Here is a 62,944-nt window from a genome sequence, read left to right on the forward strand (position 1 = left end):
CTCTAAAATGAAGCAAAGAAGCTTAGGCCTGGGAGGCAGGAGCATGACAGAGGGTCCTGATGAAATCGGCCCATCGGCTATTAACAATGGTCACATCTGTTTTTAGGAGGGGTTTGGGCACTGCCCAACTCAGCACCATCTGCTGATGCCACCTCATCTTCTGCATTCAGGCCTCAAGGGAAACACTTCCCAACTCAGTCCTGACAAGTCAAGGTCTCAGGCTGAGAGACACCTAGGCTCCAAAGTGGGAGTGGGGCCTGCAGGCAGGAGATGATTTGAAGTGAGATTAGAGAGGAAGGCAGCACCTAACCTAACCCAGATAGAGAAAAGGGGGAAGGGGAGAGGGGACAGCTCCAGAACTGGCTGGGGGAGTATATGGACAGTCAAGGGCTCTGGCTCCTCCACTCACTAGCTGTGGCATCATAGCAGTGTAGCATGCTGGATCGAACGTTGAACTTGGAGTCAGGAAAACTTGGGTTTGAATTTCACCTTGGGTATTTACCAGCCGTGTGACCCTGAGCAACCTCTCTGGACCCCAGTTATTTCATCTGCAAAAAGGGAGTTGTCCCGCTCTAAATCTATGATCCTCAGTTGCTTAGTCGCTGAGCATCAATTTACCCTTCTGCCAAAGGAGGAAAATGCCTTCCTGTGGGATATTGTGAGGAAAGAGGTTTCGCAAACCTTAAATGGATGTGGAAATGGGAGCTCTTCCAGGGCCCTCTCTCTCCTCCTCCTCCTCTTCTCTTTTTGGTCCTTGACCACACTCCCTTCTTCAACTTTGACTAAACCAGCTTACTCTTATCTCCCTACATTCCTTCAGTGTTAATGGACTCTGTTGGCCCTGAATTTGTGTTGGTTGATATTTGGCTTTTAGGAGAGTTTCTTGGGTCTGACTCCTTTGTCTTGCCTGTGTGTCCCTTATCCCCCAGTAATACCTTGGGCTCCCTGAGGACAGGAACCGTGTCCAGTATCAGAGATTCTTAACTGGGGCTTTGTGAAGTTGTTGAGTCTTTTAAAAAAATTGTTAACTGAATTTCCATATAACTAATTTCATTTGTAATCCTATGTGTTTGATTTTATGAATTTAAAAATGTGATTCTGAAGAGTCTATAGGCTTCAATAGACTACCAAAGGCCCATAACACACACACACACACACACACACACACACACACACACACACACACACAAAGGCTAAGAATTTCTGGACTTGGGTCCTCGAGAGCAAGGGCTCTGTTTCCCTCGCCAAATCCAGGGGTTGCCTGAGGTTTCAGAAAAGAGACACAGAGGAGACACACAACATGTCGACAGTACACTAAGCAAAGACTAGAAACAAGGTTTCATAACTCCCAGATCAGGGTTCTCACAACCATGCCATGCTGCTTTCCTGTTTCCCAGCAAGTTGAATGATAAGGATACATTTTATTAGGAGATCAGCTCAATCAATCAACCTGTATTTATTAAGCACATTGAAGGCGATGGGTTTACAAAGACAAAAATGAAAAAATCCCTGCTCTGGAGGACAAAAAGAGATAAAATAAACATATCAATCAACAAACATTTATTAAGTTCCAACTATGTGCCAGGCATTGTGTTAAGTCCTGGGGATTCAAAATGGGGCAAAAGACAATCTCTATCCTCAAGGAGCTGATAGTCTAATGAGAGAGATAACATGCAAATATGTACAAAGTAGTTATATACAGGAAAACAGGAAATAATTAATTAACAGAGGGAAGGCACTAGAATTAAGCAGGGTTAGGGAAAGCTTCCTATGGAAGGTAGGAGTTTAGTTGGGACTTGAAGGAACCCAGGGATGTCAGTGGTCCTAGCGGAAGAAGGATAGTGTTCCAGGCGTGGGGAACAACAGGCAGAGAAAATGCTCCGAGCTGAGCTATGTGGAGTGTCTCGTTCTTGAAACGGCCAGGAAGCAAAAGCCACTGGAATGAAGACTACAAGGTGGGGAGTAAGGTGTAAGAAGACTGGAAAAGTAGGAGGTGACTAGGTTATGAAGGGCTTTGAATGCCAAATAGAGCGTTTCGGTTAGGGAGCTACTGGAGTTTACTGAGTGTGTATATGTGTATGGGGCGGGGGTGCGTTCGGGGTGGGGGGGAGTGTGATGAGGTGACAGGATCGAACCTGGGCTTTAAGAAAATCACTTCAGTACCTGAGTGGAGAGTGGATTGGAGTGGAGGGAACTTCGAGGCAGGCCAGCCTTTCAGCAGTTTATTTAAATAGTCCTGAGCAGATGAGGGCCTCCGCTCAGAGCGGCGGTAGTGTCGAAGGAGAGCAGGGGAAGGACTGGAGTTGCAAAGATGAAATCGACAGGCCAAGGCAAACGCCTGGATATGGGGGTGGAGGTAGGGAAGAGGGAGCGAGGAATCCCGGGTGACACCTAGGTTTTGAGCCTGAGGGACTTAGGAGGATGGCATTGCTCTCTGTTGTAATAGGGAAGGTGGGTGGGAGGAGGGTTTAGGGGAAAGGTAATGTTTTAGACAAATGTGTCTGTCCATAGAAAAGAATAGATACACGGTGATTCAGAGAAGGGCACTAGCAGCTGGGGGGAGCAGGAAAGGAGCCGTATTGGCTCTGCGCCAGAGCTCGGTATTAGGCACCGGGGATCCGAAAGGGCAGAGGTGATTGTGCGCATTACAATCATCGAAGTCCTGAGGAAGACGAGTTTTGTGGCCTTGGCCAAGCATGTTAAACTCGTGGAGCCTCAGTTTCTTCTTTCGCAAAATGAATATCTTATGTCATTCTAATGTCCCTTCCAACTCTAGGCTCTTTGATCCAACGTGTAAAGAGGCAGGGATTGGGATGATGCGGGACGAGTCCAAACGCTAGCTCAAGCTGTCTGAGGACTGCCGGGTGTGGACAGCGCTCTCCCTGGGGGGGTCAGAGGGCTGGTTGGGAAGGGGTTACTGGAAGGCTCCGCCTCTCTGGATGCAGAGCCAATCAGGGCAGCACAGGAGGAGCTGGGTGGGCGCTCAGAGAGGGGGTGCGTTTTAGACGGAAGCACAGCTGCTCGGCGGTCGGAGGGGCTAGGAGCCAGGGGAGTCTACCGGGGGACATCGGAGCAGCCGCCGGAGCCCGGACTTGGCTGGCGGGCTGGACGCGGGCAGGCGGCGGCAGCGACTCCAGTGGGGTTCTAGAGCGAGCGTTTGGGGACGCGGAGCCAGAGACTCCGGCAGCCTGCGGAGGGGCAGCGGAGGTGGCGACCGAACCTGCCGGGAGAGAACCGAGGCGGCGGAGGCGAACTCAGGCGGCGGCAGGCAGCAAGCCCGCGAGAGAGGGGAGTTCCCTGAAGACAGGGAGGAAAAGAGGGTCCTGGTCCGGGGTTGGAGAGCAGGGGTGCGGGCACTAGGGCGGAGGGGGTCACTGACACCCCCCTCCCCGGGAGCGGTCCTAATATTTCTACGTGGTTGGGCGGTTGCCCGGAGATCCATCCCTAAGGTGGGCATTCCTAGAGTCATAGGGAAGTGTGAGCATCGTTCCTGCTGGGGTAGGACCCCGTGGACCCAGTGGTCAACAGAGGTTATAGGGGCTGCCTGGACTGGAAGAAGAAAATCTGGTACTACCCCCATGGGACTCCCTCTGCTCTTCACCTCACTAAGAGCCTTGGATCTGAGAGTCCTGGGTAGAGCCTGCCCTGGCAGGGGGTTCTGTACCCTGTCCTAGAGACTCCTGGTTCCCCACGGCCCGGAAGGAAACCTACTCCCTGAGTGAAAGAAAGCTAAGGGGAAATCAACTCATCCAGTAACTTACTGCTTGACCTTGGGCAAGTCACTGAATTTTTCTAAGCCCTTTTTTCTACTCTTCACAATAAGGGGATGGATTAGATCACAGAGGTCCCTCAATTATTTGGAATCTTTCAGAGCGGAGTGCTGTGTCCATTGCCCCCGGTTTCCTCATGGGCATGACCTGTAGACTTAACTTATGGCCTTGCTCTCTGCCCCTCGTGGTCTCCACCAACTGACCTGGTTCCTGCTAAAAGTTGAGTTGTATCAGATTGGGCAGGTGCCCTGGGACATAGGAGGTAGATGAGACAAAAGGCATTTGGCTCAGTCCTGGAGACCAAGGCAGCAGAGTTCCGTGCCATAGGGAGTAGGGAGATAAGGATGGAGGACTGGATTGGAGCAGGCCCCTTTAGGTAGAGAAGGGGAGCTGAATGGACCTTGTTCTTACCTTTCCACCTCTGTGAAGCCCTGTTACTGTACAGTATCCCTCCCTCTTGTATACCTTCCCATCTGATCCCAGGTAACCTAATGGACATATGCAGTCCAGGAGAAGGAAATATCTTTGGCTGATACTTTCAGCCTCCTGGCTCCTCCTTGTCCTCTTAGGGGCTCCCCGGCTCCGACAGCTTGCCATCCCCCCTGGCCTGAGACCCAGGACGCTGACCCGCTGGCCCCAATGGCTGGATCAGGAGCTTCTACTGAGTTTCGTGGGGCCTGAGGAGCTGACCAAAGACCCCTGCCCACCCTCCTGTAACACCCACCAGTGGCAGAGCCAGAGGCTTGGCTGCCTTATGGAGACATGCTTTGACACCTCCAGATGCCAGAGCCAAGGCTTCAAGGTGTTTGTGTACCCTGTTGGGCTGACCCAACCCATCTCTGAAGTTCACCATAAAGTCCTGGCTTCCATTGAGGGCTCCCGATACCACACGGCCAACCCTGAGGAAGCTTGCCTCTTTGTCCTCCCAGGGGATGCCTTGGACCCCCAGCTGCTCCCACTATGGAATGGAGGGCAAAATCATCTCATTTTCCATCTCCACCCAGGCTCATGGCCTGATCTGGGATTTGATCCTGGGCAAGCCATGGTGGCTAGAGCCAGCCCCACACCAGAGACCTTCAGGATTGGCTTTGATGTCTCCCTCCCCCTCTTCCCCCAGAGCTACCCACAGAGGGGTGGAAGTCGAAGCCAACTGGCCCATCTTATTCCTCCTCCTGGAGAAGACTTGTTGACCTTTGAGGGTCAGCTAGACATGTGGATCACTGGTTCTTCCAACCAACGGGACCAGAATTCTATCTTGATCCCCAGTGATCGCCACAGTGAAACCGTCAAAGGACACAGGGACAGGCCATGTAAGCAGGACCACACCACTGAGCAGTAAGTCCTGCCTCCCCTTTCCCCTCCCACATACTTCTGGAATACCCTGAGGGGCCACAGAGGGAAAGGGAAATTGGAGGGAGGCAAGAAAATGGTACCAGGAGAACAGGATGTAAGGAGAGAAGCTAATGGGAAGAGTGCTGAAGGATACTGGGGAGTAATGAAAACAAACCTGGACTTGCTGGAACCCCAAACTGGTAACATTCTAACTGTGGGACTTTGGGCAAATCACTTTCCCTTTCTGGATTTCACTTTCCCCAGCTGTAAAGTAATTGAATTGGGGATCTCCAAAGTCTTTTCCCCATCCTCAGTTCTATGATCCTATGATTTGTAGAGTTTAGGGAAAATTTCAATTCAGGCAGTGAGGCCTCAAAAGGTGTGGCCAGGAGGATAGATTGTAGACTCTCTGTCAATTCAATTCATCAAATATTTAGTAAGCCACTACTGTTTACAGACTGCTGGACTAAGAACTAGGGGAAATACAAAGATGAATAGTTCTCTCATAGAGAACTTATAAAGCTTACAGTTTTTCCCCCTGGACAAAACAAGAGAAATGATTACTTTATTCCAGCCTTAGACTACTACCCTCCCTTCCCTGTCCCCAATACCTCCATTCCCCATGATTCACATAGAGAAAGAGGCAAGGGAATGTGTAGGATGGCATCTAAAAATCAGGTTAAAATGTTTGGAGTCTCGAGCTCTTCTGGGCATCAAAGGCCATGATATTCTGATCCTGCCCTCACTCCCCACCCCCACTAAGGAATGAGGGACTCTGAGCAGACCACCTCCTCAACCAAGGGGTATAATAATGACCACAAGGATCATCTTCCCTTCCTTCACCAGAAAAAACTGAGGTGTGAAAACAGAAAGTAACATGCTTGGGAATGAAGGCACCCCCAAGCATGTTAAGGAAGGAAGGATGCTTCCTTCCAACTGGAAAGAATCTTAATCTAGTTAAGCTCCTCTCCCATTTTACATAAGAGGATACAGAGGCCCAGATAGTAAATGGCAGAGTGAGAACTTGAACCCAGGCCTCTGGAATTTTTTCATCCCAAGTCTAGTGTTCTTTCCACTGTAACAAACCCCCCCTAGAACTGATCCTTAGTCCAACCTGAACCCTTGGGGTAGATAAGAATTAGGGGAGGGAAGAGTCTTCCCAGTCCAGCCCATTTCTGTCCCAGCTGTCAGAGAAGGACCTGAACAGCTTTCCAGAAGGGATTCTTCCGTTTCATCGGTGTCCATATGCCAACTGGAAGATACCCTCTGCTTGAAGGAATGAGTTACCTTGGAAATTAGAAAGTGACCTTTCCCATTGGAGGTCTGCAGGCAGTGACTGGATGATCACCTGTTATAGACAGTTTTCTGGTATAGCTTGGACTAGCTGACCACTCCCAACTCCTAAAGTTCTTAGATTCTGTGAGCCTCAGAACCACTTGGCAACCAGCCAGAAACAACAACTGGTCAACAAGCGTTGACTAGTACCATGGGAAGAGCAAAGGATTTAGAATCAGGAGATCTGGGCTTGAATCCTTGCTCTGATGCTTCTTAGCTGTGTGACCCTGGACAAGTCACTCTACCTCAATTGCCTCATCTGTAAAGTGGGGATGACAATAATACTTGCATTACCCTACAGAATTGTAAGAAAAATGTTTCGTAAACTGCAGATGGCTATAAAAATGTGAGCTGTTGGTGTGACCAAGTATTTGTTACGTGCCGGGCTCTCTGCCAGCCTCTGGGGGATGCAGAAAAGTGTAAAACATGAAAAATAAATGAAAAATGAAACAGATCTGGGGGCTTTAGTGGAGTACAAGTTCTAGACTCATCAGAAGTGGGATCTTGGACTTTGTAGGGAGAGGCACGGCTTCCAGGAATTGGAAGGCCATGGTGAGTCCCTCTTTCCTCTGTGTTCATCAGAAAACATCTGGAGTGCTGCGTTCAGTTCTTGGGACAGTTTAAGAAGGACATTGATAATCTAGAGCTCGTCCAAAGGAGGTCAAATGTGATGGTGAAAGGTCATGAGTCCAGGTCATTTGAGGATCAATTTAAGGAATTGGGAATGTTTAGTTTGGAGAAGAGAGGACTTAGGGGACATTATGAAGAGGAAGGAGAAGCAGTTAAAGATGACAGGATTGGAGCCTGGAAAAGTGGTGGGGCCATTAAACAGAGTAGTGAAGCTAGGAGGAGGAAGTTATTTTGGGGGAGGAAAGATAATTTAGTCCAGTTTAGGACATATTGAATTTAACATGCTCAAGGAACATGCAGGAGGAGCTGTTCAGTCGGTAGTTGAACATATGGGTCGGGAGTAATAGTAATGGTAATAACCTGTGTTTTTATAGCTTAGTGAGAGAGGTAAGGGCTGGAAGTCAGCTTTAATTGAGGTGGAGCTCAATAAAAATAAAAACAAAAGCTCTGTGTTGGAAAAAGTATAGAGTGAGTAGGGCCATCAATTGTTAAATGAGGGACTGGATTTGTTCTGGGGCAGAAGTAGGAGCAGTGGATGGAAATTACAGAAAGGCAGACTTTATCTTCATGTGTAGAAGAAAACCAACAGAACTATCCCAGAATGGCATGAGTGGTCTCCAGAAGGCAATGAGACTCCCTATCACTGGAGGGCTTCAAGGAGAGGCTGACTGAGCATTTTGTTGGTTGTGCTGTAAACTGGAACTCCTGCTGGGGTGTAGGTTGGCTAGCTAACTTCTGGGGTGCCCTCCATCTCTGAGGCTGTATGAGATTAAAAGCTGGAGAGCCCAAGGACAAATCCCTAGGAAGTGCCCACATTTATGATGTTCCTATGGGAAGAGATGGAAGATCAGTGAAGGAGGCCAGGAAGGGATAGTCAGAGAAGTAGGAGAAAATGAAATGGTTTGGAATTAGAGAAGCCAAGAAAGGAGCAAAATTAGACCTCAAGTAGTAGATAAAATGCTCTATTAAAGTTAGGAAGACCTGGGTTCAGATTCTGTTTCTGATACTAGCTTTGCAACCATGTGCAAATCACTTAGCTTCCCTGGAGCTCTTTCCTCCTGTAAAATGGAAACATTGGATTAGAATCCAGGGGTTCTTAATTTGGGATGTGTGAACTTAAAAAATGTTTTGGATAACTATTTCAAAATAATTGACTTGCTTTGTAATCCTATGCACTTTATTTATTTATTGGAGGCAATAGGGGTTAAGTGACTTGCCCAGGGTCACACAGCTAGTAAGCGTCTGAGGTCAGATTTGAACTCTTGTCCTCCTGACTCTAGGGCTGGTTGTTCTATTCACTGCACCACCTAGCTGCCCCTTGTGTTTTATTTTGAACATTAAAAGCAGCATTCTGAAAAGGGGTCCATAAGTTTCACCAGACTGCTAAATTAGGGGTCTATGAAACACAAAAATAGTTAAGACCCCCAGGTTAGACTTGAAAGAACTCCTTCTTTGGTAGGCATTGTAGTAGGAACCTGAGGGAGGCCACAGAAGACTGAGCATTTTTGCAGAAAAGAGAGGCCTCTGCTGTACTTGGGAGAGCAGAAACAATCACCCATCCCTGGCAGGGGGGTGGCTGAACAGTCTGTTTTTGGAGCCTCCTAAAGGCTGACTTGTAAGGAAAGGGTTAAATTCATGCCTTGCTGGGGTCACTCAAGGACTCTGGGGATGGTGGCTTTCCTCTAGGACCAGGCCAAACTTGAACCTGGCAAACCTTAAGTACCTCCCTCCTCCCTCCCTCCCCTGTCCTCCCTACCCCTCCCTCTGTTAAAGTAATGGAGCCTAGCTATTCTGGGCTCCCCATCTCTCTCCCAGGAATTCGTCCTGGGGCCAAGTACCCACAGGACTCTGTGGCTATTTAGGATCAGGTTCTGTTAAAGGGCCCTGATACCCTATGGATGGAGAAGATGGGAGTTCGTGGTTCTTGAAATTCCACCTCCTCCAGGAAGTCTGCCCAACACATTCAAAAACAGTCAGGATTACTGTCCCAAGCATGTACCTACCCAGTTCAAGAATCTGTCTCTGATGGGGTTACAGGGGAGGGTCCTGGTACAGAAAGTGGTTGCCATACTTAGTGGTTAGGACACCCCCAAACAGCTTCAGCTATATTTACTAGCCTGTTATAGTTCTGTCCACAAATACAGCTTAGTGGGAAAGAAATTAGATCAGTTTGTGCCCTTCTGTGTAAAGTCATAGGCATAGAGCTTAGGACACAGAATGTCAGAGCTGGGAAGGGGGAAAAGAAACAAGCATTTATTAGATGCCTACTGTGTGCCAAGCACTGCGCCAAGTGCTTTACAAATTCTATTTCATTTGATCCTCACCACAACCTTGGGTCGTAGGGGCTGTTACCCCCATTTTACATTGATACTGAGGCTGACGGTGGTTAGGTGACTTGCCCAGAGTCACACAACTCATGAATTCCTGAGGCTGGATTTAAACTCAGGTTTTCCTGACTCCAGGCCTAGCTCTATATTCACTATACCCCTGGAGGGTCCCAAGGGTGAACAATGTCAGAGTTGGACGGGATCTTAGAACACAGCATGGCAGAGCTGAGAGGTCCCTAGAACAGGGAATGTCAGAGCTGGGAGGGCCCTTAGGACACAGAATGTCAGAGCTGGGAGGGGCCTTAGAACACAAGCAGGCAGAGCTTTGAAGGCCCTTAGAACACAGGATGGCAGAGCTGGGAGGGGCCTTAGAACACAGAATGTCAGAGCTGAGAGGGCCCATAGAACACAGGATGTCAGAGCTGGGAGGGCCCTTAGAACACAGGATGTCAGAGCTGGGAAGGGCCCTTAGAACACAGGATGTCAGAGCTGGGGGGTGGTTCTTAGGACACAGGATGTCAGAGCTTCGAAGGCCCTTAGAACACAGGATGTCAGAGCTTTTAAGGCCCTTAGAACACAGGATGGCAGAGCTTTGAAGGCCCTTAGAACACAGGATGGCAGAGCTGGGAGGGGCCTTAGAACACAGAATGTCAGAGCTGGGAGGGCCCTTAGAACACAGGATGTCAGAGCTGGGAAGGGCCCTTAGAATACAGGATGTTAGAGCTGGGGGGGGGGTCCTTAGAACACAGGATGTCAGAGCTTTGAAGGCCCTTAGAACACAGGATGTCAGAGCTTTGAAGGCCCTTAGAACACAGCATGGCAGAGCTGGGAGGGTTATAGATTTATCTCTTGAGTGACAGTGTAGTAAAGTAGATAGAATGCCAGTCTTGGAATCAGAAAGGCCCATCCCTGACATACCAGCTGTGTGACCCTGGACAAGTCCCCCTTCAGTGCCCTAGGCAAACTCTTATATTCTAAGTGACAGAGGAGTTGCTCTCCACTAAGAATTCCCTACAGTGATGAAGCCCTAGGTCAAGATCCTTTTATTTCCTCCATGTTTCAAGAGGCGTGCCCTAATTTAGTTTTGCTCTGGACTGGCCTTGCTGTGAGACTGGGCCTGTGATAGCATGGATGGTCTGTGCCTCAGTTTTCCTCAAGCCAGAGGCAGCAGGTCAGAGACCGACAGGCAGCCCAGGAAGGCCATATAATCTGAACCAGACTCTTCTGGGCTCCAGGAACTGCCTGGGTAAATAAGCTTAGGCAGAGAAAGATCCCATTCCCAGCCCCGCCCGCCTTTCTCTTCCCTACCTCCCTGCCCAGCCTCACTTTCCACTCAGCACTAGGCTTTCGGGTCAGAGAGCTCTTGGGAGGAGCTGGGAGCAAGCCCCCGGACCTGTTTCCCAGCCTCCAAAGGGACTGCCAAAACAGGTTTTTCTCAAGAGGGTGGGGCTGGCAGGCCAGACTCTTTCCCTGAGGGCCCCCCCTACCCCATCTGTGCTCACTAGTGGTTGGGCTGGAACTGTTGGTAGCCATGGGACCAGAGGCTTGGTGACCCACTTTTTATGCCTCTCACATACCCTGTTCTCTTTGATGTGGGGGTTCTGGACCTTTTCTTTCTCTTCGTGCTATAGGGTAAGAACACTGGCTTTAGAGTCAGAGGATCCGAGTTCGAATTCTGACTTGGCTATTTGCTAGCTAAGTAACCTTGAGCAAGTTGACCTCTGGGCCTGAGTTTCCTCTATAAAATGAAAAAATTAGGATAAGATGACCTCTAAAGGTCCCTTCCAACTCCAAATTCTACGATCTGACATTTCCCATGTCTTCCTGATTCCAAGGCTGGCATTCTATGTGTAACTTTGGAATAGTTGCTACTTCTCTCTGAGCCTCATTTTCCTCATTTGCGAAATGGGGATAATGGTCCTGGAAATACATACTTTACAATGTATTGAGAAAATATGACTCTCCAAGCCTTAAAGCACTGTAGAAATGGTCACTTTCTATAGTTATTGGAAAAGTGGGGGAACTGTGCGTGGTGAGGGTAGAAGCCTGGAGCTTATGGTTGATTTCCAGATTCAGCTGTGTATAGGGTGAGATGGGAGAGAGCTTGTCCCTAGGACTCACTCAAATGAATCTAGTGGACAAAGCCCAGTCCAGGGAGCCTCTGGCCTTGGGGACAGCTGAACCCAAGGCAGCCTGGCTGACTCCATCAGTCCCCCATGGCCGAAGGGGTCTGGAGTTTCTGGGACTTCCCTGGATTCCTATATAACTCCCAAGTGCCCATCTCAGACCTCATAGGTCTCAGGGGAGGGCAGGCGCTGGGTGGGGTTGCCTGTCCCCTCAGCAGACATACACACACACACACACACACACACACACACACACCCTTGAGGCGTGTGTAGCCCAGGGAACAGAGTGGGCCTGTGTAGGCAACACAGGCTTCCTGTGTGGTTGCTGAGCCAGGGGGGTTGGGGGGAGTTAGGGATAGGCGAGGGTTGGGAGGTGGGAGTAGGAGTGTAACCTCAGCTTCCATACAGAAAGGCCTTTCATAGGTTTGGGCCATTGAGGAGTGGGAGGGACATAGGCTGGACTTGGGGGTTAGGACTGATTACTCAGGTGAAGGGGCTGTGTGTATATATACACATATATAGTTTTGTGTGTGTGCGTGTATGGGAAACATGGTTGTGTGTAAGTCAGTATGTGGTTGTGTGCCTATGTTTGTACATTGTGGTATGGCCGTACATGTTTGTAGCAGTGTATGGTGAGCTGCCCGAGTGTGTGTGTACATGTGTGTGTACATGTGTGTGTGTCTGTATGTCTGCATGTGCATACTCTATACTCACATCTTTGAGTCTCAGTGGCTGGTGTAAGAGTTCCCCTGTGTGGTGGTCATTGGGGGTGGGGAGTAGAGTTCAGATGTCAAGTCAACAAGCTCTTTCCTGAGCGTTGCCCGTTGCTTCAGGAGAGACAGAAGGTCCTCTGTGTGTGGTTCTCCTGGGGCCTCTGTTTTTTTTTTTTGTGGGGGGAGGGCTGGGGAGAAGGGGAGGAGAAAGGCCACCTTAGAAACGCTCAGTATCTATCCCTTAGGTCTGAGGATCAGAAACGCCTGTACAACTCTACCTTCTGTTTCATTCCCCGGAACTGCCACCTGGGCTCCCTCCACCTCCTCCAGGCCCTGAAGGTACCACAATGTTCCCTTTCCCCAGCTTACCCTCTTCTCCCCTCCATGCCCCCCAGCTGCTTCCAGAACCGGAGGCCCTAATGCATCATATGCTCAGTAGGAATCAACAGTGGGACCTGGTATCTCCCCAAAGTTTCTGGAGCTCTTGGGCTGGTCTAATAAAAGCAGTGTCCAGTCTGAGGGAGCCTCTGCTCTGGCCAGACTGCGTCTGGAGCGTTGAGATTTTAGGGATTTTAGGAAGGATATGGCTAAACAGAAGGTCCGTCAGAGAAGGCTTGGCAAACATGTCACATGAGGATTTGGATGAGGGAGCTTGGAAGGAAGGGTTAGCCAAAGAGAAAGCTTAGATGCCTTCAAGCAGCTGAAGGGGAAGGGCAGAACTAGGAGCTAGAGAGGCCATGGTGGGCATGGAAGATTTTGAGTGGCAGCTCTCACGTCAATCAACAGAAAAAAATTGCTAATAGCTAGGGTTGCCTTTGGAGGGGTAGTGAGTTCCCTGTCACTGGAGATCTCCAAGCACTCCAAGGTCATGCCTTGTTGGTGATCCTAGAATTTAAAGCTATGAGAGGTTGTAGAAGTGATACGGGCCAACCCAGGCAATGAGGAAATTGAGACCCCAGAGAAGTTTGGTGACTTACCCAAGGTCACATGGCTAGTTAGTAGCTGAGTAGGACCAGAATCCAAGTCTCCTGATCTGAGACTCTGTGTTTTTTCACCTTGAGTATACTGCCTAGAGTAGTCTTGTTTCTAGAAGGGGGGTGCACCAAATGCCTTCGGAGGCGTTTGAGTGTCTGGTTATAGAGGGAGGCTAGACCTGAAAAATCCTGAATCCTGGAAAGGACTGGGCTCCTGTAGGCACTGGCCACCCTCCCTCATGTCTTGGGGCATTATAAAGCCCTTCATTGGAGCTACAGGAGACTCTGGAGGAATCTTGGCACATATCCTAAAGCCCCTTCCTTCTTATCCTTGTCCTATGATCGATGATGTTCTGGCTGCACTCTCTTCATGAGCCCCTCTCTCCTCTCTGACACCATCAGCAGTGATGTAAGGAGACTCTGAGGCTTCCCCTGATAACGTCCCCCTTTCCTGCTTTCCTTTCCAGGCAGGATGCATCCCTGTGCTACTGAGCAGGGGTTGGGAGCTTCCCTTCTCCGAGGTCATTGACTGGGGCACTGCAGCCATCATCACTGATGAGAGGCATCTGCTTCAGGTAAAGGGGAGACTGGGACTGGAATAGGCTGGCTTCCCCAGAGACATATGGGAGACCCAAGCAACCTGACTCAGAGTCTGAGGACCCTCCCCCCTCATAATGATCTTCCAAGACCAGCAGATATTGGGGCTCTCTCCTCTCCCTAGAGCTCTCCTGGGATAGAACACTTGGACACAGAAGGACAGAGACAGAGTCACTTAGCCCAGTGGTATCAAACTGAAAGAAGTGGAGGCAACTAAAACATACATAGGAAGCCCTTCCTGCTGCAGATCAACTTAGAAAACCACACATGAACATTATCTAGGTTCTATTGTATTTTTATTAAATATTCATTTCATCAAATATTTTATTAAATATTTATTTCATCAAGAATTTTATTAAATATTTGTTTCATTAAATATTTTATTAAATATTTGTTTCATTAATTATTTTATTAACTATCTATTCAATATTTCTCAGTTACATTTTAATCTGGTCCAGGCTGCTTAGGAGTGTTGCTTGTGTTTGACATCTTGGATCTTGAGGGTGTGGAAGAAGCCAAGAGGAGACCTGGCCTGGAATCAGGACACCCGGGTTCTGGTCCTGGCTCTGCTCCTAATTCAAAATTAGAGGGAAGGCTGATGCACTAGACAGAGGCAGGATGCAAAGAAATCCTGACAGGCTTAAGTATGGGGTCAGATATGATAAGATTAAATTTAATTAGGATAATAGCTAGCATTTATATAGTATGTTAAGGTTTCCAAAGAGCCTTACAAGAATTATCTCATTTTATCCTCATAACAACCTTGGGAGGTAGGTGCTGTTACTATCCTCACTTTACGGATGGGAACCTGAGGCTGCCCAGCGACTGAAACTGGATTTGAACTCAGGACTTCCTGGTTCCAGTTCTAGTCCAAGTACCACCTTGCTAGGATAAACGTGAAGTCTCACAGGAGGGTTCACAAAATGAAATTCATAAATTTCAGATGGGAGAGGTATAATTAGATAGCAATTTGAAAAAGATCTAGGGGCCTGAGTGGGCAGTAAGGTTAATAGAAGTCAGCTGAGGGATTTAGCAGCTAGTAGAGCTAACGTGAAGTTAGGCTTCATTGTTGTCGTTCAGTCATGTCTGACTTTTCGTGACCCCATTTTTCGGTTTTCTTGGCAAAGATCCTGGAGTGGTTTGATATCTCCTTCTCCAGCTTATTTTACAGATGAGGAAACTGAGGCAACAGAGTGAAGTGACTTGCCCAGGGTCACACAGCTAGGAAGTGTCTGAGGCCCGATTTGAACTCAGGTCTTCCTGACTCCAGGCCTTGCCCTCTCTCCACTGCATCACCTAGCTGACTCCCAAGGCTTCACTGAGAGAAATGTAAAGTCTATATGTAAAAGGGAATTATTGTTATTTTTGTAATATTACAGATTTTTAGAGCTGGAAAGGGCCTTAGAAATCATTAGTAAGTATCATTCATAAGGAAACCAAGAGACAAAAATGAAGCAGATATTAAAGCATACGTGGTTTTCCTAAGTTCTTGGGGCTGATACAGTGCACAGAGAGGTTGGGAGGGATCTGGGAATGGGCTGGAGAAGGTTGGGAAGGGAAGAGAAGCCGGCCTGGGTCTGGGAATTGGCTGTAGAGTGTCAAGGCAATGGAGAGCTAGTCCGAAGCTGTATCATTGCTCCTCAGTCTCTCCCCTGCTGAGTTCTTTGGGCCAGAGAAGTGATCTGTGATTATGTGTCAGTGATGGAGCTGGGTCTAGATCCTGGCCTAGCTCTCAGCCTGTCCTTCCTTGAGTTTCTCTGTGTTCCCCCTCAGATCAAGTCAGCCCTCCAAGGGCTGCCCCCTGCCCGGGTCCTTGCCCTCCGCCAGCAGACCCAGTTCTTGTGGGATGCCTACTTTTCTTCAGTGGAGAAGATTGTTCACACCACCCTGGAGGTGAGGCCAGGCCCCTGAAGGGGGTCGAGGCAGGTTGGGGGGAGGTTCCTGTCCTGTAGCCCTCCCTCTTTTAGCCCGATGGTAGTTGGGGTGGGGGGAGCACAAGTCTCACACCCGTCTTAAGCTGCAGAGGGTGCTATGGGGACCAATGGGAGTCTTTGAAAATGTTTGTCTTGCTCTTTCAGCCATCTTGCAGCGCTGCCACCATGGTGAGCGTGAATGTCCTGGCAGATGCTCTCAAAAGCATCAGCAATGTAGAAAAGCCAGGAAAACGCTAGGTTCTCATTGGGCTGAGCTCTAAAGTAATTGGTTCTTAACTGTAATGATGAAGCATGGTTATGTTGATGAATCTGAGGTCATTCACGATCACAGAGCAGGAAAAATTGGTGTGAACCTCATGGGCAGGTTAAACAAGTGTGGTGTAATCAGCCCCAGACCTAATGTTCATTTGAAAGATCTGGAAAAGCGGCAGAATAATCTGCTACTGCCCTGTCAGTTTGGGTCTATTGTGCTTATGGCCTCAGCAGGCATCATGGACCATGAGGACACAAGACGAAAACACACAGGAGGAAAAATTCCTGGAGATTCTTTTTCTAAGGGTGTAAAACACCCATACAAATAAAATCCTCCAATGGACAAAAAAAAAAAAAAAAGAAATGTTCATCTTTAGCTTGGTATAAGAAGTTGTCATCTAAACATTGGCATTGTTCTCTTAGGTCATTTTTTTTCTACCTCTGATATCTCTCCTTAGGGGAAAAAAGCACTAGAACCCTGACACGTGCCAGGGTGACCCTGGACATATCTCATAGCTTCTTGGTGCCCCGAGTCTATCCAGTCTGCATGGGGTTCATCTACATTGGTGCTGAGCATTTCCTCACTGGCTATTTCTTTTACTGATAAAATCACAGACCTAGTTAAAAACAAAAATGGAACTGAAAACCCCATGGGTAGTTCGAAGCAGAGCCAGGATTTAAAAAATCCTTTCTCAGCCAGACTCTGACAATTGCTAGCTGTATAACCTTGGGGAAATTCCTTACCCTTTCTGAAGCTCCAATGCCTCATGTTTAAAAGGAGGGTCTGTTCCTCACGCTGCCTGCCTCTCACAGGGTGTTCTAGAGAGGGGCACTTTGTAAGCTTAATGGTTCTAAGGAAGTGAGAGTCCTCACGGCTTCTCCTGCAGATTGTCAGAGACAGAATCTTTAGAGCAGCCTCCCGGCCCTGGCTGCTGTGGAACGCACCTCCTGGGGGGCTCCTGGCCCTGCCCACCTTCTCCACACATTTGGAAGACTTCCCCTTCTACTATCTACAACGTGGTATGTTGCTCCTGGGCACTAGACCCCTGTAAACCCCCACCCCTGCCCCCAATCAGACACCACAGATATCCCCTCCTCCTTCACAAAGATCATGCCCAGGTTCCCCTGACCCAAAGGCCTTCACAGACACCAAAACCATGGCTGGAAAGGGGGAAATATGCAGGCTTGTGAGTCAGAGTGCCTAGGTTAAAATCCCAGCTCTGCCAATTGCTCCACATGGGACCTTGGGCAAGTTACCCTTCCGGGCCTGTTTCCCTATCTGTAAAATGTGGGGGGGGTTGGACTAGATGGTTTCTAAAGTCCCTTTCAGTTCTAAATCTGTGATTCTATGAGTCCCCCCACCCTCAGGGACCACCCCCATATGCACAGCAGTAATGATAATAACATCGATGATGATGATGATGATACTGAGACGAATACGCTTGGAGTCAGGAAGACTTTTGTTTACATCCTGCCTCAGACACTTACTAGTTCTGTGACCCTGAACAAATCACTTCCCTCAGTTTCCTCGTCTCTTAAATGAGGTGACAACAGCCCTCACCTCACAGGGTTGTTATGAGGCTCAAAACCCTGGAGTGCCATCTATGTAAATGTGGACTATTTCTTATTATGCCGTAGGACTCCAAGATTGTAAAAATGCTTTCCTCACCGAGACAGACCCTGTGTTATCATTATCTTTATGATGATCTCCCTGTAGAGACCCAGGGTCCCAGAGAGACCATTCCCATAGAGGCAGCCACCTGGCATCCAATCCCCAGGATTCATTCACACACACACACACACACACACACACACACACACACACACACACACACTCCACCACCCCTACCAGCTAGGTCCCACAGAGACCATCTTCCTGAGGACTTCTAATCTGTGTGACCTTATGCAAGTCATTTCATAATAATAGGAATACAATAGCTGATATTATTTATAAAACTTTAAGGCTTTCAGAATGCTTATACGCCATCTCATCTGATCCTCATGACACCATAAGTAGTTGCAGCAGGGATTATCCTCATTTTACCGATAAAGAAGCTGAGGATCAGAGAAGAGAAGTAATTAGTTCAGGGTCACACAGCCAGCAAGTTTTTGAAGCAGGATTCAGACCTACATCTCTCCTTGTGTTAGGTCCAGTGCTTTTTGTAATATATTATGGGTTGGATTTGACTTTTTCCTAGCTCTGAAGTCTCTATTTCCTTCCCCCTCCTCACGTTGGTACTGAGGACCCCCAGAAACGAATCCACTGAGTAATCCCAATGCTCCCTTTGGAGAGCTGCCTCCGAGACCTTCTAAGCTGATCAGAGATATCGGCTCCTCAGCTCATCACCATGGAGATGCCTCTGCCCCTCTGGGACTCCATCCACTCCCCACCAGCACCACCATCACCTCCCCTGAACCAGAGCTCCCTAACGGCATGTCTCCATCTCCATTCCACTTCCCAGGCTCCCGTCCCTCTGGCAGATTCAGTGCCCTGATCTGGGTGGGGTCCCTGGACCAGCCCCCCCTGAAACTGATCCAGGAAGTGGCAGGCTCCCAGCATTGTGCCCAGGTCTGTCTCTTCCCCAGCTGGGGCCATGGAGGGGAGAGGGAGGCTGGAAAGAAGCAGTGGAGGGTGGGGCCCCCTTGGATTACAGAACCCCAGTGAGAGTTGAGGGATAATCCCCAAGGGGGGATTTTTCACTCCTTCTGGGTGGGGGAGCAAGGTGAGACTGTAAAGCTTCATCCGGCCCCTGCCTTTGACTGATAACACATATCATAGCTTACAGAATGCTGGAGTTGGAATGGACCTGGAGGGCATCTTGTCTTCACCTGTACTCAGGAATTCCTTTTTTGTTATTCCCAACAATTGGTCTTCAGCTGCTACTCAAAGACCACCAGTGACAGGGAACTCACTTCCTCCTAAGGGCAGCCCATACTACCTTGGGCTGGCTCTAAGTGTCAGGAAGTGTTTTCTTTTTTAATAGAACTGACATCTGCTTCTTCCTCCCTATGTGTTCTAGTTTGCCAATGTTCCTCCTAAAATGTGTCAAAACTTAATCTTACACAATACAACAGGGTCGTTAGCTCCCTTGCTTGGGATATTATCCCCCTATCTTAATATCTCATTAATATTTGTGGGCTGCCATGTCACCTTGTTCAGTCATTGAGCATGAAGGCCACTGAGAACCCTAGATCTTTTTAATAAAAAAAAAAAACAATTATTGTCCTCAAGTTCTTCCCCTAATGAAGAAATTAGCTTGGCAACCTTGGAAGGGATTGTCTTACCCAGAAGCCTTGGGAGTGAGAGGGCAGATGGGGTTCAATGACCAGAGAAGGAAACCTGTTGGAGGGAAGATAACTACAGAGACTCCCCCCAAACAATAATTCAGCACCCACTATAGAGCTCATACTACATACAAGTGCCTGAGAGGAATATGGATTCAGGATTCAGCACATGACATACTATGTGCAGGACCAGAGAAGAATCAGGCACTGTCCCTGATTTCCTAGACCTCACAACCTATTAGAAAGAATATGTGTTTATAAAAGACTAGGATAAATGAATGTAAAAAACATTTATTAAGTGCTTCCTGTATACTAAGCTCTGTGCTAAGCACTGGAGACACAAATAGGAAAAAAGACATCTTTTTCCTCCAGAGGCTTATATTTTAATTAGGAAAGAGGGCTCCTTAGGAGGCAACAGTTGATCAGACGGGGTCTGGGGTGGTGGGATGTAGTGACGGAGCAGATAGAAAGGCCTGAGAGAACTGTGGTTGGTAACTCCCTCCTCATAGAATCAGTATGATCAGCCAGATCTGCTTCAAAGCCAATGGAGCTGAAGGGGTCTGAGACCCACTACCTGGGGAAGGAGGATATAGGCTTGAGAGCTGGAGTGGAATAGGATTAGACTGAGTGGATTGAGGTTGGTGGGTGCTAGGTACAATCAGGGCATTCAGAAGGAGGGATCACATATGACTGGTGGGGTAGATATATCTTCCTACAAGACATATTTGAGCTGAGCCTTGAAGGCCAAGTGGGATTTGTTTGTTTGTTTTTCGGAGGCAATTGGGGATAAGTGACTTGCCCAGGGTCACACAGATAATAAGTGTTTGAGGCTGAATTTGACCTCAAGCCCTCCTGACTTCAGGGCCATTGCTCTGTCCACTGTACCACCTAGCTGCCCCTCAAGTAGGATTTTAAGAAGTGAAAGCAGCATGGCTGCTTTGTGGTGCTCGGATTCAGGATATTCCAGTTATATTCCCAATTTCAACTCTGATTCAATGGAATAGGTCATCTCCTTTCTTCCATTCTCTCTTCTAGGCCAGTTTTCCCCATCTATAAAATGGAAAGAATAACCCCTGCCTCTCACTGAGGGAGAAGAAGCAGAGAGTTAATTTGGGTTAGATGGTCCCTTCTCGTCCTGAAGGTTGATGTTCTTTGTTGTAAGGTCCCTCTGAACTCCAGCATTCCATGTTCTAGATCCATTCTAGCAATGGTGTTTCATAATCTAGGACCTTCTTGAGGACAGCATTCCATGTTCTAGATCTGTTCTAGCACCAGCATTTTATCACTGAGGTCCTGCACAACCCCAGCATCCCATATTCTAGATCTAGTCTAGCGATAGTGTTTTATAACCTAGGGCCTTCTCAGTGCCAGCATTCCATGGTCTAGATCTGTTCTAGAGCCAGAATGTTATTGTCAAGGTCCTTTTCAGCTCCAACACTCCATGTTCTAGATTTGTTTTAGAGACAGTATTTTATGATTCAGGTCCCTCTGAACTCCAACATTCCATGTTCTGGGATTCCTTCTGGCACTAACATTCAGCATTCCAAGGTCCCTCCCAGCTCTGACATCTGTGTTTCTATAACTTTGGAAGAAAATAATGGTACAAAAATCAGGCTAAAGACAGAGACCGAGTAACTGGTGGAAACGAGGAACATCTATTACTACTGGTTGCTTCCAGTTGTCATGTCATCAAATTTCAAGTACAATTCTAGCTGGTTGCAGACCTGGCCAGTGGGCAAAGAGCTGCTGTTATGAGTCAACAAACAGCAGGCTCCCCCACTCCAGAACCGGAATAATAAACAATAACAATAGCCCCTCCCCATCCACCTTCCCTATCCCTGAGGGGCTCTGAACTCCCCCTGCCCCACTCTGAGCCCTTTTCTCCCTTTCCCCATCCCTCCCTTCTCTCATAGATTCTGGTCCTCTGGAGCAGTGACAGTCCTCCCCCATTCGGGGGGAAGTGGTCCCAGACTACAGTGCCCCTGACGGTCATTGAAGGAAGGAAGAAGGTAAAGGGAGACTGGAAGACAAAGAAGGTAGAAGGAGTATCCTCCTTCCAACTCCTCCCCTTGACTGGCTTGTTCATTTATTGATTCCACACCTATTAAGTGCCCAGGGAAGGGAAAGAGCATTTAGATAGCACCTACTGTGTGCCAAGTACTATGCTAAGTGCTTTACAAATATCATCTCATTTGATCCTCACCAGCCTCTGAGGTAGATGCTTTTTACACTTGAGGAAACTGAGGCAAACAGGGGTAAGCAACTTGCCCAGAATCACATAGCTAGTAAGTATCTGAGGCTGGATTCGAACTCATGATGACAAGTCTTCCTAATTCCGAGCCTAGAGCTCTATCTACCTAGCTGCCTAGGGAGTGTATTCATTCATTCAGCATCTCTTAAGCAGCAGGGGATCCGTGGGCCTGGCTGTGACTTGGCCCTAAAGGAAATAAATAGATAAGACGCTTTCCCTGACTTATTGGGACTCACAGTCTAAAGAGATTGGGGTGGAGGGGGTGGCGGCTGGCGGGGAGAACAACATACAAACAACTGTGTACAAACAACACATACATAGCGTAAATGGTGGGGGGTGGGGCAGTCTCAGAGGGGAGGCACCAGCATTGAGGAAAAGCTTCCTGTAGAAGGTGGCATTTGAGTTGAAAGTTGTAGGAAGCCATGGAACCCAGGAGGCCAAGATTGGGAGGGTATTTCAGGCGTAAACAGCAAAGTGAAAAGACCCAGGGTCAGGAGAGGGAGAAACCAGGAGCCTCCAGGAGCTACCAGAAGCTACCAGGAGCCCAGAGTCACTGGATCATGGAGACCATGGAGGACAGGAAGGTGTAGGAAGACTGGAAAGACAGGAAGGAGCCAGGGTGGATGGGGCTTTAAAAGCCACACCAAGGACTTTGTATTGACCCTGGAACTAATATTTACTTTGAGTGTACACTCCAGTTTACCAAGTAGGAGGGCTGGCATGGTCAGACGTTTGATTTAGAAAGATCCCTTTGATAGTGGAGTGAAGGATCAACTGAAGTGGGGAGAGGCATGAGGAAAGGAGACTGGTCACTATTCCGTCTATGGAGTGCTGATAAATCAAGACTAACACTCCAAGACCTAAACTCAGCACACCCTTGGGCCTGAAGAAGTCCAAGGTGCTGGGAATAATTGATTATATGCATCTGTGAAGACAGATGGGAAGGAGGCCCATCCTGGGAGGTTTGGACAGCATGGCCTAGTGGGAAGAGCACTGGTCTGGGAGTGCGGATACCTGGGTTTTAGGCCCAGCTCTGTGACCTCAGGCAAGTCCCTTAACCTCTCTGGGCCTCAATATCCTCATCTATATGTAACACGGAGGATTTGGCCTAGCTCTACGAGGCATCATTGTACGGTAGAAAGAACACTGGATTCGGTGTCAGAAGATAAGAGTTCAAATCCTGCCTCTGGTGCTTACTTCCTACCTTATCTTGAACAAATCATTTAACTTCCCCAGGCCTCAGTTTCCCTATTTGTAATATAAGGGCACTGGAGCTGATGGTCCCGGCTCTAAATCTATAATCTTTTGATCTGCGATCCTATAAAGTACCTTTCAGAAATTGTCCAAGGGGGTTCCAACAGGCAGGAATCAGGGCAGAGGGAAGGAAGGTGATCAGGATGGGGCTGGGACAGAGAGGGAGGGGTTTTGCTAAGGGGGTCTCCCACCCCTGCCTCTACTCACAGGGGAGTAACTCCTGTTTTCTTCCTGCTACAGAAGAGCGACCGGTTCTTCCCTTACAGCACCATCAGCACTGACGCCATCCTCAGCCTGGATGCCCACAGCAGCCTTTCAACCAGTGAGGTGAGGTCTAAGGGGGGCTAGTGGGCTCCAGGCCATGCTTAGCATCCCCATCATGCTTAGTGACACTGGAGGACTCCCCTTAGAGAGGGGAGGAAGTGTAACTGGAGAAGGAAGAACACGGGACTGGGAATCTGCAGACCTGGGTTCTAGTCCTAGCTCAGCCACTGAGTCACTGAGTGACTATAGGAGTCCCTTTATTTCTCTGGTCTGAAGCTTCTCATTTGTACAAGAGGGGATTGGATGGTGGGGGAGGGAGAGAGGGGACTAGATGATGAGCTCCAAAGTCCCTTCAAGATCCAGTGTTCTGACATTCCAAGTTCTAAGACCTCTCCCAGCTCTGACATTCTCTGTTCTAAGGTCCCTCCCAGCTCTGACATTCTATGTTCTAAGACCCCTCCCAGCTCTGGCACCCTGTCTTCTAAGGATCCTCGCAGCTCTGATAGTCTCTGTTCTAAGGACCCTTCTGCTCTGAAGTTCTATATTTTCAGGTCCCTTCTAGGTCTCACAAATAGCTTCTGGTTCTAAAGGACCTGAAGAAGTCATGTAATCCATTCCTCTGCCTCCAACACTATTCCTGATAATTAACCAGCTTCTTCATTTAAAAATTTCTAGAAAAGGAGATTTTGGACCCTCTGCATTGGTAAAACATTCTGGTTCTAGATTGCACATAGTTGTGTGTCTCCCTCATTAGACTGTGAACTCCTTGAGAGAAGAGATTTTTTTTTTGGCCTATCTTTGTGTCATCAGAGCTTAGCGTAGCGTCTGGCACATAGTAGGTGCTTTAATAAATATTTGTTGACTTGATTTGGCATTAATGGTTCTGAAAGCTCTTTCAGGAATCTAACCTGGAGCTGACAGGTTCCTTGCTGCCTGCCTTGGCATCTCAGAGAGAGCTCCCACTGGGGAAGCCCTTCTAAGCCTCTCACTGCCATTTCTCCCACAGGTGGACTTTGCCTTCGTGGTGTGGCAGAGCTTCCCAGAAAGGATTGTGGGTTTCCAGACCCGGAGCCACTTCTGGGATGAAACCAAGGGCTCCTGGGGCTACACAGACCAGAGGCCCAATGAGTTCTCAGTGGTCCTCACAGCTGCTGCTTTCTACCACAGGTACTGTCCCAGGAGACAAGAGGTCTGTGGAGCCTCCCCCCAGAATGCTCCAGAGCATTAAAGTGGGACCTGATTAAATCTAAGGAGTCCCAGTCACATTGCTTTGGAGCTTGAAAGGACCTTAGAGTATCAGATATTAGAAAACAGAATGACAGAGCTGGAGAGGGAGAGGTCGCTTAGTTCAATTTTCTCATTTTGTAGACCAGCAAGCTGAGGCTAGTGGGATTGAGGGACTTGTCCAAGGTCCTAGAGGTTTGGACATGGCAGAGCTAGTGTTTGAACCCAGATCCTCTGACCTGACTAGCTGACTAATGGAGATGAGAACCTCTGGGGAGGGAGGGAGAGAAAGTAGAGGAAGAGGAAAAGGAGATGGAGAAAAGGAGAGAGGAAAAGGAGAGGAAGAGACAGAGAGACAAAGACAGAGACAGATTCGGTGCGGGGGGGGGAGAGAGAGAGAGAGATGGGGGGGGGGGAGAGAGAGAGAGAGAGAGAGAGAGAGAGAGAGAGAGAGAGAGAGAGAGAGAGAGAGAGAGACTGTTCCTTTCTTATGATAAAAAGACTGTTGGCTTTGGCTCTGGAGTGCAAGTACTTGGATTCAAATCCTGTCACTGACACTGAACTGTGACTTTGGACAAATCATTTCACTGTCCTAGTCCTCAGTTTCCTTATCTGTAAATTGAGAGGGCTACCAGATGACCTCTAAGTCTCTTCCAGCTCTCTTTCTTTTGATCTGTTTTTCAGAGGGCTTGGAGGCTGGGGGAGGGAGTACACTGTCTGCTGCCTCAGTTGCTATGGAGACACTCAGCCAGGAAGGTTTTGTTTTTTGGACCATTGGGTTTTTCACCATGGAATGGGGTTCAATGGGAAGGAGGAGCAGGACTGTGCAGAGGCACGGCCAGTGTGGCCCCAGCTGCAGGCTGAGTGCCTGCCCGGCAGGGGCAACTCAGGGAGGCAAGAAGTCCAACTCAGGAGAGCTCTACGGGGCTGTCTTTTCGGTCCCAGAAAGAAATTTCAGGCAGCTCCAGCCCCTACCCATAGGCCACATTTATTTAATGCAGTAGGGAGTGTTCAGAAAGCTCTGCGTGCAAATTGAATCCTGTTTTAAATGCATCAAGGGAGTTCTCTGGTGAATCATAGAGTGAAGAATTGCCCCCAGTCCACCTTTTGTATAAATCTGGAGTTTTACATACCAGGTTTGCATAAAATGAGGCACACCCTAAGAGTCACATCCCATTAGCTTACCTAATGAAGTAGGCTAGCTGGAATGCTTCCAAACACTGCACCAGCCAAAGCCCAGCTATGTGCTTGGACGGACTGCACTGACTGTGGAGCTCAGAGGCGCCATCTTCTGGAGACTAACGGAGAAGCTCTGGGAATGCTCAGGGCATGGGCCAATGGCCTGGCCCTTCCCGAACCACTTTCCCTCTTCAGACTCACAGCCCACTTTGGAAAATTAGGAGATTGGACTGATGATCTCTGAGGCCCCCCTATCCCAGCTCTGACATTCCAAATTCTAAGGGCCCTCCCAGCTCTGACATTTTGTGTTCTAAGAGCCCTCCCACTTCTCACATCCTATGTTCTAAGGGCCCTCCCAGCTCTGACATTCTGTGCTCTAAGGGCCCTCCCTGCTCTGACATTCTGTGTTCTAAGGGCCCTCCCAGCTCTGATATCTTGTGTTCTAAGGGCCCTCCCAGCTCTGACATCCTGTGTGCTAAGAGCCCTCCCACTTCTCACATCCTGTGTTCTAAGGGTCCTCCCAATTCTGACATTCTGTGCTCTAAGAGCTCTCCCACTTACGACGTTCAATATTCTATGGTTCCTTTCAGCTCTGACATTCCGTGTTCTAAGAGTCCTCGTGGTTCTATGACTTTGGTCTCTTCCACTGCCCAGGTATTACCACAGTCTCTTCACCTACTCCCTGCCTGCCCCACTAAGGGACCTTGTGGATGAGCTCTCGGCCTGTGAAGATATCTTGATGAATTTCCTTGTGGCTGAAGTCACCAAGCTTCCCCCCATCAAAGTACCACAGAGGAAGCAGCTCCAGGAGGTACCATCTCCACAGGTGGGAAACAGGGAGGAGGATACTGTTGAGGACCCTGGTGGTGGAAGGGGGAGAGTTGGGGAAATCTATAAAAGGAGTAAGAGGTTGGACTATAGAATGAACCTCTCAGCTTAAAAGTCAGGGGACCCAAGTAAGACAGTGCTATTATGGCCTTCCCTTTGAGAAGGTTTGGAAAAGCAGGAGATACACCCATTCACTAAAACAGGCTATACAGGAGGGGCAGAGGTGTGTGTGTGTGTGTGTGTGTGTGTGTGTGTGTGTGTTGGGGGCGTTTCTTCACCAGAATTGTCTGGACTTGGGAAGATTATCTCATTCATTCTCCTGCTTCTAGGCACTGAAACATGTGTGAATCAGTCTTCTGCTCTGATAACATTTTAATCAGTATAATGGCAGATATGGTATATTTATTAAATTTGCCGATCACACAAAGCTGGGATAGATAGCCAACACACTAGATGACACTAGACAGGCTAGAGTATTGGCTTTAATCTAATTAGATGAAATATAAAAGCAGTAAATGTAAAGGCTTATACTGAGGCTCAAAGAAAATCAATTTCACAGGATGGTAGGAGGCATGGTTAGAGGAGACCTTTGGGTTTTGGTGAGCCATGAGCTCCATGTGAGGCAGAGGCAAGATCTTAAGATCATAGATTCAGACCTTATAGGTTATATAGTGAAAGATTCTAAGGAAACTGAGGCCCGATTAAGTGACTTGCCCGAGGCCACCAAAGCAATTTAACCCTCGGTCTTCTGGCTCTGCACATTGGTGGGCTGCATCAAGAGAAGACCCAAGAGTGGACAGTCCAATTGCATCCCATACTGGTTGGCCACTCCTGGAGTGTTATATTTAGTTCCCACACAAACTAGGAAGGACAAGGAAAAATGCAGTGGGGGAAGTCACAAAGCTAGATTTAAACTTTCTGATGATGAGAGCTGCCCATGAGGGGAATGGGTTGCCTATGGAGGGGTGTGGGTTCCCCTCATGGGAGGCCTTCAGGCAGGGGCTGGAGGACCACTTCTCATGTGTGTTATGGTAGGGCTTCGTTTTTTGGATGAGGCTTGGGCTAGGTGGCTAATGAGGTCCCTTCCAACTATGAAATTCTACGATTCTGTTTAAAGTCCTCCTAAGAAGACACCTCCAACCCCCTGCCCCCGTTCTACCTTTTTCTATGCCCAGAAGTTCTCTTTGATGTTTAGTAGAAATCCTTTCTCTTGAAGGGTTGGTTGGGGGCAAAGTTTGGGAGTTGGGTAGCCCACTGTTGTGTCTTAATCCTGCTCTTTCCCTAGTCATTCCAGCGTCCCAGAGCTGAACAGCAGTCGAAGAACTGCATCAACAAATTTGCCTCATGGTTTGGCCGCATGCCTCTGGTGCATTCACAGCTCCGCCTGGACCCTGTGCTCTTCAAGGACCAGGTGTCTGTCCTACGGAAGAAGTATCGGCACTTGGAGAGACTTTAGGTTCCGGGACAGCCTCACCCCAGACATAGCTTCTCAAACTTGCCAAAAGCCCAGTACAGGGTGGAGGGGGGGAAGTATCAGACCAAGTGGGGTGCACAGGGCACTTTCTACGTGGCTCTGAGGACCAGTGGGGACCATGGTGTGGATGAGGCATTGTAGTTAAGAATCTGGGTTCACAACCTCACTCTTCTAATTGCTACACGTGTGACCTGAGCAAATCACTTAACCTCTCTGGGTCTCAGTTTCCTGGTCTGTAAAATAAGAGGGTTGGACTAGATGGCCTCCCAGCCCTGAATATATGATCCTATGACCTATAAGGTCTCCCTTCCAGCCCCAATAGTCAATGATCTAAAACCTTTGGGCCTCCAGGATGGTTCCTTATTGTTTAACCCATCCAGCAGAGCTCATAGCTCCAGAGACATCTAACCCTTGTTTGAGGTGATCTGTAGGTGACTCCCAGGGGAGGAAGAGGGAAAGGGCTGTTATCTGGCTCAGAGGACCCATACCCACTTGGCCCTAGGTCTTTGGAGCCCCGCAATGGAACACCCACCCTACAATCCTTCCTGGCCCCACTAGAGGGCAGCAGCAGGCCACCTGTGTCTGGGCTTCCTAACCTGTCCTGGGCTCCCTTCTTTAGTTGGGCAGCCAGAAAGAGGGACAGGCCAGAGGGGTGTGTCTTACCCCCTCTCCCCCACCAGAAATGGCAGCAGCTAAAACAGAGCTGGGAGAGGAAATGGGAGTACATGAGCAGTCTGCTGGAGCCAGGGAGAATCACAGTCACCATTAAGAAAATCACTGTGCATAAGTTGTATGCCTAGCTGTAACTAGCCAAAACGGCCTGGGGGAAATTCGGGGGTGTGTGTGGCTGCATGTGTGTGGGGGGGCTGCGGGTGTGTGTGTGTGTGTGTGTGTGTGGGTGTGTGGGTGGGTTCTGGGGGGTGTGTATGGACGGGATACACAGAAGCACTGAGGACAGCCCCACTGGGGTTTCAGCCTCTTTGGCATGAGAGCCGTGGGGGGAAGGAAGGGCTCCCCAGAGCTGGTGGCTGAGAACATTCGCATCCCATGTCACTCAAGGATTGTAAAGCCAATTGTGGGGACAGTGGTCGCCTTGAGGCAAAGCCCTCATTTCTTAAAGGTGGAAACAGTCTCTGGGAGGCTTGGTGACTTGAACACATGGCTAAGGAAGCGGCAGGACCTTCCTGTTCCTTCTATTACAGACCACCTCTCCCCTAGATCTGGGAAAGACCTTAGAGATCATCTCAACCAAACCTCTCATTTTAACACATGGGGAAACTGAGTCCAGGGAAGGAGGAGAGGTAGCCGAGTCAGAAGAACTGGATTCAAATTCTGGGTCCACTGATTGCCTCCAAAGCACAATCCTTTACTTCCCGGGTTTCCATCTCCTTATCAGTTAAACAGGGGAGGGGGAGGGGAGATTGACTCACCTATCTCTAAGGTCCCATCCAGCCCTAAATGCTAGGGTGCTGTAAGTGGTCCCATAAATTAACAACAAAACTCTTCCCATTCAGGCCTCCTATCTTTCTGTCTGGTGACATTTAAGCGAGCTGGAGGGATGCTGTTGTTTTGGCCAGCCATCAGCATCTGATTACTGTTTCCCTGACCCCATCAGCTGCCAGGTCCCTGAGGCCCGAACCTTGGCCTATTCAGTCTAGCCTTCACCTAGTCCAGGGAGCAATGAGTTTAAATTTTCTCATCGCATTTCACGCCTCACCCCTGCCCCATCACAATTTCCCTGGGGTGGGGCTGCTGAAATCAGTTTGGAAATTGAGGGGCCCAGGCTCTGCCTCATCTTGCCCAGGCTATAAATATCTTCCTCTAGCAGCTGCACCACCAGAAGCCTAGGAACTTGGGGGAGGGGCTGTGCAGGAGGTGGCACTCTGGCCAGGCCCTGGTGGTGGTGGTGGAGGGGAGGGATGGAGGAAGAGGGTGGGTGGTCCTTCCCAAAGCCCAGGCGTCAGGTGTTTGCATGGAAACCCCCAGTGACCCGGCTCCAGGGGAACGCACTGTCCCCTAGGGTGCCTCCTGATTCACTTGGGACAAGATGACTCATGCCTTCCCCAGAGGTGGGGGAGGAAGTGGCAGCTGAGGGCACTCAGTGAGGAATCCCTCCTCCCCCTCCAAAAAAGGGTCCAGGGAGCCAAGAGCTCTGGCTCAGGTGGCCTGGATGAAAGTCAAGAACAGCTCAGAGCCAGTGAATGGAACCCAGGAAAAGGTTTGCTTGACAAGTCTACGGGGCCAACTCAGGAACAGAGCACCTGGCCTGCCAGAGGGAACAGGTGGGTATAAGCAGAGGTGCAAGGCCCAGCCTTTTACTAAGTCACGACCTCACAGAGTAGGCAAGGCCCTTCAGAGATCTGAGTTCTAATCCTCCCTCTGACAAGTCACTCAGCCTGTTTTCTCATTTGTAAAATGAGGTTAATAATAATAGCTATCCCATAGGGCATGGTTATGGTGATCATATGAGATTATAAATGTAAAGCACTTTGCAAACCTTGGCTCTCTATTAGCTATTATCTAGAGGTAGCTAGGGGAAAGTGATGGATAGAAGGCTGGACCTGGAGTTGGGAAAACCTGAATTCAAATCTAGCCTCAGACATATATTATCTGTGTGACCCCAGGTAAGTCATTTAACCTATACCTGCCTCAGTTTCCTCATTTGTAAAATTAGGGCAATAGGGTTGTTGTGAGGCTCAAATGAGATGCTAGCTAGCTGGCAAGTAGCAGCAGCAGCAGCAGTAGTAGTAGTAGCTGCAGTGGTAGTGTTGGTAGTAGTAGTAGTGGTAGTGGTGATTGTGGTAGTAGTAAAAATGGTAGTAATAGTCCAATGCTCTCCTAAGTCAATGGAATATCAGACTGGAAGAATTCTTGGACATTATTCATCCCCAACCTCCTGCTTTACACATAAGGATATTAAAGGCTTAGAAAGAAGTGACTCGGCCAAGGTCACAAGGCTAGGACTTGTATGCTCTCCAGGGCTAGGCTCTTTCTCCCATGCCAAACTACAATTTCCTGCCCCACCTCCCTCCACCATCATGCCAAGAACCTCTATGCCTGAATAACATCTAGATTTCAGTCATTTTTCAGTCGTGACCAACTCTTCCTGACCCCAGTTGGGGTTTTCTTGGCAGAGATACTAGAGTGGTTTGCCATTTCCTTCTCTGGTTCATTTTACAGGTGAGGAAACTGAGGCAAGCAGGGTAAAGTGACTTGTCCAGGGTCACACAGGAAGTGTCTGAGGCTGGATTTGAATTCAGGTCTTCCTGACCCCAGGCCCGGTGCCTTCGTACCCTATGGCACCACCTAGCTGCCCTAATCTACCCAGATGGAGGTAACGCAAATATGCCACATGTACCTCGGAGGATTCACTATAAAGAAAGGATCACATAACTTGACAGTTACCAACCTTGAAGCGTCCCAGAGGAAGGGGAGCTCGTGTCCAGCGATCACTTCAGGGACCCATACTGCAGTGTAACCCAGCACGGACACAACAGTCATGCAGCAAGCAGCCTCTGATTGGCCCAGAACACAGATGTTGCCCTCCCCTCCTCTCTCTGTTCCTCTCCCGTCCCATTGTTGGCAGGAGCATAGTGCCATGGGAAGAACGCCACCTTTAGAGTCAGATATCCTGGGTTTGGAGACCAACCTTACTACTTACCTATGTGACCTTAGTTATAACAGCTATCGTTTATATAGCGCCTACTAAGTGCCAGGCATCGTGCTTGGCACTCCACAAATATTACCTCATTTATCCTCACAACACTCCTGAGGGGTAAGTGCTATTATTATCATTCTCATTTACAGTTGGGGAAACTGAGGCAAACAGCAATAAGCAACTTGCCCAGGCTCAAAGTTAATAAGTGTCTGAGCCTGGATTTGAACTCAGGTCTTCCTGATCCCAGGCCCAGTGCTCTATGTTCTGTTGCCTTAAGCAAGCCACTTCTCTCTGGGTCCAAGTTTACCCGCTTATAAAAAGATCTCTTTTTGTTCAGTCATTTCAGTCATGTCCGACTCTTTGTGACCCCATTTGAGGTTTTCTTGGTAAAGATACTGGAGTGGTTTGACATTTCCTTCTCCAGTTCATTTTACAGATGAGGAAACTGAGGCAAACAGGGTGAAGAGACTTGCCCAGGGTCACACAGCTAGGAAGTGTCTGAGGCTAGATTTGAACTTGGGTCTTCCTAACTCCAGCTGGTGCTCTCTGCTGAGTGACCCAGCTGCCCCAAAAGTCTCTAGAGGAAGGCAATCATGAGTGTAAAAGGATTCAGCCATATCCCAAGAGGAGGTGTTGAAAGAGCTATCCTGGTTACTCTTCTGGACGGTCTCCATCTCCAGCAATGGACCCGTTTACAGCCACCCCCTCAGGCGTTGCCCTCCCCTTGGGGGAAATAGAACTCTCCTGGCTGTCCAGCTCAGCCCATTGAGTCATCAGGTGCTAACGGGTCAGCATCCCAAAGCACAAACTCCCTCAAGACAGGTCTGCAGGAGGCAGTCCTGTGTCCCACAACATGCCTGACCCCGTGCTGTGTTTATGAAATGCTCTGGGAGTGTTTACAGATCTCATTTTGGCAGAGGTCTTCGGAGGACAACTGACCACACCAGGGAGTCATATTGCGGCATGGAAGGTGGAGTTTGTGCCATGCCCTGTGGGCAGGGGCACACTCCATATAGAGGCTGGGCCTTCCCAAAGCCTAGGGGACCTCCAGGGGTTTGGTTTAGGTTTTTTTGGAGGGGAAGGGAAAGTTGTAGCATAGACCAACAGCATTAGAGAAGGGGCTCAGAAGATGGTTTCAAAGCCCACTTTGGATACTGTCTGTGTGACTGAATAAGTCACAGCCTGTCTGTGCCTCCGTTTTCTCATCTGTAAAATGGAGAAGAGGCTTGCTGTACCAACCTCCTAGGATTCTGGCCAGGCTACAGTGAGATAACATAAGGAAGGTGCTCTGCAAACTTGAAAATATACTTCATCGATGCCAATGGTATGGAGAGAGCACAGGCCTAGGAGGCAGGGCCCCATGAGATTTAGTGTTTATAGACCCTGAGGAACGCTCTGGTCCCAGGCTGCCTCCGAGTGACCCTCAGCTATCTCTTACTGTGGCTGGCCCAACTCTATGGGGCCATGGTTGAGGGATAGGGGCTTTCTGGACATTAACACGAATGGGAAGGTAAATTATTATTAATTATAATAATTACATTATTATAATTAATAATAATTTGTTGTTCAGACATTCCAGTTGTGTCCCACTCTTCGTGACCCATTTGGAGTTTTCTTGGCAGACATCCTGGAGTGGTTTGCCATTTCCTTCTCCAGCTCATTTTACAGATGAGGAAACTGAGGCAAACAGTTAAGTGACTTGCCCAGGGTCACACAGCTTCATAAGTGTCTGAGGCTCGAATCTGGACTCAGGTCCTCCTGACTCCAGGTCTGGAACTCTATCCACTGTGCTACCTAGCTGCCCCTAACGATAATAATAACTAACATTTACCTGGCATGTTAAGGTTTACAAAATGTTTTCCAAATATGATGTCACTTGATCCCTACAAATATCCCTGGGACGTAGATGAGGAAACTGAGGCAGACAGAGATTAGGTGACTTGTCCGGGGGTCACACAGCTACTAAGTGTCTAAGGCCACATTTGAACTCAGGTCCTCCTGACTCCAAGCCTGGTACTCTATCCTCTGTGCCACCTGGATACTTTCCTAAAGAGGGAAGTGTGAAGAAAGGGAGGAAGGAGGAAAAACCCAGACTTCCCTTCTCAGAAGTGGCCTCCCCTCCCCAGTCAAAAGAAGTGCCAGGAAGCAGCCTCTTAGTTTGAGCCGCAGCTCTGCCCTTGGAGGCAGCAAGGCACTGCTCACTCTGAAGTCACAGGACCCGGGTTCAAAACCCGTCTCTGATGCTTCCTACTTATGAGGTTCTAGGCAAGTCCCTTCTCTGGTTCTTAGTTTCCTCACCTGTAAAATGGGTCTGTACTAGATGGCTTCTGAGGTGCCTTCCAGTTCTAGGTCTCTGAACTCACATATACTGTGCAACTTTGAGAATGTCCCTTCTTAGCTCTAGGCCCCAGGTTCTCCTGTCAATGGAAAGGGTTGGATTACCTGATCTCTCAGGTGGTCTCCTACTCTAAAACTCAAATTCAAACTAAGGGCCTATAGCTGGGGAAACAGGCATAAGAAGGCTACATGAGATGCCCTAAGAGGCTCGGAAATCAGACCTTGTGCTCCCAGTCTTGGCCTCTTTCCGTCCATCCCTCCAGGCTCCTCTAATGGGGACTTATGGGGGCGGATCGCCGAAGCCCATCATTCCCCATTAGGTCTTTCTTAATTTGTCTTTTGAGATGGAGGAAAAACAAACAGGATTATGGGAATGTTCCTAGTACAGAAAATTATGAGACACCCCTTGGACCTAGCAGCCAGAAGGTTGGAGAAGCTAGGGGCAAGCCCCTCTCTCTCCCCATTCCAACCTCAGCGCCTGGCCCTTACAGCCAAGTTCAAAGTCAAACTGTTGGTGGAAGAAAGCTTCAACTCTATTCTCTGAACATTGACTGATCTCTTTCCCTTCCCCCCTGAGGTAGGAGGAGAACCTTCCCAAGCCAACCTGGGGACACAGACAGGGCTCTGGAGATGACCTGAGGCAAAGGGTCATCAGTGTGTATATGGGGCAGGGTATCTTCACCATCAACATAAAGAGTCTGGAACATCACAAGTGGAAGAAAGAAGTCATCATATATTATAAATTATCCAGAGTCCCACCTTGGTGTTTTCAGTGGGCCGAGGGGAGCCAACCGGGAGCATTGTTGGCAGAGGTGGTCCCGAATGAGGGACTGGCTCAGCTCAGACAATAAATCCAGTGTAGTCCAAGGGCCCCAAAAGGGGGTCCAGGACATGGCTAAATTTATATATATATAAAAAGGAATGTAGGAATGGGCTGCGTCCTGGTGAGGTGCTCTGAGGATCTGAGAAAAGCATGAAACGTGCTGCCCTCTTCTTCCCCACCCCCAGTCCCATACACTTCTCATCACTGAAATTCCAGGCGGCTCTGGGATGGGTGGCAGCTCAGGGCTGGGAGGAGGCTCAGTCAGAGGGGCCTTGGCATTCCTGACAGTCTCTCATGTCCTCTGAATAATCCTCTATCTGGATGGTGGTGGTGTGGAAATGGAACATTCTCTGGAGTCGGGATCTGGCCTCCTTCAGCACAGCCTGGGCATCTGCCTCCTGGGCTAGGGAGGCATGAAAGGTAGAGAGAAGATATGTCATTTACTCTCCTTCAGCACTGGACCCTACCCCCCAAGCCCTCACATTACAGTGAGAGAGAGGTGCTTTCATCCCTATCCCTAACCATGCCCCCTTGTGGCCACATCCATGAAGCCCTAAGCCCATTCCCTGATCTGAGCTTGGGCCCTGACTCAGCTGCTGGCCCCAGTCATCATTTTCATCCCAATACCAGCCAGAGCTTTCCAGTCCTCTTCTGGGTCCCATCTTTGAACCCAGCCTCTGGCCCTGCCCCCATCTCCAGGCCTATCCTTAGCAGCATCTCAAACTCTGTCCCTCCCACTATTGCCATCCCCATCCCCCCTCATCCCTGTTCAGTCCAAACCCCACCCCTGAGTTACAGGATGAATAGCCCCAGCCCCTGGTTAGGTGGTTTCTCACCAATGGCGATGTGGACTGAGAGCACAGGCTGAGCTACCGTCAGAGCCCAGATATGCAGGCTATGTAGGGCTGCCACCCCTTCCACGGAGAGCAGAAGGTCTCTGACTGCAGTGAAATCCACCCCCTTGGGGGTTGCTGAGGACAATCAGGGAAAGAGCATGAGAGAAGACTTATTCCTCTCCTACGCACCCCCAGCTTCCTGGAATGGGGATCACAAGAGGAGGACCAGGCAGGTGTGAGAATGCATCCTTCCCACCTGACTCTCTGGGTCAAGCTGAAAGCATCTATGTCTGTGTGACTAGGAAGGAGATGCCAGTGGTTAGAGCACAATATCCCTGGGACCAATGCTCAAGGGCTGCTTCAGGACCGCCTCTCACAAATTGTCAGAGCCATGAGACCGCTGAGCCCAATTCCCTTTCCCCTCACCTTAAATATGCAGAATCTAAGGGCATTTGGGTCTTGAAGGGGATAGAGTACCAGGCCTGGAGTCAGGAAGACCCGAGTTCAAATCTGGCCTCAGACACTTACTAGCTGTGTGACCCTGGGCAAGTCATTTCACCCTGTTTGTCTCAGTTTCCTCATCTGTAAAATGAGCTGGAGAAGGAAATGGCAAACCACTCTAGTATCTCTGTCAGCCCAAATGAGGTCACAAAGACAAGGATGTGACTGAAAACAATTGAACAGGACCCATGAGGGGGAAATGATTTCCTCAAAGTTACATAGCAAGTCAAGGTATTCCTTAGTCCTATGCACTTTCCTTTCCTTTTCACTGTTTCAGTCAGTTAACTTCATTCAAAGAAAATCACTTTACTGGCAATCCATTCCCATCTCTAGGAAAACAGCTCAATGTCTGTGCCCCACTGATAGGGAGTGGGGGTGGTATGTCACCTGTAACCTAGGACGAAGGGCACTGGCCATGGAGAGAGCCCCAGGTTCTGTTCCTTGACTTTGCCTGTGACTTGCTGCCCATCTGTACAATGGGATGTGTGACCTTTGCCCTTCCTTTTCCCTGGGGGAAGGTAAAAATGAGAAAAGTCCTAGGGAGGGGGTTTCTGAAGCCAGTCTGACAAGTGTGCCCTCCTACAGCTCAGAGTAGGGGAGGAAGACTCCCACCAACAGGGAAGAGGGGTGACAGTAGGGGGTGGGAGAGACATTTCTAGTTCCAGGAATTGCCCTCGCTGGCTGGTGCTCAGCAGTACTGGGGTGGGGCCTGGGGCTTGGAAGGACAGAGCTCATACAAATTTGTAGAAAGCCCTGATGCCCACGGGCCCTTAGCTGAGAATCCCTTCTTTTTGGGTGAACACGGGCAGTACAAGGAACTCATAGAGGTTCAAGGCTAGAAGAAACCTTGGAACATAATATCAGAGCTGGAAGGAACCTTTCAGATTACAAAGTACGATTTTCTCAATGTACAGATAACGCAGCTAAGGCCCGTACCCCAGTAACACACTCCAGATCACACAGCAAATTTGTGGTAAAGCTGAGCCTCCATATGGTAGCTAGGTGGCTCAGTGGATAGAGTGCTGGGCCTGGAATCAGGAAGAGCTGAGTTCAAACGAGGCCTCAGACACTTAATAGCTGTGAGAACCCTGGGCCTTAATCCACTGGAGAAGGAAATGGCAAACTAGTATCTTTGCCAAGAAAACCCCATGGACAGTGTTGATGCTCTATGTGTGGTCCATGGGGTCACAAAGAGTTGGACATGACTGAACAGCAATGTCTCCTTATATAATGGCGGGCATCAGGAAAATCCCTAGACTGCCACACAAGGTCACTTCCCATGGGATGGGCCCCTAACTCAAAGCCATAGTGGTAGCTCCTCCATCCCCCTCACCTCCCTGTGACTTAAGGGGCCCCACTCTCTGGATTAGGGTAAAGAAGTTTACCTTCCATCAGCACGAGAACCACGTCCCTCAAGATGGTCAGAGTGGTACCCAGGACTAAGATGGAGAAGAGGAAGGTACAGATGGGGTCCACATACTTGTACTCAGGCTAGTGGGAGAAAAAAGACCATAAGTTAAAAAAGACTTCAGTGGCCACCTAGCCCAACCTCCTCACTGAGGCCTAGAGAGGAGTCACACAGAGAGTATGTGGGTTGGGATTTGAACCCAGCCCTTATGACCCCTGAACTAGAACGTTATCTTTATGCAATAGCTGAGGCTTCTGAGCTGAGACAGAAGCAAAGGCTTCACCCTTAACTAGCCGTGTAAATAAATACCTTGTCCACCAGCCTTCCCTGCCACTGAGGGACAGCCAAAAAGTGACTATTTTGAACTAGAGAGCCTTTCCACCTGCCTGGGCCCTGGCCTGGCTCACCAGGGCTAGGGAAGTGACTGACTTTCTTTGGCCGGGAGAAGAAAGGCGCTCAGGGCTTGCTTCTGCCTTCCTATCTTCCACACTTGTTTCCAAGCAATTGAAAGGATGTCCCTGGAAAGAGAAAGTTCTGTTCTGCCTCTCTTGCCCCAGGGGCTGAACTAGGAATTAGAATCATATGCCAACAGTTTTATAGCATTTTAAGGCTATCAAAGTACCCTGACAGCCACTGGCCTCCGAAGCCGGCCCTTGGAGGAGAAAGGGCTGGTTAGACCACAGCACTAGTCCTGGTCAAGATCGAGGCTTCTGGGAGGCTCATGGTAGATAGAGCATTAGGTCTGGAGTCATCCAGACCCCTGGGCAAGTCACTTAACCTATACCTGCTCTAGTTTCCTCATTTGCAAAACGGGGATGATAAGAGCACCTGCCTCCCAGGGTTGTTGTGAAGATGGTAGCTGCCTAACACAAGCTCGCTCCTTCTCTTCTTTCCTTGGAAGGTCTGCTTCCACATTGGAGCCGATTCTTTTGAGCCTGTGAGGAGCAGACTCCCAATCTGGTATAAGGGCTCCAGACGTGGAGCCAGACACCAGACGTGGAGTCACTCAGTCAACGAGCATTTATTAAGCTCCTACTTTGTTCCCGGTGCTGGGTTAAGTGCTAGGGACACCAAGGAAGAACGAAATGAGTCCCTGCCTTCAAGAAGGTTACATTCTATTGGGAGAGACAACACGCACACCCCTAGGGGTGTATATATACAAAGTTATCGTAGAGCAGGGGTTCATCAGCCTTTCTGTGGCTATTAAGGGCCTTTTGGGCAGAATGGTGAAATCTATGAACTCCTCCAAGAAATGTTTTTAAATGCACAAAATAAAATTCATAGGATTGCAAAGGAAAACAATGATATTGACACAGAGCTATCCAAATGAAAAAACAAAAGAAAACAAGTTCATGGACATCATTAGAAGGAAAGGCTCAAGGGGGTAGGGAGACTAGGAAAGTGAAACCAAGTAAACAAGCATTTATTATGAGTTTGTTATGTGCCAGGCACTGTGCCAAGCACTAGCAAGGCAAAAGACAGCCCCTGCCCCCCAGGAGCTCCCAGCCCCAATGCCCGAGACAATGTGTAAATGACTCTGCACAAACAAGCTGTGGACAAGACAAACTGGAGACAAACGAGCTGGAGAAGGCACTAGCTTAAGGAGGGATTGAAAAAGGTTCCTTTGCAGGAGGCATTTTAGCTAGGACCTGAAGGAAGCCAGGGAAGCCAGGAGGTGGAGATGAGGATTGAGGGAATTTCAGGCATGAAGGTCAGCCAATGCAAAGAGATAGAGACAGGATATGAAGCATTATGTGCAAAGTACAGTGGCTGGGTCAGTAGAGTAGACCTAGATGACTGCGCTGGAGAGAGGAGTGAGAGGCAGGAAAGCTAAAAAGGTAGCAAAGTCATAAGGAAGAACTTTCAACGCCAAACAGGACTTTTATATTTGATGCCGGAGCTAACAGGAAGCCATTGGAATTTATTGTGGAGGGTAGGATTGACATGGTTAGAGCTATACTTGAGGGAAATCATTTTGGCAGTGCTGTGGAAAATGGGCTGGAGTGGGGAGAGACTTGAGGCTGAGTGACCAACCAGGAAGCTATTTCACTAGCCCAAGTGGAAGGAGATAAGGGTACTGGAGTCAGGAAGACTCAAATCAAGCCTCAGACCCTTACTAGCTGGGCGACCCTGGGCAAGTCTCTTCACCCTGTTTGCCTCAGTTTCCTCATCTGTACAATGAACCGGAGAAGGAAATGGCAAACCATTCCAGGATCTTTGCCAAGAAAACAACAAATGAGGCATGCAGAGTCAGACATGACTGGAAATGACTAAGCCACAACTCCAATATTCCCTCCCAGAGTTGTTGTGAGGGTGTGTGGGCTGAATGAGAGGGAAGAGGATTCCATGGTTGTGGAACTGGGTAATTACTGGCAGGAGGGTGGGAAGATTGAAGGAGGGACGAGTTTGGGGGGACAGGAGAGATGATGCGTTCTATTTTCATTGTTCTGAGCGTGAAATGCCCTCTCAGCAGTCAGTGGTGAAGGACCAGAGCTTAGCACCGGATAAAGAGATCTAGGAATCATTTACATAAAAGATAATTATTAAACCCAAGGAGCTGATATGATCGCCAAGAGTACACAGAGAGAAAAGACAAGGGGGCCTAGGAAACAGCTCTGGGGCATATTCCACATTGATTGGGTATGACAGAGAGGATGATCCAGTGGTCAGACAGGTAGAAGAACCCAGAGTAGAGAACATGGCTTCCAGCCATGGTTTTTGCTACTTCTTACCTATGTGACCATGGACAAGGGGAAAGAGGAAGGAAGAGTACAAGCATTTATCTAGCACCTACTATGTGCCAGGAATTATGTGAAGTGCTTTAAAAAATATAATCAAATCATTTAATTTCTCTGGGTCTCAGTTTCTTCATCTATAAAATCAATGTATTGGATTGGATGGCCTTTGAGGCCCTTTTGGCTCTAAACCTATGTTCCTATTAGGGTAAGGACATTAAAATTCAGAGAAATCAAGTGAATTGTCCACAGTCACAAGCTGATAGCTGTCTAAAGTATAATCTGAACCAAAGTCTCCTGTCCAAACTAGTTTATGAACCCAAGTCTCCTAACCCCAGGGTAAGCATTCTTTTCACCATAGCAGCCACCACCTCGGGGATGGATGGGTGCAGGATGCTCTAGGGAGACAGATTTCAGCTTCTGATCAAAGGGAAGCATTCTATCAATTTGATCTGCCCCCAAATGGAAGGGGCTGCCTCAGGAAATATTCCTTATCACTGGAGGAAGAGGCTAGATGATCATTTGTCTATTACATTAGGTCTTGCTCTGATGTAGGTTGACCTAGGATGGTGATTTCTGGGGTCTCTCTCAAACCTGAGATTCCAGAGTTCTACAAAGAGCCCATTCCCAACCTTGATTCCCAAACACTGGCCCTCTGCATTGAACCGGCAAATTAATAAACGAATGAATAAACAGACATAATCGGTCAGTATTGGTCTGGCCACAGCCACAGTGAATGAGTCCAAGCTCTGAAAGAACAATTTTGCACACAGAGCATGATCATGGAGCCATTTGCACCTTTTCCCACTCTGAGGCACATCTTTAGGAATATTTGAAGAATCCATGATGTCATTCGTATCAGGGAGTACTGGTGGGCAGAACTTGAACCCAGGTCCCCTCATTCCTAACTCAGGGTTCCTTCCCCTCCCTCACCAGTGCCAAGCATGCCTTTGTTTCCTCGAGATCACTTTCTCAGAGTATGTACCCCTGAGAGGCCAATGTGGTGGAGGAAACAAGAATACTGGGTTTAGTCAGATTAGTCATTATTCAGGTTCAAATTTCATCTCTGTCATTTGTATGAGCTCTGTCACCCTGGAAAAGTCAAGTCACCTTCCTGATCCTCTACAGCTGCTAGGCTCTCCCCACTCCCCTAGACCCATTAATTCATCATACAGACACACACTTTATACACACATATACATAATATATACTGCCGATGCTTCCTTAGATATTTGTTCTATACATGTCTATGTATATACTTACATATGTCGTCCCCCTCCTATAGAACATAAGCTTCTTGAGGGCAGGAACTGTTTCATTTTTGCCTTTCTATCAGCACCTCGGACAGTGCCCGGCACACAGCCGACTTTAAGAACTGCTCATTGAGCCCACGGATTGCTATTTTTCAAGCAATTTCCCAGGACTTATTTATTGGGTGTGAACTGCAGACCTACTCACTACAGCACACTGCCTCTATTTTGGGTCATACACACTGAGGAAATGACTTTGAGGGGGAAAAAGGTAGTTGGCACAGAATGTCAGGAACAATGGAAGAGGGGGAAAAGCCTCTGGATTAGGAGTTAGGAAACCAGGGTTTGAATGCTGGCTTTACTATTTACTAGCTGTGTGACCTTGGACAGATCACTTCTGCCCTCTCTGGGCCCTGCTTTTCTCAATTCAGCTCAACAAATGTTCAGTTCTTACTATGTGTGAGGCACTGTGCTGAGCTCTAGAGAAAGAGCCCTTACCATCAAGGAGCTTATCTTCTATTGCATAATAGAGAATACGACCTATTCATAGGTGAGCATAACGAAAGGTACAGAGTCATAGGATAAAAAGGAGATCTAAAGTTCTCTTGGGGCAGCTAGGTGACCCAGCGGATAGACTGCCAAGCCTGGAGTCACAAAGCATTCACTTTCCTAAATTCAAATCTGACCTCAGACACTTTCCAGCTGTGTGACCCCAGGTAAGTCACTTAACCCTGTTTGCCTCAGTTTCCTCATCTGTAGAATGAGCTTCAGAAGGAAACGGCAAACCACTCCAGTGTCTTTGCAAAGAAAACCTCAAATGGGGTCATGAAGAGTTGGACATGACTGAAAACTGACCAACAAAAAAGTGCTCTTGGAAAAGAAAATAGAGGGAAATTATTCATAGTAATTGCCATTTATAGAGCACTTTAAACTTTGCAAAGCACTTTATAAACATCATCTAAGACTCACCACAATCCCGGAAGGTTTTATGCCCATTTTACAGATGAGAAAATTGAGGTTCAAAGAGGTTAGGTGATTTGCCCAGGGTCACACAGCTATTATGTATTCAAGACAGCATTGGAATTCAGGTCTTGCTCTGTCCAAGTCCAGTACTCTGTTTGTTATTGAGAAACAGAGAAGGCTTCATGGAGGTTGTTTCCACTAAGCTAAGCCTTAAAGGAAGATTAGGATCCTGCAAGGCAAAGATGGAAAAATCTTTCTGAAGCTCTACAAACTTATGGTCATGGACTAGATGGTTTGTAAGGTCCCCTCTTGCCCTAATATTGTATGGCTATGTTTATGATTTGAAAATTATCTGACCTTCAGCAAGTCACTTCCCTCTCTCTGGGTACAGCATGCCCACCATGGGCATCATCTATGTAGGCTCTGCCCCAATTCACTCCTTTCCAGAAGTCACTGGCCTCCCTCAGGGCAGGGTCTTAGCTCTAAGTTTCTGGAGCTGAGAAATGACATTGTATTAGGAGACCCATCCATCCATCAGCTCTTCTCAAAGTCTTACCACTGAGAAGGTTTTCCCTGCCCAGGATCTTATTTGACCTGGCCTGCCCACATCCCTAAGAGGAAGACAGGGCAGTTATTATGATACACATTTTATGGAACAAGAAACTAAGTCCAGAGAGGTTAGGAAATGTGGTTAGGTTTACAACTAGTTAAGTGGTGGAACTGAAGCTTGTACCTACATCTTCTATTTTCAGCTCAGACAAGGCATCCATTCCCACATTGAGCTTATAACCCCTTACCTTGTAGTAGAGAATGTAGGCGGCCACTAGGACACCCAGACTCTGCAGTAGATCCCCAACCACATGGATAAAGGCTGCCCGGACACTGGGGTTCTGCTCCTCCTGCTTTGAATTGGTCCCATGACTGTGTCCATGGCTATGCCCATGGCCATGGCCAGACTGGTGAAGAGTAAACCCCATTCTAGCAAAGAGAAGAGAGAATCAGGCAGAGTCCTGAGCACCAGCACTAGCCTCTCTATCTTCAGAATTGTCTTATGACCCCCTAACCTCTGCAGGAACCCCTGGGAAAGGCAGGGTGGGCACTTTAGGGGGTCATGGCTCAATGCCCAATTAAGTGACTATTCTCAGCATGGCCTGTATCAGACGAGATCTGGAGAGCCAATTCAATAGGTTGGTAGCACAAAGAAAGTACCAGGTTCACTGCTCCCACAATTCTCTGCTCTGCCACCAGGAATTTCACTTTCAGGGAATCCTAGAATCAAAGAATTCTAGAATTTAACCAGCATAAATGGAATGGGAAATTTAGATGTTGAAGAGAAAGAGGGAAGATGCCTATGTTTGTTCTCTGTCGATAGAACTGTAAATTGATTTAAACATGTCAGAAAACAATTTGAAATTATACAAGGAAAGTTACTGAATTGTTCATATTCTTTGATCCAGAAATTCCTTTCCTGGGACTGGATTCCATCCCCCACCCTTCAACCCCCCCCACCCCAAGGAGGTCATGACCAAGAGAAGCATTATTTTGGATAATAAAAAGCTACCAATGAAATATAGTTCTAAGAATTGGGGAACAGTTGGGACAGACTGTGGTAGATGAGGTTTATTGTGAATATAATTACATCATAAAGAATGATGACTGAAGAATTTAGAATAATGTAGGAAGACTTGCATGAAGCAATGCAGAGGGAAGAAGAGCCAGATGACCAACATATACAATGGCTCCAGCAACGTCAATAAAGACATCTTTGAAACACAGCTGAACGCAGGTCAGCTACAAAGAGCAATGTTGGCATGATATCATTAAAGTTAAAGGGCACATTAACTTCCTTTCTGTTGACAATCAGCAAACTATAAAAGTGAAAAGTGACACAAACTAGCAGTTGCAATCAGGATGTACTGCTTAACTCTTTGGGGGGGAATGTGCTTTACTGGAGGACATGATGATGGTGTAGCATTTGGATACTGGTTAAGAAAGAGCAAAATGTATCCATTTAAAAAAAAATAGAGAAAGGGAGAGGGAAGGAGGGAGGAAAAGAAGGAAGTGAGAGAGGAGAGAAAGTGAAGGGGGAAAGAGAACAGGGGAGAGAGGGGAGGAGAGTAGAGGAGGATGGGGATGGAGAGGAAGAGAAAAAGGGAGAGTCAGAGGCACACACAGAGAATCAGACCCTGTTCCAGGGCAGGAACTACTCTGTTTTTCCTCTTTGTATTCCTAGCACATAGCACAGTGTGGATACTTGACACCGAATTGGTGAATCTTAGTTTTTCATCAAATCACTCATAAAACCTTAGAGCTGGGGGCAGAGCCAAGATGGCGGCTGGAAAGCAGGGACTTGCGTGAGCTCCTACCCAGGTCCCTCCAAACACCTATAAAAAATGGCTCTGAACAAATTCTAGAACTGCAGAACCCACTAAAAAGCAGAGGGAAGCAGGGCTCCAGCCCAGGACAGCCTAGATGGTTGTGGGGTAAGGTCTATTGCATGGACCTGGGAGTGGAGCAGAGCCCAGCGTGGGCCGCACGGACCAACCAGACCGGGAGCTGGGTGAAACAGGCCCTAGGACCCTGAATCAGTGAGCTGTGGCAGTTACCAGACTTCTCAACCCACAAACACCAAAGACAACAGAGAAGGTTAGTGGGAAAAGCTGCTGGGACAGAGTGAAAAGAGTTCTGGTTCAGCCAACGACGGGGAGGGAGGCAAGCAGAGGTGGTGCAGCTACAGAACTACAGCTGCATTTGCCTCCAGCCCCAGGCCCACCTGGTGGGAGGAATTAAGTGGTGGATCTGAGCAGGAGTGCAGAGTCAGCTTAGATCTGAGTCGTGGTCCGGGTTGGCGGTTCTTGGGAGAGGAGTAGCACTGGTGTGGCAGAGTTTGCTGTGTAGCTCTGAAAACAACAGCGCAACCCCTCAAGCTTAGGAAAAAGTACTCTATACTCTACAAGCAGTCATATCCTGACGAAAAACTCAAGGGTCAAGTAAGTTGGCTGGGAACATGGTCAGGCAGCGAAAACGCACCCAGATTCAGTCTCAGACTTTGGAATCTTTCTTTGGTGACAAAGAAGACCAAAATATACAGCCAGAAGAAGTCAACAAAGTCAAAGAGCCTACATGAAAAGCCTCCAAGAAAAACATGAACTGGTCTCAGGCCATGGAAGAGCTCAAAAAGAATTTGGAAAAACAAGTTAGAGAAGTAGAAGAAAAATTGGGAAGAGAAATGAAAGTGATGTGAGAAAACCACGAAAAACAAGTCAATGACTGTCTAAAGGAGACCCAAAAAAAATACTGAAGAAAACAATACCTTAAAAAATAGATTAACTCAAATGGCAAAAGAGATCCAAAAAGCCAATAAGGAGAAGAATGCCTTGAAAGGCACAATTAGCCAAATGGAAAAAGAGGTCCAAAAGACCACTGAAGAAAATACTACCTTAAAATTTAGATTGGAACAAGTGGAAGCTAGTGACTTTAGGAGAAATCAAGATATTATAAAACAGAACTAAAGGAATGAAAAAGTGGAAGACAATGTGAAATATCTCTTTGGGAAAACCACTGACCTGGAAAATAGATCCAGGAGAGATAATTTAAAAATTAGTGGACTACCTGGAAGCCATGATCAAAAAAAGAGCCTAGATATCATCTTTCAAGAAATTATCAAGGAGAACTGCCTTGATATTCTAGAGCCAGAGGGTAAAATAGAAATTGTAAGAATCCACTGATCGCCTCCTGAAAAAGATCCCAAAAAGAAAACTCCTAGGAATATTGTCACCAAATTCCAGAGCTCCCAGATCAAGGAGAATACTGCAAGCAGCCAGAAAGAAACAATTTGAGTATTGTGGAAACACAATAACACAAGATCTAGCAGCTTCTATATTGAGGGATCGAAGGGCTTGGAATATGATATTCTGGAGGTCAATGGAGCTAGCATTAAAACCAAGAATCACCTACCCAGCAAAACTGAGTATCATGCTCCAAGGCAAAATATGGATTTTCAATAAAATAGAGAATTTTCAAGTTTTTTTTCAGTGAAAAGACCAGAGCTGAATAGAAAATTTGACTTTCAAACACAAGAATCAAGAGAAGCATGAAAAGGTAAACAAGAAAGAGAAATCATAAGGGACTTACTAAAGTTGGACTGTTTTGTTTACATTCCTACATGGAAAGATGATATGTATAATTCATGAGACCTCAGTATTAGGGTAGCTGAAGGGAATATACATATATAGAGAGACAGAGGGCACAGGGTGAGTTGAATATGAAGGGATGATATCTAAAAAAAAAAAAATCAAATTAAGGGATGAGAGAGGGATATATTGAGAGAGAGAGAAAGGGAGAGATAGAATGGGGTAAATTATCTCACATAAAACTGGCAAGAAAAAAGCAGTTCTGTAGGAAGGGAAGAGGGGGCAGGTGAGGGAGAATGAGTGAATCTTGCTCTCATTGGAACTGACCTGAGGAGGGAATAACATACACACTCGATTGGGTATCTTACCTCACAGGAAAGAAAGAGGAAGGAGATAAAAAAGGTGGGATGATAGAAGGGAAGGCAGATGGGAGGAGGTAATCAAAAACAAACACTTTTGAAAAGGGACAGGGTCAAGGGAGAAAACTGAAAAAAGGGGGATAGGATAGGAAGGAGCAAAATATAGTTAGTCTTTCACAACATGAGTATTGTGGAAGGGTTTTACATAATGATACACATGTGGCCTATGTGGAATTGCTTGCCTTCTTAGGGAGGGTGGGTGGGGAGGAAGATGGGAGAGAATTTGGAACTCAAAGTTTTAAAAACAGATGTTCAAAAAAAAAATCTTTTGCATGCAACTAGGAAATAAGATATACAGGCAATGGGGTATAGAAACCTATCTTGCCCTACAAGAAAGTAAGGGAAAAGGGGACAGGGGGAGTGGGGTGACAGAAGGGAGGGCTGACTGGGGAACGGGGCAACCAGAATATATGCCATCTTGGAGTGGGGGGGGGGTGGGTAGAAATGGGGAGAAAATTTGTAATTCAAACTCTTGTGAAAATCAATGCTGAAAACTAAAAATATTAAATAAATGATCTCCCTCCCCCCCAAAAAAAAAACCCTTAGAGGTGGAATAATAACAAATAGCTGGCTAGAGCTTTAAGATCTGCAAAGCACTTTCCATTGAGTATCTCATTCCATTCTCACAGCAACCCTGGGATCTGGGAGCGATTTTCATCTCCGTCGACTTACCCCAGGTAATACAGCTGTGTAAGTGTCTGAGGCAGGGTTTGAATTCAGTCTCCCTAACTCCAAGGCTAGCCCTCTATCTCCCAGGGGTTGAGACCACAGGTGGTCTTCTAGGTCAGGGCTGTCCAAAATACGGCCTGCAGTGCGATTTTATGCCACTCACCTGTGGGTTTTAATTTTCACAAGTGAAAAAAATAAAATAATAATTTGCATGGAGTGCATATTAGATTTTTTAATTCCATCACTAATAAATAACTTCCTTCGGTGTTTTTAAGCAGTATTACGGATGGAACATATCGCACAGAATTTTCAAAGGATCTGTGGGATGCGTTCCATCTGTACGATGCAGACTAGTCAGTATGCACCTACCTTGATACTGTTGTGTTGTTGCTTTGTCATTTTGTGTTTGCTTTCATGCTTCGTGCCTTCACCTGTTGTATTGATGATGTGCGTTTCCCCACTCTTTGTTAATGTACTGTATTTTTTATTCTGGGTGCGGCCCTCGAATAATTATTTTAATGCGGCCGAAGATAACCCTAAGGTTGGACAGCCCTGTTCTAGGTCCTTCTCTTCATAGGGAAGTAGATTGACACATCATTTCCAGAAGTAATGGCAGTTTTGATTTGATTATGGTTCTAAAACTGGAAAGGGGCATGGCAGCGCATATGTGTAGTATCAAGGCGGCAAGTGGATGTGGCCTTTTGACTGAGTCCAAGTTTTATAGAACAAATCCTTTTATTAAGGGGATTTGTTACATGAAGTTGTAGGCCATCCAACTGGAAGAGGTCTTAGGGACCAATCGGCTCATTTTATGGAGGAGGAAACTGAGGCAAGATTGGGGAAAATTATTTGAGCAAGGTCACAGTTGAGTCAGTGGAACCCAGGTCTCCTGACTATTGGTGTCTACTTCTGTCTGCTTTCTACCAAGTGTGGGATGGCAAGAATCATTCCTTACGGAAGCAGTATTTTCTCCCTCAGCACAGCAGGTATTAATGTTTGTTGAAGGAATGAGATCAGTTTTATGCAACCCAGTTCAGAGCAAGTAAGGTATATGTAAAGAGCTTTGTAAACCTTAAAGCTTTATATAAATGTGAGCTATTGCTATTATTATTAAATATTTATTATTATAAATTTATTATTAAAAATTCAGGATTAGATTCCCTTTTTCGAGGCAATTGGGGTTAAGTGACTTGTCTAGGGTCACACAGCTAGTAAGTCTGAGGCTGGATTTGAACTCAGGTCCTCCTGACTCTAGGGCCAGTGTTCTATCCATTATACCATCTGCCCAGGATTAGATTCTTAAAAATATTCAGACATTAAGAAAAATAAATTCTTGTCTCATAGCCTAAAAAACAGACTAGACCTAGAGCTGGAAGGAGCCTCAAAGATTATCTAATCCAACCACCTCATTTTACAATTGAAGCAACTGAGGCTCATGGAATGGGCATGACATGCCCACAGTCACACAGCTGTAAGTGGCAGAGGTGGGGCTGGGAGTCAAAGCCTCTGCCTTCAGATCCAGGGCTCTCTCCATTGTAACACATCATCTCCCCAGACAGGATGCTCTTCCTCCCTGGAGCTGGCTAAGACCACTAACTGTCTGGCTTCCTGCTAAGTGTTCCAGGGGGCCCTTTGGGAAAGGGCTGCTGGCTAGAAGTATAGGGATGGACCTAGAGAAGGTGGGTCCTGCCTGAAATATATTCCCTGCACTTTAACTAAGGGTAGAATTCTCCAGTGGTCCCAGGTTATGAACTGGGGTCTATAAGAAAGGAACAAATCCCAGGAAAGGGAAGGTTCACAGTCAGATGCAGAGGGGTATGGAGATGAAAGTCACTCCAGGATGGAAAGTCCAGAGTTCACAGGTAAGGCTTGGCCCATTTTTCCTAGAAAGCTCCAGCACACATAAAATGGGTGGAATCTGTTTTTTCGACAATGTGATCAAATTCCCCCTTCTATTCTCCCTCCCAGGGAAGTAGGTATCAGTGACTGATGGATTGACTGGATGGAGAGGGTGGTGGAGTGGCAGGTCCCAGACTTACATGATATTCACTGCCACAGCACAGCCTGAAGTGATCAGCATAGCCCCACCTTCAATCTCATAGTCTCCAGAGACTAGACGCTGCACAGCCAGGTATACTAGGACTCCAGTCACCACCCAGATGGACAGCACTGACAGTAGTGCCCCCAAGATCTCTGAAAAGCAGACCCCATCCCAAACACTGACAATTAGTGAACAGTTGGGAGTAGGGAACAGGGTCCTTTAAAACAGAATGAAGACAGTTGAAAATGGGGCCCACTGGCTAAGACTAAGCACCAGACATGAGCCGCCATCGTCTTGCACTGCTTACAGATGATACATAAAATTATTAGTGATAGGAGGGACTTTAAAACTTATTAAAATTAAATGGCCTTCTGAGATTAAAATACAGAATCTCAAAACTGAAAGGATTCACAATCTAGAATGTTAGAACATGAATATAGAGAACGTTAGAACATAGAATGTTAGAGCTAGAAGGGTTCTTGACTATCTTCTTGTCCAACTGCATCATTTTATAGATGGGGAGACTGACACTTTATTAAGTCACATCCACTGTGGGAGCTGGTGAATTTATGTACCCACTAAGGAAGGATACTTGGAGGGGGGGCACAGCAGCTCCCCAAGGGATCAAACCCAAAACACATCAGTAAGTCTCTGAGCCACTTCCCTACCTGGCTTTGAACAGTCCACCCTGCTACTTCCCCTCAAATATGCAGAAACATAAGTTAAACTTATATTCATTTGGTCTTGTTGGTCACTGTGCCTCCTGACAGGGGAGTTCATCGTCCTTGTCAGACGAGACTCCCGGAGGGTAAAGGTCAGGTCTGTTATTTGATGATGAATGATTCACTCCCCCTTACTAGGCTTCAGCTCTGACACTCTCTTTTTTGAGGTGACTTCCAGCTCTGACCTTCTCTGTTCCAAGACCTCTCCCAGCTCTGACAGTCTATGTTCTAATGCTCCTTATTCTAACTATACTGTTCTATGCCTCTGTGATTCCTTACTTCCTCTGGGTCCCATTCATACCCCTCTGGACTCAGCACAAAGTTCAGCCCACTGGGAGTGCCCTGGGGGTGGATAGGCTAACCAGTGCTAAAGCCCCAACTAAAGCCTCACCTGCTCGATGCCAGCCAAAGCTCATAGTCTTGGTCGCTGGCCGGGAGGACATCCAGAGAGAGAAGAGGCTGATGAGCATGCTGGCAAAGTCAGTAAGCAGGTGAGCTGCATCTGTCATGACAGCCAAGCTGTGGGCCAGGTAACCCCCTGCAGGACCAAAGGAATGGGGGTTGAGGAGACCCTTGGTTGGGCCTGAATGTCTAGAAGCTTTGATCTGTTCCTCCCTTCCTGTCACTAGTGAGGGTAGCTCCTTGCCAAGCTGGCTAACATGGGGCTCCAGTGAAATCCAGTGTGATGGACTGTCTACCTACTAGGGTTATTTCCCCCCTCCCTACTGCTTTCTTCCATCAGCACAGATGGCAAAACCTGCCCAAGAAGCCCACTTTGTTCCTTACCCACAACTTCTCCGATTATGAAGACAAGGCAGATGATGGATGCTACATACAACTGTCGCCGGGCCCTCTCCTTCTGACAGTTATAAGGCTCACTGAGGCCCTGCTGAGCATGGCAGTGCTGATTGCTCTGGGAGTCGAGTCCAATGGCCTGCAGATCCACACCAGGCTCAGGCAAGGGAGTTGGGCTGGCCCCATTCTGCCAAGGAGCTCCAGAGTATGACCTGGGTAGAGAATAAGGGCCCCATCCTATTCCATCCCCAAGGGTTGGAATGCTTGGAATGAATGGATGAATGAGCAACTGTTAAAACACTTACTATGTGCATACTGGGTTCATTATTAGAGATACACATGGTAAAGCAGAGACAGTCTCCGTTTTTAAAGGGCTCACATTCTAAGTGGAGTGGGGAGACAATATGTATAAGGGGAGGAGAGGTCACAAACTGGCAGTGTGGGAAGGATTGATCCTCTAGTTCAAAGAAGGAAGTCAAGGCAAAGAGAGGGGAAGAAACAGAATCCAGGTCCCTGTTGTGCTACCCATCACCATCTAGATAATCCTGTGAAGACAAGTCTTGGCCCCTGTCTTGGCCCTTAGTTTTACTCCTTTGGAAAATGAGAGAGAGAAGATGGGAGAGAGAATGTTAGATGGTCTCTAAAATCTTTTCAGACTTTGACATTCTGCATTTTTAGGGTCAGTCAAAGGCTGAAATTTATGGTTCTGGGATTCTATGATTGTGCCTGAGGGGGTGGGGCAGGGGGAGAAGGGGGACTAACAGGCCGGTCTTCCTCCATTGGGGTGAATGTAGGCGAGTATGGTGCCCTTCCTCCCCACAGGCTTCTGCCCCAAGAGAAGGAGCCCTCAGGGGATGAGGCCACTGCTGCAATCTCCCACCCCCCACCCCACCGGAAAGGGAAAGGGCCGGCAGATTAAAGTTGTTCTCCCCCAGCCTTCTCCTTACCGCCCCCCCACCCTCACCCCGGACATCTGGTGACTTGAAGGCAGAGCTGACAGCGGCACTGAAGCGGGGAAGCATGAGTGCAGATAGGGGGTGGAGCTCCTGCCACCTCCCGCTCATCCTTAGTTGGGGGAGTGAAGGAGATGGTGTAGCATCTACATCCTGTCTTCCCTCACTCCTTCTCACCCTTCCTTCTCACCTTTGCGCTCGCTCGTACTCTCTCCGTCTCCGTCTCTGTCTCTCCTTCCCCGCCCCCTCCCACCCCCAGCCCTTCCCAAACTTGCCCAGCACGCTTTTTCCAGCCGCCCCTGGAAGTTTTTGTCACTTTATCTCTTAGTGAGAGGCCCGCGCCTACACCACGGGAAAAACCAGGGGGTGCGTGCGGCTGGTGCAGCGCAGACCTCCCCTAACCAGTGACACCCGACACCAGCTGAAAAGCCGTGGCTGTAGATCAGCTGAGGACCAAGAGGCGGGACAGGGCAGGACGAGATGCAGCTGGAGGAGAGGTGGGGTGAGTGCGTCCTGCCCCCCGCCTCCCCCTCCACCCCGGGCGCGCCTCTGCTCCTGATTTACCGGGCTCCAGGTTTGACGTCCAACAGGTACCGCTTCTCCATGGGCTCCTTGCGTCCTAGGCGCCCCACTCGTGCCCCCTAGAAGCCCCACTCGGGAAGTTCGTCGTGCGCGTGCGTGCCCCTGGCCCCCCAGGCCGGATCCCGAGTGGACCAGTTCGCGCAGGACGTTCCTCCTGCCTCAACAGCCGCCTCCCGCTTCCCGCGCCCGCTCTGCTTTATCCCCGGCGGGCTACTGCTCGTGAAACCTCTGCAGCCGGCGGCGCGTCGTGTGCAAAGACCCGCGGGGTGGGAGGGGTGTGTAGGGTGGGGTAGGGGACGTGAGGTGTAGGGGGACCGGCTGCAAAGAGCGCCTTGACCGCCCCTGGCCCGCCGTGTGCACTCCTCTAGGGTCAGTACCTGCAGCCCGGGACGCAGTAGGGAGGGGAGGGGGTATGGGTTGTGGGGGTGGGGAAGGGATCCATCGTCTCCCGCCTTCACCTAACTCAGAGTGGTCTCCAAAGAGGCGTAGAGAGAGAGACAGCAAGAAGCACGGGCGTAGGAAAGGTTGGCCCAGGTGCCTAGAGGGGAGGGGGCAGGGAAAGTCTGGTGGGGCACGAGAGAAGGAGTAGGGAGTTCCAGCGCCCCAGGGCTCTAGGGACTCCCTGGGGGCAGGCCTGAGAAAGGAGTGGAACAGTTCTGACCAGAAGCCTTGAGAGAACTGAGCGACCCCTGCCCAAAGCAGGTCCAGATAAACTAGTGCTACCTTTCCTCCACCCTAGGTGAGTTCACTAAAAAAGTACATTGAGGTTGGGTTTGTTTTTTTTTCTTTAGGACTCAGATTTTCAGTTCCTCTAAAGTCTCAGGCTCGGGGAAGGTGGAGTCCCTGAGAGTGGGGGCCCATGTCACCCCCATCAGATAAGGACAGGAGCTGAGCTCCTTGATCAGATCAATTGCTCCCACCCCTCCCGAATCATACCTGGGAACTGTGTCTTCTGTTCTCTGTACCTAGCCTCCTATCCTGTATCCACCTCCTGGGACAGAATCTTATTCCCCAGAGGGCATTAAATACAGAAAGGGTAGGACTGGCTTAGCAGCCTAGGCATCTGCTTTGGGGGTGGGAACACCTTCCTTCAGTGCCCCTTGTGGGAATCTTAAACCGCAGATGTTATCTCCTACCTCTTAGTAAGTTCATCAGGCACAGGGCCTAAAGAAGGGACCACGTCAGGCCCTCCGCCGCAGTCCATGAGTTCCGTGGAAGTGAGCTTATGGGGGAGTTAGGTGTAGGAGAGGCAGGCTGGGGAAAAAACATTGCAAGGATGTGCAGAACTGGGAGTGTCGGGACCCAGCTGGGGAGCTCAGCCAGCCTGGCCACAAACACTTGAGGCCAAGCCCCGTGAGCCAAATGCTCTGGAGAGCACGAGAGAAAAAAGCTATAGTCTTGCTCCACTAGGAGCTTCCAATCCAGTGGACTGAGCTTCTTTTCAGCTCGAGCCTGGCCCATTTGGAACACATGTTCCTTAGGAGGTGGGGTTGGAAAAGGATAAGGTGCTGATGGTCTGGGTGGCTATGGGGTAATACCCTCCTGCTCAGCATGGAAAGGACCCCAGGGCCCTCACCCTACCACGGTCTACTTGGACTTTCAGGAAGCAGCCTCAGTCCACTGGCATCTTCCTGTCATCCACCATTTGAGACCACCAACAGGTAGGTAGGGCAGCAGTGGGGTAGGGGAAGGGGTGCAGGCCTGTGATCCACACAACTACCTCGGGTAGTTCTCTGCTTTCTCTTTCTTCTCTCCCAACTTTCCCTCTCTCTTCCAGATATATAATAGAAGCTTGAATGATTCTATACTCTCAGGGTTTCTGACCAATACTGAAGAGGGTTTGCGGTGAGGGGTGCTCAACACCCCAAAGTACCGACACACCGGGTCCTGCGGAAAGAATTCGACTCAAGCTTTCTCAGCCAAGGGAAAAGATAAAGTTTATTAAGAGTTAGCCAAATAGGCCTACCCCAAGAGATCCCACCCCTTGCGACACCTGTAAGGAAAGCGGGCCAGTTCAATCTGAGCTAGATTGGATCTGACCAACCTCATGGAGGCAAGATGGAGATTATATACACAAAGATTGTGGGAGGGATTGAGGGGTGGTCTGGGGTGATGGAAATGACAGACAATAAGAGGCTAGGGTAACCGAGCTAGGGTATAGATATTTTAATCAGGATTAAGGATGGGAAACAGGATTAAGGGTGGGAAACAGCTGGACAATAGAGGACTGGGCAAGGTAGGCATTTGGGCTTAATGGTTATAGCCTCAGGCCAAGGCCAGGTCGAGTGGGAGGATCAAGGTAGGCATTTAGGCCTAATGGTTATAGCCTCAGGCCAAGGCCAGATCAAGTGGGAAAATTCAAGGAGAGTTCAAGGGGTTCCCAGAGACTGTGCCCTCATCAATACCAGATGACATGTGACTATTTGGAAGATTCCTTTAAATCGCTCACTACCTTGAATCTATACTATGCCATGCAGTGTGAGAGTGATAGGATGTGGAGTCAGGAGAAACCTGGGTTCCAATTCTGCCCCATACACTCACAAAAAGGCAAGTTCCTTTAATGTTCTCTGAACCTGCTAAGTGGCGAAGTAGATAGAAGGCCAGGCCTGGAGTCAAGAAAACCTGAGTTTAAATCCAGCCTCAGAACTAGCTGTGTGAACCTGGGCAAGTCACTTAATCCTGCATGCCTCAGTTTCCTCATCTGGAAAATGAGCTGGAGAAGGAAATGGCAAACCACTCCAGTATCTTTGCCAAGAAAACCCTGAACGGCGTCATGAGGAGTTGGACTTAACTGAACAGCAACACAAAAGGAGGACAGTGATCCATGTGGTATCTAGGCATAAGAATCTTTCCCACAACAGCATGGGGTGCTATTTATTAATTCTATCTTGAGAAAGAAGCCTTGCAAACCCTGAAAGAGATATCCTCAGTGGTCACCTGCGTTTATCACAGAGGTGTTGTGGTTTAATAAGCAGCAGGTTGTAGTAATTGCTCGCATTTTTAAGACACTTAAATTTGTTAATCCTACATTTCTGGGATATACTCTTTGGGAATGGGGAGGAATGCTGAAGGAAATTAAATGTAAATATAAATATAAAAATATATAAAAACCCTTCAGTCACATTTATTTAAAAATATAAAATGCTTTACTCACAGCAACTTGGGAGGAGGGGAGAGTGCAAGTATTACTTACTCCCATTTCACAGATGAGAAAGCTAAAGCTCAGCTGAGTGACTTGTCCGTGATTACACAGCTAGGAAAGAATTTGACCCAGGTCTCCTTTCTCGAAGTCTGGCACTCCAGCAACTAGACAGTGCTGCCTCCAATATAAAAAGTGTTGAAGTCTCTCATTCATTTTAGTGGAAAAGGTACGGAATTGGGTCCAAGGACCTGGGTTCAAATCCGCTTGGGTGGCCTCCTTGGTCAAGTCAATTCAAGTCAGTGGACCTCAGTTTCCTTACCTGCAAAATGAAGAATTTGGAATTTCTGACCTCTAAAGTTCCTTTTATTCATTCATCTGTGATCCTGTGATTCCTGGGTTTGAATCAGCTCTGACACTCAGGAGCTGTAGGAATCTGACTGGTAATTCCCTTAATCTCTCTGGGCCTCAATTTCCTCAAATGTAAAACAGTGGATAATGATAATTCTAAAATATTACCTGTCTCACTTGGTTGTTGTGAGAGAAGAGCTTTTGCAAACCTTAAAATGCCTTTGGAAATGTAGGTTGTTATCTACAGGGCTGTCATGTGGAAGAGAGATTAAATTTGTTCTTCCTGGCCCCAGAGGACAGAGCTGGGAGCAGTCAGTGGAAATTGCTAAGGGGCAGAGTTCAGGTTAATCCGTATAAGGGGGAAGGGGGCCATCTCCAGTGATCCTGATGTATATCTGGCCATTAGACCCAGATGGCTCCAGAAGAGAAAGTGAGGCTGGTGACTTTGCACAGCTCTCCCTCATTTGAATTCAATTCACTTGCAAGTCATGGCATCACTTTCCTGATATCATGGTCCTCTTTGAGAAAGAAGGATAAACAAGCGGGGAATTGGTTAAGCATTGGTTAAGAGGGTTGAACTAGGCAGCTAGGTGGTGCAGTGGATGGAGTCAGGAGGACCTGAGTTCAAATTCGACCTCAGACACTAGATGTGTGACCCTGGGCAAGTCACTTAAACCTGATGGCCTAAAAAAGTAAAATTAAATTAAAAATAACAAAGAGGATTGAACTTGGATTTGGAAGAACCTCATTCCAGTTCCTGCATCTGATTGAGTGTCCCTGGGAAAGTCACTTAACTTCTCAATATCTGTTTCCTCTAAAATAATAGCACCTATCTCGCATCTCATATCTCCTATTGTGAGGACCAAATGAGGTAACATCTGTAAAATATGTTGTAAACCTTAAAGCACTAGATAAATGCGGACTATTATTCCTAACCATCAGAGCTATGGGCCATGCAAGTAGATTCCTCTCACAGGAAATTTTCAGGCAGAAACAAAAGACCACTTGTCAAGGATGCTGTCATAGGAACTCTTGTTTAGAGGATCAGTGATAAGAAGCCACACGGACCTAAGAGGCCTCATTTTACAGAGGAGGAAACTGAGTCCCCAAAGTCACCCAGGTACCAAGCATCAGAGGTGGGGCAAAGGTTAGGTCCCTGTCATCATGGACAATTCTGTCTATAGTGACAACGTTCCTCTGCCTTGCTTGTTGTGAAGATCGATGGGTACATAGATATAATGGAGCTTAGAAGCCTGCAGAAGACCCCAGGAATTGGAGTCTGATCTCTCCATCTGAATTCGAGGCTCCTGGAGGAGAAGATTGTTCCAAAAGGTGGAGAGAATAATGTTCTTTCAATAGGAAGACCTGGGTTCAAGTTTCACCCTCTGAAACTTATTAGTTGTGTGACCCTGAGCAAGTCATCTTCCCTCTCTTGGCACCAATTTTCCCATCAGTAAAATGGAAATGAAAATAATATCTTTATACCCTTTCCTTCACAGGACTGTTGTAAGGAAAGCCCTCTGTAAATCTTACAGTGGTATCGACCTGTAAGTTAGACATCCCACTGAGAGTAGGGGCTGTGTCTACTTTGGTGCTTAGGAGGGCCTTCATGCATGCTTCTGTTTCTCAATTTCCTGTGCGTAGTCCTTGTCTTTGCAACCAGACTATAAGCTTATAGTGAGCAAACAGTTAAGTCAACAAGCATTTATGAAGTATGTACTGTGTGTCAGGCACTACTGCTAGATCACCAGGGATACAGAAAAGGGGGAGGGGGAAGACCCTGATCTCAGGGAGCTCCCAGTCTAATGGAGAAGACAACACGTAATGAACTGTGTACAAACTCACACTCTCTGTCTCTCATTCTCTTTCTCTTTCTGTTTCATTCTCTCTCTTTCTCATTCTCTTTCTTTTATTCTCTTTCTCATACTGTTTCTTTCATTCCCTTTCTCATTCTCTTTGTTTCTTTCATTCTCTATCTTTCTCATTCTCTTTCTGTTTCATTCTCTCATTCTCTTTCTGTTTCTTTCATTCTCTTTCTCATCCTCTCTATTTCTTTCATTCCCTCTTTCTCATTCTCTTTGTTTCTTTCATTCTCCCATTCTCTCTCTTTCTCATTCTGTTTCATTCTCTCTCTCATCCTTTTTGTTTCATTCTCTTTCTCATTCTCTTTGTTTCTTTCATTCTCCCTCTTTCTCATCCTCTTTCTGTTTCATTTTCTCATTCTCTTTCTTTATTTTCTTTTTTATTCTCTGTGTTTTCATTCTCATTCTCTCACTCTCTCCATATATATGTATACACACACATACATATACATACATACATACATACATACAGAGTAAATTGGAGACAATCAAAGAGGAATGGCATTAAGATTAAGGAGGGCCAGGAAAAGCTTCTTGCAGAAGGTGGGATTTTGGGTGAGATTTGAAGGAAAGCAGGAGGTAGAGATGAGGAGAGAAAGAATTCCAGATATGGGGGTTTGGCCCAAGAATATGCTCAGATTCAGGAGATCAGGAGGAACAGCAAGGAGCCCAGTGGCACTGACTCTTGGAGTATATAGAGATGTAAGGTACAAGAAGACCAGAAATATAGGAAGGGACGAGGTTATGAAGGGCTTTAAACATCAAATGGAGGATTTTATAATTTATTCTGGTGTTGATAAGGAGCCACTGGAGTTTATTGAATAAGGGTGTAACAAGGTCAGATTTGCAATTTAGGAAGATTGATTTGACAACTTGAGTGGAAGATGGGTTGGGGTGGGGAGAGACTTGAGGCGGGAGACTAAGCAGCAGGCTATTGAAATAATCCAGGTGTGAGGTGGTGAGGACCTGTCCCTGGGTGGGGGAAGTATCAGGAGAGAAGGGGAAACACATGAGAGATGTTACAGAAATGGCAGGACTTGGCATCTGCTTAGATATGGGGAATGACAGTGAAGGTTTGAGGATGACACCTCAAAACTAAGGAGCGTGGATGACTGGGGGTGGTAGTGCCCTGGAAAGGGGAGCAGGGGAGATTTAGGGGAAAAGATAGTGAGTTCAGTTTTGGACATATTGAGTTTAAGATGTCTACAGAGCATTCAGGTTGAGATGCCTAATAGATAATTGGAGATGCAAGAGGTAGGACTGGGCAAATAGGCCTGAGAATCATCTGAGTAAAGATGGTAATTGAGGAGAATTGTTTCCTACTGATGTCTTGAAGATATCAACACAGATTATCTGTTATTTGTCATTGAGCAACTCAGCTTTTTCCATTGTAGAATTCCTTGATGACATCCTTTATCTTCCATCTCATGTGTAATCCCTTATTTGTAATGTCCTACAGCCTGTTGAAGGCTACTGTACTGCCCCCACCCACCCACTCCATGCCGTATGGGAGATTTCCAAATTCATATCTATGGAGACCATTTCATAATTCCACCATAGAACATCGGAATGAGAATATTGATGTTAAAAAAAAAAAGATGGACTTTTTTTTTTCAGGGAGAAGCTTAAGGCCATTAAAACAATTTTACAGTTTTCCAAATGCAATCTAGTCTGCATTCCTCCTCCTATGCTCTCCTGTACTCACTGTCTTTCAGTGTCTGTCCAAGATATTAATATACACATATGTACATATCTACATACATACATATATATTCATATCTATATCTAGATATATCTATACTGGTAGACAAACTATAGATTCTCTATCTGACTGCATTATGTAGTCTAGATAATGGCTTTCTTCATCCACTTAGTTTTTCCTGTGTGAATAGTTAGACCAAGCTCTTATGAATGAATCTAGCAGGAATACCTTAGTCAAGGATATCACAGATCTCACTGGATTATGTAGCCAGAAAGTGAAGTTCTTTTCCCTTTTGTTTGTGTATGCTCAACCACTTTCACTTAATAAGCACTCAATGCTTGTTGGATTAGGTTATTGGAAATAACCTTAAAGCACAATCTAGTTGTCATCTATTGTTATTAACACTATTATTAGCCCTGCTCTGCTCCCTAATCTCATGTTCTTTGACAAGTCACTCCCTTTGTCTTTTAGCTTCCAGCCCCAGTTACTTCCTCTGTGAATGAGATAACGATCATATCATCATCATATCATATCAGTGCTTATAGCACTGTCTATTTCAAGGGAATGTTGTGAGGATGAAGTGAGATGCTAATTCTCCCCCAACCTCCAGACTTCCTAGATCTTAGTTCCCCCTTAAAAAGTGAAATCCTAGAGAGGTGGCCGAAGCATATGGATATTAAATGACTTTGCTGGATTCACACAAGCTAGGATAAGAAGCTGGATTTGAACCCAGGTCTTCCTGATGCCAAAGCTAGCACTCACATTATCCACTACATCAGTGAAGTATCCAGCATGCAAAGTGCTGTATGAATGCACCCTCTTATCACCTCCCCCACCCCAGCCTCTATTTGCTCCCATAGGCCCCGTCTATCTGCACCAGACTCTTCATTCAGGGGTATAAAGTGAACACCTCCCTCCACTTTAGGAACATCTGATAGAACTGTGCATTTATTTGAACAATGTGCAACATAAATTCAGTCAGTAAGTACCCTGTGTGACAGGAATATGCATTAAAGTACAGTACACTCTTTCTAGGCCCAGAAAGTGGTGTGGAGAGGGGCTGGGACAGCTGCCAAGTACCCAATTCCTCGGCATCTCTGCCCACTTCTAACCATTCCACACAATGACTTCCCTCCCTGCACAATGTGCAAAGTCTTTTTCTGGAAAGCACCAGATCCATATACATTTACAGTTATATACAAAAAAAAACATTAAAAAAGGAATTGTACAAAACATTCCATTTTGCACCAATGTAGAAAAGTGTCCTGTGTCTTTTGTTTCAGCAAGTCTCTAGCCTGGGTGAGGGGCCACTTGCTAGGCTCTGGGGTATGTCCAGTCTCTGCAACCTGGCAGAGATGGGCTCCTTCTCCCCTCTAAGCCCAGGGCTTGTCACAGAGACTCCTGGGTGAGGCCTCTTTTCTCCCCTCTCTCTCTTGGCTTGGGCTTTCTCACTGGACATCTTCCTGCCTCCTTCCTGCACTCCTGGAAGGAAGAGAGCAAGAAACTGGTGAACAAGTTAGAAGCGGAGGTGGGGAAAGGAAATCTTTCTAGAGATTGAGATCTAGATCCAGAAGAGACCTTAGAGATCCTCACATCCAACCCCATCATTTTACAGTGAAGGAAACTGAGGACCAGAGAGTCAAGTGACTTGTCACACAGGGAATAAGTACGAGAACCAGGTCATGACATCTCAGGACTCTGACTTCAGATTCCTCAGTCTTCTTACCATGATGTTCTGTGCCCTAAACTCTCCTTTCTTTTCCTGTGTCTTTTTAAAAAAACATGATATAATATGGCCCAGATACATGGGTCATATCCTATTATGACAAACTCAAGATTTTTTGTAGCTGAGGAGAAAAGAAAGCAGGACCAGGAGTTAGAAGACCTGGATTTGAGTCCTGACTCTACCAATATAGCAAGTCACATCCCAATTCTGGGCTTCATTTTCTCCATCTGAAAAATGGGGGCAATATTTGCACCACCCACCTCATAGAGCATGGGGGATTAAACATGACTTTCTTTGTAACCATGTAATGCTACAGAAATGTCAGCAATGATGATAGGTAATTATTAGACTTCCACAGAATAAGACCAGAATTGAAATGTGGATGTTACAAAGAAGCAGATTTTGACTTGGTGTTGGAAATGTAACAGATAAAAGTGTCTAACAATAAAAGAAGAGACCTCAAGCGGTATAATCATATGTACTTTACAGCATAGAATGTCAGAGCTGGGAGGGCCCTCAGAGGTGGAAGGGACCTTAGATTATGGCGTTTCAGAGCTGAAAGGGGACTTGAAGATATTTTTGTTGTTGTTAAGCCATTTTTAATTGTGCCCAACTCTTTGTGACCTCATTTAGGGTTTTCTTGGCAAAGATACTGGACTGGTTTGCCATTCCCTTCTTCAGCTCATTTTTACAGATGAGGAAACTGAGGCAAACAGGATTGAGTGACTTGCTCAAGGTCACACAGCTAGTCTCAGGCCAAATTTGAACTCATGAAGATGAGTCTTCCCGATTCCAAGCCCAGTGTTTATCTACGTGCCCCCTAGCTGCCCGGAGATCATGCAGTAGCATCCAATAGAGAAATCCTCTCTATAACATCCCTGACAGGTGGTCATCAACATCTTCAGGAACACCTGCCTGCCTTATGGGATAGCCATTCCACACTGGAGCTGCTTTCATCAGAAGGAAGGGTTTTTTACCCCCATACATCAAGTTGAAATCTCTGTAACTTCCACCCATTGGACCTAGTATGCCTAATTCCAGGCCTGCGTGACAGAGGGCTGTGTTCTGCACTTTAGAAGGGGACTAGCCCCACTGAGGCCAAGTCTTGTGGTGGGGGGTGGGGGGCAGGGTGGACTGCAGCAGGCAAAACATTCTGTCTGTTAAAAAGATGGGACTCCTATTGGACAGTCGCCTGTTATACCTTCTTCCATGAAACAATTTTTAAATATTTGAAGAAAGTGATGAAAATAAACCTCCTTTTACTCTTCTCTTCTCCAGGCTAAATTTAACAATTCAGCAAACAGTGTGGTATATTGGGAAGCTTCCTTCAGTTGAAATCACAGGACCTGAGTTCAAATCTCGGCTCTGCTGCTTACAACTTGGGTGACATTGGCCAAATCATCTCAACACACCAGTCTTCAATTTCCTCATTTGTTAAATCTATGATCCTGTTAGGTGTCTGGTTCCTTTGACTGCTGTTCCCATAGGATATTCCCATCACTTCCTCTTGGCTTTACTTCAGTTTGTCAGGGTAGCCAGCTGCCTGTTTCTGGAGCCCTGGCCAACACCAGATAAGATCTTCTTTACTGC

The 62,944-nt window shown here is 47.5% G+C and overlaps 3 protein-coding genes across 4 annotated transcripts in view; 1 reads left to right on the plus strand and 2 right to left on the minus strand.

The window, feature by feature from the left end:
• Positions 1-3,018: 3,018 nt before the first annotated feature.
• EXTL1 (exostosin like glycosyltransferase 1) lies at positions 3,019-29,258 on the plus strand. 2 transcript variants are annotated; one of them, XM_036744249.1, is made up of 11 exons: positions 3,019-5,105; positions 12,479-12,572; positions 13,675-13,782; positions 15,578-15,697; positions 16,878-17,010; positions 18,453-18,559; positions 21,189-21,284; positions 23,021-23,107; positions 24,051-24,211; positions 26,102-26,273; positions 27,561-29,258. In XM_036744249.1, the coding sequence occupies exons 1-11, from the start codon at positions 4,270-4,272 to the stop codon at positions 27,729-27,731; spliced, it is 2,085 nt and encodes a 694-aa protein (XP_036600144.1). In that variant the 5' UTR covers positions 3,019-4,269; the 3' UTR covers positions 27,732-29,258. The 2 variants fall into 2 exon arrangements, with proteins under 2 accessions (XP_036600144.1, XP_036600145.1); XM_036744250.1 differs by having other exon boundaries at positions 26,102-26,258.
• Positions 29,259-34,506: 5,248 nt separating this feature from the next.
• SLC30A2 (solute carrier family 30 member 2) lies at positions 34,507-53,778 on the minus strand. Its single transcript, XM_036744251.1, has 8 exons — positions 53,711-53,778; positions 51,031-51,251; positions 50,636-50,782; positions 49,521-49,674; positions 43,058-43,238; positions 37,290-37,395; positions 35,404-35,538; positions 34,507-34,970 (listed from the first exon to the last, which is right to left on the minus strand). The coding sequence occupies exons 1-8, from the start codon at positions 53,776-53,778 to the stop codon at positions 34,825-34,827; spliced, it is 1,158 nt and encodes a 385-aa protein (XP_036600146.1). The 3' UTR covers positions 34,507-34,824.
• Positions 53,779-60,548: 6,770 nt separating this feature from the next.
• The window catches only part of TRIM63 (tripartite motif containing 63), a 15,770-nt gene continuing 13,374 nt past the window's right edge, over positions 60,549-62,944 (minus strand). Inside the window, exon 9 of the mRNA XM_036742510.1 lies at positions 60,549-61,110. Coding sequence (XP_036598405.1) covers positions 61,077-61,110 — 34 coding nt within the window. The 3' untranslated portion in view covers positions 60,549-61,076. The remainder of the gene's footprint in view (positions 61,111-62,944) is intronic.

This window comes from Trichosurus vulpecula, chromosome 2 (genome assembly GCF_011100635.1).
Source record: "Trichosurus vulpecula isolate mTriVul1 chromosome 2, mTriVul1.pri, whole genome shotgun sequence".
Lineage (NCBI taxonomy): Eukaryota > Metazoa > Chordata > Mammalia > Diprotodontia > Phalangeridae > Trichosurus > Trichosurus vulpecula.

Coding starts and splice junctions, on each gene's coding strand:
- SLC30A2 (XM_036744251.1), bottom strand. CDS start 53,778: ATGGACTGCGGCGGAGGGCCTGACGTGGTCCCTTCTTTAGGCCCTGTG. Junction 51,252..53,710: donor CCTGATGAACTTACTAAGAG/GTAGGAGATAAC, acceptor TTCTCTACCCAG/GTCATACTCTGGAGCTCCTT. Junction 35,539..37,289: donor GGTTCTCGTGCTGATGGAAG/GTAAACTTCTTT, acceptor GATTGTCCTCAG/CAACCCCCAAGGGGGTGGAT.
- EXTL1 (XM_036744249.1), top strand. CDS start 4,270: ATGCAGTCCAGGAGAAGGAAATATCTTTGGCTGATACTTTCAGCCTCC. Junction 5,106..12,478: donor CAGGACCACACCACTGAGCA/GTAAGTCCTGCC, acceptor TCTATCCCTTAG/GTCTGAGGATCAGAAACGCC. Junction 21,285..23,020: donor TCATTGAAGGAAGGAAGAAG/GTAAAGGGAGAC, acceptor TTCCTGCTACAG/AAGAGCGACCGGTTCTTCCC.